This window comes from Lathyrus oleraceus, chromosome 1 (assembly GCF_024323335.1).
Source record: "Lathyrus oleraceus cultivar Zhongwan6 chromosome 1, CAAS_Psat_ZW6_1.0, whole genome shotgun sequence".
Classification (NCBI taxonomy): domain Eukaryota; kingdom Viridiplantae; phylum Streptophyta; class Magnoliopsida; order Fabales; family Fabaceae; genus Lathyrus; species Lathyrus oleraceus.
The window spans coordinates 299,496,279-299,559,723 of NC_066579.1; the positions used below are offsets into that span (position 1 = coordinate 299,496,279).

General features: G+C 37.2%; 1 non-coding gene and 1 pseudogene across 1 annotated transcript; one reads left to right on the plus strand and one right to left on the minus strand.

The window, feature by feature from the left end:
* Positions 1-49,406: 49,406 nt before the first annotated feature.
* LOC127104009 (uncharacterized) lies at positions 49,407-50,470 on the minus strand (annotated as a pseudogene).
* An 874-nt stretch (positions 50,471-51,344) lies between these two features.
* Positions 51,345-51,452, plus strand: LOC127116663 (small nucleolar RNA R71). The gene has a single exon (XR_007801466.1). It is a non-coding gene; the product is annotated as a small nucleolar RNA R71 (small nucleolar RNA).
* The last annotated feature ends 11,993 nt before the right edge of the window (positions 51,453-63,445 follow it).

Genomic DNA, 63,445 nt, shown 5'->3' on the forward strand with positions numbered 1-63,445 from the left:
CTATTGCATTCAATGTGTTGTGAAATTCTCTATGTTGAGCCATTTGATCTATTTTTTTGCATGCTTGACATTCACACATGATATGAATTATTTGTCACTGGTTTGGATTTTTTCTCATATGTTATCATTGTTTTTGACACATAGAGAAAAATGTGACACTTTGTGTCACATTTTTGACATTGAATTGGTGCATTTTTATTCACATGGCATTTGAATCATTCTGGATTTGGTTTTCTGCATGATGATTATTCATAACATGAGGAATTTATACAAAAAATCTCAAAGTCATTGCATGCATTTCTGATTTGATATGAATTTTCTAAGTTGGAAGTTCATTTTGTGCATGTTTTTGGTCCTTACATTACATAGACCAATTGAGGTGCTTGGTTATTGATTTGATGCTGGTCCTTTTGAGGACATTTTGGGGAGTGTTTGAAGGTGTAATGTGTAGAAGATTGGGTTCTGTTTTGGTCATTTGGTTAGGTTTTTAACCTTGTCTTTGCACTAGGGTTTTGTTGTGTTTGATTGGATGTACATAGACTAACTTTGTCTTGTGTTTCAGGTTTGGATATTCATCATTGATGATTAGGTTTGCTCTCACCTTGTGAGATGCATTGAGCTCTAACCCATGTTTGTTTTGTAGGGTTTGGATTGATGTGGTGAGATCATGAGCTCCTTTGAGTGCTTGGGCATTATGCATTGAATTGTGTAGCTGTTAGAGAGTTTCACTGCTTGTTTTCTGGTTTTATGACTTAAGTACTGATTGTTTAGTCTTTGTACAGGTACCTTAGTTGCTTGCTTGCTTTTGCTCTTGCTTGAGCATTGGATTATGGTTGACACACCACTCAGGTAGTTAGCTTTTTACTTCATGTAGTCTGGAAGTCCTGTCACCTTTTTGGCAGGCATTTTGCTGGCAAGTCCTCCTTCAGAGGCTCTGTTTGTGTTTGTTTACCATTGCGCCCAAAGACCTCCAAGGAGAGGCATGTGATATCTGATAAGACCTCCAAGAGAAGAGGCAATTGACGGATAAAAGGGATTAGTAGCCAATCCCCCGTTATTCAGTGTGTCGTTCTTTATGCTCGCACTACGTGCTGATGCTTCTGAACATGTGCCCCTGATCTTTTGTCCAGAGTCTGTCAAGTGGAATAGGATCCCACTTTCTGGATCCCCATGCTTTCTATGTCATGAGCTCACCCTGGCCAGGGTTAAGAGCTATGAGGTCTCATCCTCATTACCATTGTGATCAGCTTCACCCTAACGTTCAATGTCAGTGGTTAAGAGCTACATATTACCCTTATAGTTTGGCTTGTTTGTCGAGGTTGATATGACCCCTCTTGACTAAAGCCCACCCATTGTTTGGGCCTCTTGTATGGATATAGTGTGTGATGCTTGTCCACTTGTGCTGGTCTGTTTATCTGCTTTCCACTTCTCATCTCCATTTTTGTAGGAGTTGTATGATTGATTTCTGAGGAAGTTGAATGCATGTTAGAGACCTCAACCTAGGGATTTGATTGCATGACAACTATTAGGCTCGAGTCTTAGACTCCCTATTAGTTTGTTGTCTCCCTGGTCTCTGGTTAGGAGAGTGTTTTACCCCTGTTAAGGGGAACTACGTCGCCCTGATTCTCATATCAGATGAGATACGTAGGCAGGAGGTTGTGAGCAATCTCTCCGGGTACTCTTTTTCTAGCTCCGGTCGTCTGTAATTGCTAGGTTTTGTATGAGGTGGACTCCATGTGGCTGCATGCATGGACGAATGATTGGACACAATTCCCTTGACCAAATCCACGCGTGCCTTGACTGATGATTGGGCATGCTTAGTCAATTAGTGAAACGGTGCGTTTCACTATTTGAATGAGGAGTGTTGATCTCCTGAGCGCGCCATATCCAACGGTTTAGGATTTTTCTGATTTAATTTGAATACTATCATTTCCCTCCATTTCCATTAACATTTCCAATTATTTTAGTCATTTTAGAAAATTCATAAAAATACAAAAATGGTCCAAATGAGCCCCAATTTTTTTTCATGGTTTTGTATGGATGTCTATTATTTTATGATGTTAAATTCATGAATTTTTGCTGGCTGGATTTTTATGTGTGAATTTTTGATTGAACATTGTGCCAAATTGACCTATTACATTCAATGCTTTGTGAAATCCTCTATGTTGAGCCATTTGATCTAATTTTTTGCATACATGATCTTCATACATGACATGAATTATTGGTCACTGGTTTGGAATTTTTCTCACATGTTATCATTGTTTTTGACACATAGAGAATAATGTGACAATTTGTGTCACATTTTTGACATTAAATTGGTGCATTTTTATTCACATAGCATTTGTATCATTCTGGATTTGATATTTTGCATGTTGAACATTCATGACATGCAAAACTTGTAAAAAAAATCCCAAGATCATTGCATGCATTTCTGATTTGATTTGAATTTTCTAAGTTGGAAGTTCATTTTGGGCATGTTTTTGGTCATTATATGGCACAGGCCATTTGAGGCCTTTGATTATTGATTTGATGCTGGTCCTTTTGAGGACATTTTGTGGAGTGTTTGAAGGTGTAATGTGCAGAAGATTGGGTCCTGTTTTGGTCATTTGGTTGGGTTTTGAATTTGTCCTTTGCACTAGGGTTTTGTTGTGTTTGATTGGATGTACATAAATTAACTTTGTCTTGTGTTTCAGGTTTGGATACTCATCATTGATGATTGGGTTTGCTCCCATCTTGTGAGATGCATTGAGTTCTAACCTATGTTTATTTTGTAGGTTTTAATTGATGTGGTGAACTCATGAGCTTGTTTGAGTGCCAATGCACTTATGCATTGAATTGTGTAGCTATCAGAGGGTTTCACTGTTTGTTTTCTGGTTGTATGACTGAAGTACTAACTGTTTAGTCTTTGTACAGGTACCTTAGTTGCTTGCTTGCTTTTGCTCTTGCTTGAGCATTGGATTATGGTTGACACACCACTCAGGTAGTTAGCTTCTTACTTCATGTAGTCTAGAAGTCCTGTCACCTTTTTGACAGGAATTTTGCTGGCAAGTCCTCCTTCAGAGGCTCTGTCTGTGTTTGTTTACAATTGTGCCCAAAGACCTCCGAGGAGAGGCATGTGATATTTGATAAGACCTCCAAGAGATGAGGCAATTGACGGATAAAAGGGATTAGTAGCCAATCCCCCGTTATTCAGTGTGTCGTTCTTTATGCTCGCACTACGTGCTGATGCTTCTAAACATGTGCCCCAGATCTTTTGTCCAGAGTTTGTCAAGTGGAATAGGATCCCACTTTCTGGATCCCCACGCTTTCTCTGTCATGAGCTCACCCTAGCCAGGGTTAAGAGCATGAGGTCTCATCCTCATTCAGACTTTGATCAGCTTCACCCTAACGTTCAATGTCAGTGGTTAAGAGCTACAGATTACCCTTACAGTTTGGCTTGTTTGTCGAGGTTGATATGACCCCTCTTGACTAAAGCCCACCCATTGTTTGGGCCTCTTGTATGGATATAGTGTGTGATGCTTGTCCACTTGTGCTGGTGTGTTTATCTGCTTTCCTCTTCTCATCTCCATTTTTGTAGGAGTTGTATGATTGATTTTTGAGGAAGTTGAATGCATGTTAGAAACCTCAACCTAGGGATTTGATTGCATGACAACTATTAGGCTCGAGTCTTAGTCTCTCTATTAGTTTGTTGTCTCCCCGGTCTCTGGTTAGGAGAGTATTTTACCCCTGTTAAGGGGAACTACGTCCCCTGATTCTCATACCAGATGAGATACGTAGGTAGGAGGTTGTGAGCAATCTCTCCGGGCACCCTTTTGTTTTTTTCGTGTGTTTATTCACCCTTTTTCTTTTTGGCTGTGTTGTTTTTGTATGTGTTCACCCTCTTCTTTGTTTTGGTGTGAGTACTTGTTTATCCAGCGTGGGCATGTGTGGTATGTTTATACCTTGGGGATTTCTTCTGTTATGTGGGGTTCACCTATATTGATTTAGGGTTCATCTTCGGGGTTCATTTGTGACGATTGATATTCATATTGGGGTTCATATTGGGGTTCATCCTTGGGGATCATTTGTGACGTTTGTGGTGATTATTCACTTGGGGTTCATCTTTGGGGTTCATCTTTGAATATTTGGTTACTTTGTGGGGTTCATTCTGATAACCTTTTTCTTTGGTGTTCGCTGGTTAGCGTTTGTTGTTGTTAGGAGTCGGATATAAGTCCATGTATTGGCATTCTGTTTCGTTGTTTGTTGTTGTTGGGAGTCATCCGTAAGTCCATGTATTGGCATTCTGTTTCCTTTTGGGTGTTTCTTTTGACGTCTCAGCGTCTCTTTTTGGTGTCTTGTTTTGGCGTGCGTTAGCCGAGCTACGAGTGCTCTAATTCTCCTCTGGATAGAGAAGATACGTAGGCATAAGACGCGATGTCTTAGCGAGCATGTCTCCTTTTCCCGAACTACGTTGACTCTGATGTTTGTTTCTGACAAACTACGTAGGCCCCGAATGCAACATCCTGCCGAGTCCGTTTCCTTCGTCTTCTTTCTTCTTTCACTTGTTTATAATTCCAGTTTGTGCAGTTTTTTTTGAGCAGTTTATTAGCAACCCTTTTCTTACTCTTTGAGCTATCTTTTGAGCGTGGATCCCATCGAGTACGGCGGACGTGAGGGGTACTAACACCTTCCCCTTGCGTAACCGACTCCCGTACCTTGTAATCTCTGGTCGTAAGACCGTTCCTTTCCCTTTCTTAGGTTAGTCCTGCGCTCCCTTTCCGTCATAGGATGAATAACGTCGGTGGCGGCTCTGTATTTTTCCCGCCAGTTGTTTTTTGTGTTGCGACACTTACCAAGGCGGTTATCGGCAGATTTCGAATTCCTTTGAAAACCCCGTTCATGGATTCCACAATGTTTGTTGTCATATGGCCCCATCGACAACCACTGTCAAATGCTCTTGTCCACAAAGACACATCTACATTTTATGGATGTGCTGTTTTGCTACAAGCATGGGGTTGGTCAAGACTACCGTCTTTAGCACCGGTCAATAACAACCCTTTCACTTTTCCATATGCAAAAAAGTAAGTTGTTTTAATTGCTATATCTTTACTTACTTCCTTAAAATTTATTACCTCAAACTAATTTATTTTAACTTTTTGGTGTAGATGGTCGGCACGTGGTATGAGTTACAGCAAATGTCCGAGACACTGTATTACTCAGTATCGCAACCTGTTGGATCACCTTCGACCGACAGACGTAAGCAAAATAACTTCATTATTTCGTCATATTATGTTGACTTTTTCTACATTCATTAAAATCCTATCTTCTTTAACATTTCAGTTCATTTGGCGTCCATACCTTAATTTGGATCATGACCATGAGGTCAACGCTGAAGACGCAGCCGTATGGACAACATGCACACCGATAATACGGTTCACAACTGTGGAGATGCACAACACCGATTGTGTGAAGCTGCAGTTCGGTATGGTCCAGAATATCCCAGATCCCCCAGCTAGCCTAGGAGAATGGCATATGCGTAAAGTGAACGACCAATGGAACTTCAACCCTTGGCAAACCTTCGCAAGATCAGAGTGTCGCAAGGGGAAGCACCGTCATGACCATGTCTTAACTGACGTAGTCATGCCAAATGAGGTAAAACCAAGTCGTACTTATATGGCTTGGTACAGATCGGTTGGATTTCAATTCATCGCCGATGATATGTACCTCTACAACCCACGCCAGACAAGTTACACACAAGAAGGATCAACATCTAACCCCCAACAACATTCTCAGCCGGGTTACTCACAACCACCTATCCGTCAAACTTTCCGTTCCACAAACACACAAACATACAACCAAAACATTCCATTCACCCAACCCTAATACCAAGAACATACCCCATACCACCACCAACAAATGGACCATCAACCTCAGACCGAACATCGCTTCGCACCCACACCATCACCCTACCAAAGTCGCCTTAGCCAAAACACTAACCGCCCCTCCTCCTACCGTAGCCAAGAAGCCCAAACATCACAAAACCAAAACATCCCACAACCCTATCTCTTCCAAACACCCCAACAACCTTTCCAACCTTTCCTAGACGCATCATTCACACCCATGTCTCCCTTCAACCGTCCCGGTCGCCCATCCATGAGTCAACCACACCCCAATTTCTCTGGCATGGTCATGAGCTCGGCTACGCCGGTACACCATCATTGAATACTGAAGACTATGTTGAGTTGGCTGAATACCTCAACGGATCTTCTCCTGTAGGAGGTAATGACGCTCATGGACCCTCAGATGAACAAACAGCGGTGCAGAATCGTCAACATGGGTTAGGGCCAAGAGTTAGGGTAGCTAGGGGATGTGGGACCGGCGGTCGGTTAGGTGATCCCGGTCATCACCATTAGGATTCTTTGTGTAAACTCCAAATTTTATTAATATCAAGTCGTATTATATCAAATTTATCTTTGTGTAAACTCCAAACATTAGGTTTCTTTGTCTAAACTCCATTTTGCCAAAATTCACATACACATGTTTTGACTGAAACCCTAATTTTGGGTCAACTACCCAACGACCTAACTCACTCATTTTTTATGATTTTGAGGTGGGACAAAGTGCATTGGAAAGTTTGAGATGTCTACTTAAATTGATATGTTGGACAAAATTTCATAATTCTAAAATAAATACATATGATAATACAAAACATTATAGGCCACATAACAATTGAAATGTCAAAGAGTCCAAGTTCAGGTGCCCATACCTTTCTCAAAAAAAATGCAAATGATGCAAAATTTTAGTCCAAATTCATTGTCTTGAAAAGATCTACAACTTTTATGTTGAAGGTTTTATAATTTGAGGCTTTTATAATTCAAACAGAAGGGCTTGAAGTTGGTCCCTTTTGGCAAAATTCACATACACATATTTTGACAGAAACCCTAATTTTGGGTCAACTTCGCAAGGACCTAACTCACTTATTTTTAATTATTTTGAGGTGGGACCAAGTCCATTGCAAAATTTGAGATGTCTAATTCAATTGTTATGTTGGACAAAATTTCATAATTCTAAAAGAAACACATACGATAATACAAAACATTATAGGTCAGATAACAGTTGAAAAAATCAGATGTCCAACTTCAACTGCCCATAACTTTCTCATAAAAAATCCAAATGATGCAAACTTTATGTCCATATTCATTGTCTTGAAAAGATCTACAACTTTCATGTTGGAGGTTTTGTCATTTGAGGCTTTTTTAAGGGAGTCGCCAATTGAATTGGCGCCTCCTTGCAATTTTTAAGAGGAGTCGCCAATTCAATTGGCGCCTCCTCCTAAAAGTGGGGTAGATTGAGAATTTCGCTGGAAACTGGGGTATTTTGGATTTTTTTTCGAAAAACTGGGTTATCTCGATAAAAAAACCATCAAAATTAGATTCTTTTTTTCTACTTCTAGTAATGGAGTTTGGAATTCAAGATCCTATCATGCTAAAGAAATATACTATTCTTTATTCCTTTGACACATAAGGGACATGCACGCTTTCCTTTGACAGTGAATCCAAAACAATTACTATAAGATACAAAACCATTAATTGTTCCAATAAAATATACCTCTATGTAAATAATTATTCTCTACACTCATCGTATACCTTTACTTATGTCACCCTAAAAAATTTTAAGTCTCCCATTAATGGATCTCAATATATGTCTCTTGAATTCACGATTATTTTGGTCCATGCATCAACATAGTTAACATCACAAGGTTGTGCTTGATACATAGCGACCGAGATAGGTTATAAATAAACATAATTGTTGGCCTTGTACTGAGCGGCACCACATTTGAGACACATACTTGATGATGTATGCTTATTTTGAAATAAAATAATCATTAGGACAAACATGAATCTTCTCGTAATTCATGTCAACAGAACACAATATTTTCTTAATCTCATGGGTTCGACTAGGAAGCACGTTATTTTCAAAAAAACATATATTTTAAAAGACTCAGCAAGTCAGTAAAATTATTATTAAACCATCCATTTCCAACTTAACAATTTTATGACTTTGTATAATTTTATGAACTTAGTACATCTACAACGGTCTCTCGACATCACCCACCAACTTCATAAATATTTCAAGGTAATAACTTATATCTTATTCAATTATACTCACAAAATCTTTGACATTGTCACATTCATACATATCTTTTTTGAAACCAACTTACCTATGTTTAGGATATTGACTTAAATCGGTTCAATATGTTTTTTCTTTCAAAGGTATATCCAACATGTATATTTTCTAGTTAACTTCATATCATATTAAATAGTATTTTAAAATATCTACACCCACACTTGTATAATAACACCTTAATCATGGACATATAATTTTTTGTAGACTTAGTTTTCTCTACATGAGCAATAATTCTATTAAACTCATCCACTCCATCTTGATATTGTTTTACTAATCGATAAGTAAGTTTCATTTTCGATCTATAACCTAATTGTTCATTTCATCATTTATCATTTATGTTTTATAAGGAACAATAAAATAAAAAATTAAGATAAAAGTTAATTTCTCTACCACAAATTCAATGTCAAACACTTCAATTTATATATATTTTAGGTCAACCATATAGATCTTTGACTGACCATTTCAAAGAAACTGTAATTTTTCCAAAATCTTTTCAACACACGAGACCTCTCATACGAATAAACACAAGGATTTAAATGATAGATACATTCAACGACTCTCCGCAACTCACACCTGACAAATAACATGTTGTTATCTCCTTTCCATTACATATAGAAAGCGCGTCAATTTCTTGTACTCAATTTCAAATTAAATTTAAATTCACTTATCTCTCTCACATATTAACTTGAGCGTTGAAGTGCTAACCTTGCAGGTCAACCCCCTCTTTGTTGCTTCGCAAGCTCAGATCCCCCGTTAACACAAATGCTCACTCCATTTCTGGTTCTATAATAGAATAATGGTGTCATATGTGGGAATCGACACCTAATTCTCGTGTTTTCCATGATCCCACGTTTGTTTTTCGATTCATCAATTCAAAACCTTTTCAGTTTTTCAGATAAATAGATCTCAAAGTTGAACACGACGATCCATTGCGTTTGATCCCATAAAATATCATATCAACTTTAACCTCTTGAATTTCCAGATTTCTTAAATCCACACTTCTCGGTAATGGATAGATTAAAAGATAAATGTTCCTTCGTAGCACACAAAGTCGCTGCTACTGAAGCGGTATTCAATCAACTACCTCCACCTACTCTCAAAGGTGTTGCAAATACATTAACATAAACTCGTCTACATCCAAATTAAGTCAAAGTTCCTCAGATCATTGGATATGTTCCAGCGCCTTCGACTGGACCTCTGATACCACATCTAGTTTCACAACCTAAAGTCTTACATGGGTTTTCAACTATTGCGAGCTAACATCGGGATACAAGGCGTCAACGAACTGCTAAATAATATGTACTAAATCGTTCGACAGTAGAATTTTCAGGAAATTTAGGAGAGATTACTTTGTCTTAAAGAAAGCTTGCACAACACATCTCAACAAGGAAACACCACATAAGAGGAAATGTTAGAGAGAACTCATATTGTCGTCCCCAAGCCGATTGGAACGAGAAAAGGTGAAGCTCTGAAACCACAAAATCAGAAGAGGGGCAAGAAACGTTAGAGTAATACCTAGAGCCCGAAAGGAGATTAAGGCAACCAAACTTCTCTACATGACCAGGAAGAAAAGTAGTTGTCAAAGATTTTGTAGAAGCATCCTCTATGCACTCGCATTTTGGATACAATAATTACTAAATCAATGGAGAAGCCTCCCAAGCTAAGATATTATAACGGAAATGGAGAACCAGAAGAGCACGTGCAACTGGTCAATGATCAATTGAATTAATTTAATGCTTGTGAAACCTCCAAGTGTAAACTATTCACGCTAACTTTGGTTGGGCCTCTAGGATGTGGTTCAACGCTTTGCCAAATGAGAGTATTGGATCTTGGACAGATTTTTGTGAGAGATTCATCACTCACTTTACAACCTAGAAAAGGTAGCCAGTTACTATAGCCACGTTGAGAAAGATTATTCAAGAAAAGAAGGAAAGTTTACGATCTTACATCGACCAATTTAGACAAGTAGAAGTAAGAGTGAAAGGGTCTGAATAAGGTCTTAAGTGTTGGATATTCGAGAATGGCCTTCTACAAGATCACCCCTTTAGATTGAAGTTGGGAAAGAAATGAGCACGAACCATGCAGGAGATGTTGATTATGGCTCAATCTTACATCAGCCTAGAAGAAAAGTTGAATACCTAGTTTGACAACCCCCGCCTTCGTCGATGCCCACTCTAGCTGCCCGACGAAGAAAGAGTCACACCAGTGGAATGATGAGCTTGATCGGAGCATGCATAGACAATATGAAAAATACACACAACTTAATATGCTAAGGGAAAAAATATACCAATATTGTGTCAACACAAAGTTTCGAAAGGTAGGAACCAGAGTCCCCTTTCCCATCTGAGTTGTCCAAAATGGACAAGACAAAGTACTACCACTTTCACAAGGGTCATGGCCATAACAACGAAGTTTTCATCTAGAAAAAGGATGTTATTGAGGGGTTGATCAAGAGAGGTAGTTTGTATAAATATGTTAAGGGAGGAAAAAGAGAAAGGAAAGAGTCACCCAAGGGTAAATCTCCATCAAAAGCTACGGACGCAATGACTAGTAGCGAGGATAAGAAGGCTAACAAAGGGAAGCACCAGTAAATTTCCACCATCACTAAAGAAGCTCCCCGAGCAAACCTCCCCTCCAAAAGAACCATAAAGAGAAAGATCTTCGAGATGATGGTCACTCACAAAAAGGATGGAGGGATGTCGGCAAAAACCCTTAACTGACTGATGCTAGGGTTACATGATTAATAGAAAGTAACAGGAACTCAAAATAAACTTTTATTTTGTAATTATAGTTATGATCAGGTCATTCGATGTTTGTCAAATTTTGATCAACGAAGATAACTTGTGTGGTATCATGTATTATGAACTATTTGAGAAGATGGGCCTCAAAAAAGGAAGTTTAGGGTCGTAAGAAGGTCCAGGCTTGCATGCATTCAACGACACGATAACCCAAATGTAGGGGCACACTAAGTTAATGGTATATGTGGGAAAAGGTTAAGACATTTTATCTGTCAACTTGTAGTTCCTCGTGATCCTTTACAAGAGTGTCTACAATTGTATGCTTGGAAGACCCTTCCCAACCATTTTAGATGAGTCGTAGCCTCATCGGTCCATCTCAAACTCAAATACCATAATCTTCAAGGAGATGTGGTCACCATCAATGCCTACCTTGATGGAGAAAAGAGAATCCATCAAGCACTCCATCTAGACCAGAGAGGAGGCAAAGTGATGGAAGTCAATATGGCATCCCTAATTGGCCAGCTCAAACGTATGAACGTCCAACCACCCAAAAGTGGTTGGCCCAATGGGAATAAAACATGGAGAAAAAGGGGAGGATACTCTGCCTGGTTATGTTTTCTTTGTTATTCGCATTATATGATATGTATGTATAATTAAGCTCTTCATATGCAGGGTTAATTCTGAAATATGAATGAAATATTGCAAGTTCTGAAATATTCTTTTTCTTTGTTATTCGTGTGTGAATTCAACAATCAATTCCCTACAACCCAAAGCACATATGTGAAGAAATTCATGGATGATGTCTTAAACTCCACGTGGGTATGTCTATAACAATCAATTCCCCAATAGAAAACAATGCACCCTCCCCATCTTGAATCTAACCAATCTATATGCCATAACGGGTTGGCCACATATCGACCTCGGACCAGGTTTTCACCTGGGCGAGGGAAGGGGAACTGACCTTTGGCCAAGAACGACCCCAAAGACCAATAAAATTTGAGTGAGGACCCTGTAAGTTCGCATGGACCCCAAAGCCATGTACTTGGACCAAATAAACATACCTAAAACAGGTAAAAAAATTCATTGCAAATACACACACACACAAACCCATATATATATATATATATATATATATATATATATATATATATATATATATATATATATATATATATATATTATATATATATATATATATATATATATATATATATATATATATTATATATATATATATATATATATATATATATATATATATATATATATACTACTAATTTACTCTGCACACAAGATGTGTACAAAAACATAAAGTAAAATGGGGAAGACTACCACAACAAGGAAACAAACTCCTTATCCTTAAGTATCTGATCTAGGAAAACCTGCTCCCTCGAAACACGTAGGGGATGGTGAAAATAATCCACTTGTTGTAAGATGTTATCAAAAGACTTCAAGACGGACCCAAGACTAGTAGTCCTACAACTAGTCAAACATTGAGACAAAGAAGCATTCTCGAGGCATAGAGCTTTCAGTTCTCTTTGAGCCTCCGAAAGACACACTTGAGTAGACTTCAAAGTGGCTGAGTAGAAACTAGAGACTTGTCCTTCCTTACTACACCCCCCACTAAACGAGTCACATGGTCGGTAGGAGAGCCAGGGAGATTAAGGGGACGTTAATCATCACCTATCCCAGTAAGATAAATGGAAGTTGTAAGCATTTCTTGTAGGTATGTATCTCGTCGGAGCGCCAGGATACATACATTTTCCTCTAGGAGATGCTTCTTTTTGTGTAGCTCATTGGACGAAGGGGTGTCCTAGTGACCGGATCCATCAATAGCCAAAGTAGAAGATGCACGCCAAGTGTAATGTGCCATATTCGTAAATTCTTCCTCTAGTGTGCGTTCAGAAAAGTTGGCTAAGTACAAGAATTTACTAAGATGCTACTGCCTTAGTAATGATGTCAACAGGGTCGAATCCATACATTTTTAAAGAACTTCGGGAAACTCTCCAAGTATTATAAAATTAAGGCAGTAGCTTAACATTACTAAGGAAACTCTCTCTCTCTCTCTCTCTCTCTCTCTCTCTCTCTGCACACACACACACACACACAAACATACACACACACATACACACACACACATATGCATGCACTGATGCATGCATGCACACACGTTAAGCATGTGCGTACACACACACACACACACTTTAAACATCCTTCAACATTATTTTCTATAAAAAAAGTGATTAAAAGTTGTTGAAACTATTTCTAAACTATCTAATTGATTGGAAAGAAGTGTCAATCGATTGACAAAACTTTTCCAACCAGCCAATCGATTAGAGCACATTGCCAATTGATTAGAAGAGTTTAAATCAATTACAAAATCAATATGGACATCACATTAATGACTTATAACGGCTCCTTATCTACACCTTCCTATTTGGGCATGCCAATCTATTACAATTGAGTTGTCTAATCAATTGGAATGTTTTTCCAATCAATTAGATATTTAATTCGGCCCATGGGTTATCTCTTTTCTTGGTTTTTACAAATACTATATAAGAAAGGAACACCCTTAAAATCTTGGGTTACAAGTTGTCATTTGGTTGGGGTTAAGCCTCTTAAAATCTAAATATCATATTGTATTAAGGTTCATGGGAATAACCTTTAAAAACTCAAAGTTTATAGTGAAACTCTCAAAAAGGCCTCTCGGGGAAAGGACTAGGCCAACGTTCAGCCAAACCTGTATAAATATCTGGTGTAATCTTTCTAACCCTATCCTTTTATTTTTTGCAATTTACTTTTCACTTAATTCCGCTGCTATTACTCAGTTAAAATTTACTAATACGATCTTAATCGAGAAAGGATAAAAATAATCACAAATTTTGAATGCTATATTGCACCCCTCTTTTGCTTGAAGTCACTTGTCCAACAAGTAACATCATAGCCTAACTTGTGTTAAGGACTAATCGTCTCTGGAAGAAAAAATTCTGTAAGCTATTCACTAAACAAACCTCCACCTCAGTGGACAAGGGTACAATTTATGGAAATGAAAACTAATAGTTTTCATAGAAAGGATATATTGTAGTATTTGGAAGGTTGTGAAAGAATTACCATTTTTTCCTACACACGATGTTAATGGTGTTGTAGTAGACAAAACTGAAAAGGACTGATCCAAAAAAGATAAAGAGAATATGCAACACAGTTTGAGAGCTAAGAACATCATCACCACCGCACCTGGTCTTGATGAACTCTTGCGATTTTCTCACTACGAAACTGCTAAAGAAATGTGGGACATCCTCCAAATTACCCATGAAGGTACTAGTGAGGTAAAAAGGGAAAGGTTGGGCACATAAAACCAGGAGTATGAACTCTTCAAAATGAAACTTGAAGAGGACATAAATTAAATGCAAACATGATTCACCCACATCGTGATCCATATGAGAACTCTCTGGAAAACAATCTCAAATGAGGAATTAGTCATAAAAAGTTTTAGATCTTAACCGTAGTTGGAAACCCAAAGTCATTGCGATTTATGAATCTAAGGATTTTGCAACTTTGGAAAGAGACACTCTTTTTGAAAATCTACATGAACATGAAATAAAACTCAAAAGACTTCCCATAGACGAAGAAGGAGAAAAGAAAAAACAAGAGTCTAACACTTAAAGCTAAAGAATAAGAATCAGATGGTGACATGGCCCTCATAGTAAAGAACTTCAAAAGATTTATGAAGAATGAGAAATAGAAAGCAAAAGAACAAGGAAAAGATGAAGAAATATCATTCACTCCAACATGTTATAATTGTGGAAAGAAAGAACATATCAAACCACATTGTCCTCTGTTCAAAATGGCAAATAAAAAATTAAAAAAGAATCAAAAGAAGAAGAAAGCATATGTCGCATGGGAAGACAATGATATGGAATCCTCAGATGATAAAGAATAAAAAGCCACCCTCTTTCTAATGACAAAACATCAAGATGATGAGGTAAACTCTCAATTTTCCTATCCTGGTTTATTTAGACTATGTAAGAAATTAGTGAACAAAATAATCAAACTATACAAATTATCTCTACACCCAAGGATACTATCTTCTCTCTTGAAACCAAGAACAAAACACTTGAAAAGAAAATAGAAAGCCTTAGAGGAAGGGAAGGAAACCTCAGTCCAAATCCTTCTGTATCAAATGATGAACCTGGCATATGTGATAGTTGCAACAACTTAAAAAATGATGTTTGCGATCTTCGGAAAACACTCGTCAAATTTTCCAAAGGGAGATACAACCTAGAAGTCTTATTAGGAAATCAAAGATCCACTTATAACAAAGTCGAATTAGGTTATGAACCAAAGAAAGATAGAAATAACTTTGAGAACATATGTAAAACCAAGAACATATCTCATTATAAAGAATTAAAACGCAAATACTGCAATAGAGAAGGTCACATGTCAATTCAGTTTTATAAGAAAAAACCATGAAAGATAAGAAGGGCATCCCCTTTCATACTTATATAAGAAGTATTTTAAACACAAAGCTAAAAATAAGATCTAACTTTGAAAATGCATAAGTATCTAAGACAAGGAGGAAAACTGGTTATGAAACTAACAAACAAGGACCCAAGATGATATGGATACCTAAAGGCAAGAACTAACATTTTCTCTGAAGGAATGCTTTACAGTCTTAAACACTAAATGGTATCTTGATAGCGGTTGTTCAAATCATATAACAAGTGACAAAAATTTATTCTCCACCTTCTTTCCTAAAGAAGGAGGTTTTGTCTCATATGGAGATAATAATAAGAGAAAAATACTAGGGTTTGTACCATTGGTAAGTTCCCAAATCCAAGGATTGGAGAGGTCCTCTTGGTAAACGGACTTAAGCATGATTTACTCAACATTAGCCAATTGTGTGGCAAAGGTAACAATGTAACATTTAACTCTTCCGGTTGCAGGGTCATAAAATCAACATCAAATGAAACTCTATTTATTAGATCAATAAGTGGAAATACCTACACAATGAATTTAAACAAAATTATCTCAAATGATGTATGTCTCCTAAGTAATGAAGATGAATCTTGGTTATGGCATAGGAGAATGACACACATCTATGCTATTGTCATTGTGGATGACTACTCTCGATATGCCTGGAAAAAATTCTTATCTCAAAAAAGAGATTCGTTCGTTGCCTTTCGAAAAATAGCCAAGGTTATCATGAACGAAAAAGGAGTAAGCACCGCATCCATAAATATTGGTCACGACATAGAATTAAAAAATGAGGACTTCAAAAGTTTTTGCAACGAGAATGGTATTCGACACTCTTTTTCCACTCCATGAACTCCCTAAAAATGGTGTAGTAGAGAGGAAAAATATATCTCTAGTAAATACTGCAAGGATGATGCTTAATGAGACCAATCTTCCTAAATACCTATGGGGTGATGCTATAAATATCGCTTGTTATGTTATAAATCGTGTCTTGATACGACCGATTCTAAAGCAAACACATATGATCTATACAAAGGAAGAAAGCCTAATATCTCTCACATTCATTATTTTGGATGAAAATGCTTCATCCATAATAACGCAAAAGATAACCTCTGAAAATTCGACGCAAGAGATAATGAAGGCATATTCATAGGATATTCTATTCCGAGAAAAACTTTTAAAGTATATAATATGAAAACCAAAACAACCAAAGAATCAATTCATGTTACATTTGATAAATCTAACCCCAAAACTATAGAGGTTGAAGTTGTTGACTATGCAGGTATCCAGGAGAAAACAAGTATTGAAGATGATCAAGAACTGAACCAAGAGAAAAATGAAAATCAAGTGATAGAAGAAGAATTAGTTCAGGATCAAACCCCAGACACTCCATAGGAAAATCCATATCTCCCAAAGGAATAGAGACTAACAAAAGATCATTCAATACATAATGTTATTTGGAGACATATCCAAAGGAGTCACTACTAGACGATCACTCAACAAGGTATCTAAAATTGTGGCATTTGTTTAAAAAATTGAGCCAAAGGGGATCGACGAAGCCATAGTCGATGAACATTGGTTCTTTGTTATGTAATAAGAGTTAAATCAATTTAAACAAAACAACATTTAGGAACTCGTTCCCAAAGCTACAACTAATGTATTTATTGGAACCCGGTGGGTCTTTCGTTACAAGCTGGATGAAGATGGCAATGTCTTAAGAAATAAAGCTAGACTCATTGCAAAAGTATAAAATCAATAGGAGGGAATAGATTTTGATGAAACATGTGCTCTTGTAGCTATATTAGAAGTCATAAGGATGTTATTAGCCTTTTCATGTATCATGAACTTCAAACTATTTCAAATGGATGTAAAAAGCACATTTTTAAATGGTTATATCCAGAAAGAGGTTTTTGTTGATAAACCTCCCGGTTTTATCAACCCTATTTTTCTAGATCATTAATTTAAGCTTAAGAAGGAACTATACAGTCTGAAACAAGCTCCTAGAGCATGGTATAACCGGTTAAATAAGTTCTTGCTTGAAAACAAGTTCTAGAGAGGACAAGTTGATAAGACCATTTTCATCAAGAAAACTGAGTATGGAATTTTACTAGTCCAAAATTATGTTGATGATATTATCTTCGGTGCTAATAACGAATCCTTGTGCAAGGAATATTTTGAAATAATGTTGAACAAATTTGAAATGTCCATGATTGGAGAGCTAAATATTTTCTAGGAATTCAAGTCATTCAAACAAAAAGAGGAACATTTATAAATCAATAAAATATTACAAAGAGCTACTAAAGATATTTGATATGGAAAAGTCCAAAATATTAGCAATCCAAATGTCAACATTATGCTCCCTAGACAAAGACGAAGACGAAAAACCAGTTGATAAAAGAAAATATCGAGGTATGATCGACTCTCTCCTTTATCTAAATGCATCACATCTTGACATAATGTTTGATGTATGTATATATGCATGCTTTCATGCATAAAGAAACACATCTTAGCATCATCAACCGCATTATGAGATATCTCACTAGCACATAACATATGGGTATATGGTACCCCCGAGGAGCATACTATGACTTAGTTGGGTACTCTTAATTCAATTTTTTCTAGGTGCAAACTAGATAGGAAAAGTACCGGCGGTATGTGTCACTTTCTTGGAATCTCACTTATCTCATGGCATAGCAAGAAACAAACTAGCGTAGAGTTATCCACAACTGGGATAGAATACATTGATGCGGGAAGTTGTTGCGGTCAAATCATTTGGATGAAACAACAAATTAGTGACCACGGTGTCATACTCGGAGTTGTACCAATAAAATGTGACAACATCAGTGCCAAACACATTGACGTTTGGCACCACTTTATTATACATCACGTCGAAAAAGGGGAATGTAGCTTGAATTTATAAACTCGTATAATCAACTCGCAAAGATTTTTACTAAGCCTCTCCCTAAAAGTAACTTATTTTCATAAGGATTGAACTGGGAACTTTAAGCCAATCATGCATGAATAATTATATGTGAATGTATGTGCTTATATTTACTTTTTGTCTGTTTCACCTTTTGATTTCGATAAAGGGGAGAAGTATACTCTTATGGGAGTAGGATATACTATCTATTTAACTTAAGAGTAGTTTAATCACTCTAAACATATGTGTGTTGTTTTTTATTTTACCACCTCGTTTGAGAGATATGTTGTCCTCATAAAAAACGGGAAGAATGTGGATTTATGTGCTTGCAAGCAATGAAGATCACCATCTGAATTTTTGAAGACGTCAACGCATGAAAATAACTTTTAAAACTTGATGATAACCAAAATATATTTTGACTCATTCACAGAGGACTCAAGATCAAGTGCCTATGCAGTTAGATACTATCTAGCAAAAGTCTTTAAGCTTCTTTGGTGAAAGATGTCAAATCTCTCCAAGTCATGTTTGTCAGTCTATCTAAGTGAAACCGAGTACTATAAAAGTAATGCATTAGCTTAAGAGTACTAAGGACCCCCCCCCCCCCCCCCCCCCCCCCCCCCCCCCCCCACCCACACCACCACACACACATACACACACACACACACACACACATACACACACACAACACAAACACACACACACACACACACACACACACACACACACACACACACACACACACAACACACACAAACTAAAACACATAAAACATCCTTCAAAATTATTTTCTAGCAAAAAAAAGTGATAAAAAATATGTCCAAACTATTTTAAAATTATCTAATCGATTGGAAAGAAGTGCCAATCAATTGGCAAAACTTTTCCTACCAGCCAACCGATTGGAGCACTTTGCCAATCGACTTGAAGTGTGTCAATCGCTTACAAAATCAATAAGGACAAGAAATTAATGACTTTTAACAACTCCATATCTAAACCTTTCTATTCTGGCATGCCAATCGATTATATTTGAGCAGTCTAATCAATTAGAACAGTTTTCCAAGCAATTGGATATTAAATTCGGCCCATGGATTATTTAATTTCTTGGTTTTCCCAACTACTATATAAGAGATGCACACCCTCACTTCAAATCACGCCACTTTCCAACGTTTTCATATTTCTTTGGAATTTATCTTTCTCCTTCTCTTTAGAAAATATTCTTATTCACTTCTAAATTTCCTTAGAACTACTAAGTGAAGCTCTATTTGTAAGGAAGATATGTTTGTATGTTATCGTGTGGATCGTTTATATTCTTAAAGGTGTGATGCCTTTAAGAGATTGAGTTTGGTTCTAGAGATCAACTTATTATAAAATCTTTGTTCTTGGTTTATTAATCTTTTTCGAAAAAATATTTGTTCTGGTTATTTAGATAAGCCGTAAATCTCTAAACGATTTGATGGTTTAGCCTGGTTTAAAAGCTAACATTTGGCTGGGGATACGCCTGTTAAAATATTAAGATCATATTATATTAAGATTCTGGGGAACAATCTTTAAAAACTCAAATTATTTAGTGAAACTCTCAAGAAGAACTCTCGGGGACAGAACTAGGCCAACGTTCGAACAAATTAGTGTAAATCTCTGGTGAAATCTTTCTAACCTTATCCTTTTATTTTTTGCAAATTTACTTTTCACTTTTTTTCCGCGTCTATTACTCAATTAAAAATCACTTTGGCTTCATATTTAGGAGTAACACCCTTAGATGACCCAAATGTTTAACAAAAATCATCAGCAACTTCTTCAAATACAACTCTTCTTGAGAAAGGTCTTCCATTTTGCAGAGGTACAACCTATTTCCCATCAGGAAATGACTCTCGTTATAGTACTTGGGAAGCAAATCAACATATTTACAATCCAGTATCCAACAATGCACACCTCTACATGATCCTATAGGCAGATATAGGTAACTAGAAAGAACAAATCTTAAATATGTTTCAAATTCTCAAAAAAATAAGAAGCCCCGAAGCTACGAACAGTCAACACTGGTGAAACTAAGCCTCGATCCCACACATGGGTCACGGGGCCACAAGGAACTTTTAAGAGATGAAATTAAAGGGTTAGAGTAGGCTTCATATTCAGGTATTCACATACGCCCAACTTGCAGGATGAAGGTGCGATAGATCCATTACCAGATACTTAAGAACTTCCACCCTAAAAACATTGAAAGGTAATGGCACAATCAACGTATTCACTGCATATTCTATCATTTTCACTAGGGGTTAATACACCTCAATCCTAAGATGGACCAGTGTTAAGAAATACTCCATCAATATTACCCTCTCGGGAAAACATAGACGAGGAATAAGTAGAATCCACCCACGAAGATCAAACATTCTTTTTGTGATTTTTGACTAGAGGTATATACTATTTTCTCCAAACACAGAAAAATGAAATATCAAAAGGAAAAGGTAATAATGAATTAGGAAAGATAACTCAGAGAAATGAGAAGCTAACTCTTCAAGAATTTTTTGTTAGCATTCAAGGAGATAAACTCTATCAATGCTTCAAACACACAAAACACAAGTGTTCCAATTCCCAAGGGTCATAATGATCATACCTCTAAAAGACATTTTATGTATGGGGCATTAAAGATGTGAATCCCCAAGAAACTAAAACAATTAATTTTTCTCTTTCACAATAAGATGAATGAATGGTCTGCAGCCGAGGCTAATCAGCCAAGAAAGTGAAACCATTGCCTTGCCGCACATAAAGAATGGATTATGGGGAAACTGTTCGGAGCCAACCATATTGATCCCCGAACGAACACTCCAAATAAGAGGCATTCCTTCCTTAACCTTGCTAGTATACGAGATCTCCCCTACTGATAAACACATGGGATCCAAAGCCAAGATACATCCAACAACTCGGCGTGATTCACCCTAACAAATAACAAGTTGTTATTTCCTTTCCATTATATATAGAAAGTGCGTCAGTTTCAGGTACTCAATTTCAAATTCAATTTCAACTCAATATTCTCCCTCACGTACTGACTTCAGAATTAAAGTGTTGACCTTGCAGATCATCCCCCTCTCCGCAGCATCACAAGCTCAGATCCTCCCATAACAGCAATCATCACTCTAGTTCCATAATGAATATATATATATATATATATATATATATAATATATATATATATATATATATATATATATATATATTATATATATATATATTATATAATATATATATATATATATATATATATAATGACTATAAACATTATCTAATCTTTTATTAATTTTTATAATATTATAACTCTCAAAATATTGTGATTTCCAAAAATGATAGTGGAACAACAAAATCAATGATTCACAAAAATGGTGGATTAAGATGAAGGAATGAGATGACCATTGTTCGCTTGTTTTCGTCACATTTGTGTCGTTCCAGGTGTTCTTAGCTTTTTGAGTGTTTAAATAAGAGTGACATTGGGAAAGAACTATACATAACAAAAAAGGAGAGCGTTACATTCCAAACGATCTCATTTATCACATGTTTTTAAAAATAACATATGACCTAAAAAAAGAGAGTACTTTTGATGTAAAGAGGTGATTTTAATAATGTTCTTTATATAAAAAAACATTATTGATATGTGTACTATTTTTGATGTAAAATTGTAATTTTAACAATGTTTTTTAACATGTTCACATCATTTTTTATACAAAGTGTTGTAAATCCTTAAAAAAATTATAATTTTAATAAATTTGATTAGTGTTTTGAAAAAAGTGTTGTCTTATAATCTTTGTGTTTTTTCTTAAAATTTGTTACACAAAAGCACTCTTAAAGGAATATCTCTAAATCTCAAATCAAGTATATTGAGTGTAATATCCTAAATCCCGAAACTTATATGAAAAGATTTAATTGATAATTTAAGGTGTCATTATGACAACCATTCAAAACTCATTAATACATTTGACAACAAGCATTGGAAAATCATATCATACCAACTTCAAAAATTAACTTCTCAAATATACTATTAGACTTCAAACCACATAATTTACGATTAAGTTAAAAACATAACAAAAACGCCCTGTTCCAAATGTTACAAGATTAGAGCACTAAAACCACTAAACTGCGATTAACGATGAGTAAACAAAGAATAACTCCAACAAGTCAAATTCCCCACACAATAACTTTACTCCTGATTATCTACAAGATATCCATGGTGGGCAACATTAAGCAAGAGGAGTGAGAAATAAACTTCGATATAAAACGGTGTAAGAAATGCAAAGCTAGATAAACATACAACATATCACACATTCAAGACACAACCAACATCATAACAATCCCAAACCCATTACACAACAATATAAATCTATATGCAATGCAACTCACGACACAACGTGACACTATGCATGTGGTACCAACTCAATATTTAGTTCTCTTAGGAATCGGGTCCCCCCTTTATGTGCCTTTAAGCCTCTCTTTTGAGCCTGGGACAAGCCACTAGTCTCCCATTATGAGCTAGCGAACATGTCTCTTTCAAAGATACGACACAGTGATGAATGTCAATACAAATCAATGCAACAATAAATAATAATGCTTGTGTCCCACCTTTTGACCATAACCACATGCATTGACACACAATATTAATCCCCCCTTCTGAACTACTGTTCATCAATCATAACAATAAGTCATACAAGCATACAAATAGTTCCCTATTCTGAACTATTTCTCATCATGTTAATAATACATAATTAATCATCATATAATAATACTAATCAATTTCACATCATATAACATCACTAAAACAATGTCATACACGTCGCATACCATTGCTACACCATGTAAACAACAACATGCAAGTAAATCAATTATTATTCAATAATAGTAATCCCACCACAATTAATTAAGTTCATCATAGTCAATTAACAACACCAACACATTCAAACAATAACTAATCATCGATTAAACCATAAAACAACATCAAAATTCTGAACCGACAACTTGAACTACATAAACTGGGACAAAATTGCGCCTTCTGACAGCAGGACGGGTAGTCCGTTACTTGGGTGATGCTCATCATCTTGTTAACACTCCCAACCGTCATTACAATGATGACCACTTTGGAAAACCAAGTCTGGAGACCATAACGATCACCTCGTTATAGCGCTGACCCCCATCAACGTCTTAAGGTGCGTGACAGTCAACTCGTTATCTGGGTGATGCCCGTCACCCTGCACCAGAATGTAGAAATACGAAATAGCCATGGAATTTCACTGGAAGTTTCAATTCTTGGCTTCCCAATCATCCCAACACGTCCATAAAAATATACCACATATAATATCATCATCATAACATGTTAAATCACAAATTTACACAATGTATTCAGCAGTTTCATGAATTTCATGTTTATGTTCAAAGCTTCAAAACCTCAACAATGGCATATCTCATATAAGCATAAAATAGAATGATAACATATAAATTCAGTCACAAAAATCAGATAACAACACATTCAATTATAAATTTTCAGTTTATTATACCATAACAACGATTCATAATAGATTCCATATAATCCCTAAAGAGAGTAAGAGTCTATCTTCCACCTTTTCATGCAAAACACCAATATAGAAGTACTTTCCCCCCTTATCTCATATTCCTAGTAGTAATATTCATAATTTGATCAAGGTTGGTGGTTAGAGTTCTTCCCTCTTCAAACCCTGGCCTCTTTTCTCCAAAAACTCGATTTCACGTACTACCTCCTTAAAAGCTCACATTATCCCTATTTATCTCAAAAACCTAACTTAATCTCTTACTAATTACACTATTTTCTGACTCTTCTTATAATTTCACCACTTCCCTTATTTTCTCTTAATTCATATTTTCCACACAAAAACCTATATTTTTATTTTATTTGAATTAATTCAAAACAATTATTAGTTCTAATTATTTTTAATCTTTCTATCAACCCACCAATAATCTCACTACACCCCAATATACACCACATATACACCCAACTCATAATCTATTTAATTAAAAGTGCACCACATACTAAATAATTAAATAAAATACTAAGACATTGTTTTTAAGCAGAAAGAGGGCAAAAGCCCAAGAAATATATTTAAAAGAAGAATAGCTACAAAAACCTCAAACCTCAAACCTATCTAACTCTAAAAATAGGAAACCCTAGTTTGTTTCTATTAAAATCCAAAACAAGGTTTATATGTATATCCGACCACCATGTAAAATTAGTGACTAATAAACCTAAGTTAGCTAAATTGGTCACCAAAAAGTTAGAGACTAATAAACCTAAGTTAGCTAAGTTTGTTTATATGAAAATCCAAAACAATGATCTTCTTCCCTATAAATATGAGTCACCAAAAAATTTAAATTCTGCATACTAAGCATACAATTTTCCCATATGTTCCTAAACTTCCAAGGAACAACATATGATTCACTGAAAGCTTTAACCACAAGCATATAATCAATTTCCAACTATACTTTTTTCTCAATTTTGAGTAGTGGCATACTCCATGGCCATAATAGCTCCCGTTAACTCTACATAGAGACCACAAATCGGGTCTAAATTACAAATGAAACTGCCTAAATGATCACATCTATGTTTCCTAAAAATATTTCCGCAAGCAACCTACAGAGGGAAACCAATGAAGGCCCCATTGATGTTAACCTTTATCCAACCATGCTGAGAGGGACACCATAAAATCTCCTTGACCGATTTTGATTTAGACGGATAATTTGATTAAATAGATTAATCAAATTTTAGGATGTTACAATAAACGCTATCATATAGCTCGATTAGTTGTATTACTATGAATCTACACTAGTTTATATAAGAATAATATTTATTCGTGAATAGAACGAATGAATGAAGAGAAAAATATTTTAATTTGAAACTAAATTTTCTTCTTTCTTCTTCTTTGTTTTAGATACCAAATATAGTTTTCATAGTCCTAATAAAAAAGTTTCTTACAACTTTTTCATTCGTTTTTTTCTTATTCTCGTTATCTTCATGTAACATGGGAATATTTTAGTGTTTTGTTTTGTGGTTCAGAAGACTACTTATGAGTAATTTTAATCGTGAACCATTTCAAGGTGAAACCACATCATAGAAAGGGCAAGTGAAAAAACTTGTGACAACTTTGTAGGGTCGTACTCTCCACTGGTGAAAATGGTGGCATGTTGTACACTCCATTACATTTATATGGCATTTTCATTTTAAGTACACAAAAATTTTGACGTTAAGTGTTAGAATTTTTCAAAGATCTAAAACAAAATTTCATTAAATCAATAAAAAAAAACTAAATTGGGTTTAAACACATACCTCTAATGATTGATAATTTTTTGAAGATGTTGAGGGATTTCTAGACCTTTTATAATCTTGTTTTGATGGTGTAGGATTTTTTAAGAGACTTTTCTTTTACGGGATAAAAATTGATGGAGCGCACCACTACATATAACTTATATCCATCACATGATTACTTAATAATGCAACTAATCCTCATTTTGAAAAAGAAAATTACTAAAACTGAGGGATGTGGTACTTTGTGTGATCTAGGTAATACCGTGAAATGGTTTTTAGGATGACAATTCTTCAAATGTCTCGTGATGATGACACTTCATCAAAGAAAGCACTATCATAAGTATCATCAAACCAATGTTTTAATTTCTAATTGAAAGTATTACACAAAGGTTAATTAGGAAAAGAGACTTGAAGATATGAGGTTGAAATCTTGAAGGTATGAATGTGAATATATGAATGTGTGAAAGCTCGACCGGTCGTAAATTTAGCATTTTATCTAGTTTTTGATTTATTTATTGTAAACGAAACAAGTGTGAATCTATAGGTACTACGGAAATACGCACACACGCATATACACACAAATATTTTGAAAATCTCTCATATTTTTATAAAACGTCTTAAAATAAATCCAGACAAATTCTTAAAATAATATGACGTTTGATTAATCAAATTGGAATTCAAAATACACCGGTTAAATGATTAAGCCTTCCTTTTGATGGACTAAAATAAAGTGAAACCCCTCTTAATTTATTAAGAAGGCTTAATTGATTAAGTAACATCGAAATTCAAAATTTCTTATTTATTTATTTATTTATTTAAGATAATCGATTAACACATGTTTTTAATCAATTAGAAGTGTGAAAAGACACATATATTGTTTCCTTTTTGAGCTAGGTTTTTCCTAAATAAAGTGGTTTATTCTCGATTTAGAATACACAATTTTTAGATTTAGAATCTCTTCTCTGTCATTCTTTCACTCATTCTTTTATAAAGTTCATTTCCATAAAAGTTACCTTGGTGTCAAGAGACTGAAAAGTTTAATTTTGAGAGTTGTATTGTATTAGTGTTGTGAACTAAATTCTTATTCTAGAGCATAATTCTTTTGCAATCTCTTTGTAGTATATTTGATAGTTGAAAGCTAAACTTGTAAAGAATTTGGGTGAAGGTTATTGAGCTGAACTTGTGTAAAAGCTCTAGTTAAGGTTTTTTAGTCAAACCTGTGTAAAATATTTGGTTATTTGTAGAAGGTTTATAGGGGTGGTCATGTGGAAAAAAAACTCAAGATGTTTGTAAGGTTGTTTAAGTTGATCTTGTATAAAAACTCAAGATTGATTTAGTGGATATCTCAAAGGGAAACTCTTGGGGACATGAGTAGGTCAAGTGGTTTAGGATGAACCAGAATAAATCTACGATATGATATTTCAATTCTTTACCTTTTTTATTTTTGTTATTTATCTTTTATGCTTCTTACTTATCAACCTATTCTATTCTCTTTTATTCTACTACTTCATATCTATTTATATATCTCTTCAAATATAAATGATTTTAAATCAAAATTTATTTATAAACCAATTTTTTTATTATTTTGAAATCCAAATATCACAACTCATCACTCTTCTTGTGTTTGGAGTCATCGGGTCAACAATTTTAATCAGATTCTAACTCATGTTATTAGACTAATAGTCTCATGAGGTAGTATGACGACTTCAAATACTTCTCTAAAAATAGGTTTTTTATTAAGAAACCCATAGAGTTTCAAGGTAAACCATATCGAAAGAAACAATGAAGTTTTGTTTGGATTCTATTGATTTTGATTGGTGGGATTATGTTAAGAACGATCCATTTGTTCATACTTATTTCATTAATAATTAAGTAGTGAACAAACCAATAAATATATGGACCTTATAAGAAAAAAAATTCAAATTTCTTTTAAAGTAAAAAGTACTAAATATAAGTGTGATAAGCGCTAGAGAGTACACTTATATTTCTAACTATGACATTGTGAAAGAAGTATGAGACACATTTGGAAAGATCTATGGAGTTTCAACTTAGACCAAAAGAGAAGGGATGAACACACTAAACCAATATCTTGAGACACCAAATGAAAAAGATGAAAATATTCAAAGATAGTTTGCTGGTATTAGAACTCTAGACAATGGTTTCAAAATTTGCATTTGTAATGAGTATCAAAGATTAAAGAACTAGTCTTGGCAACCTGATCTAATACTAGAGTTGATACAATTACATCAATACGAGGAAAAGATTGAAGAGGAAAATTAAAGTATTTAAATCATCATATGAAGCTTCATCTGAAGCATCATATGAAGAATCATTTTAAGCATCATCAAAAGAATCATATACAAAATTATCTGAAGAACATTTGAGGTATCTTCAAAAGAATTAGATAAATAATTATCTAAAGAAACATGTATAGTATCATCAAAGAATTAGATAAATAATTATATAAAGAATCATTTGAATTGTCATCAGAAGAATCAAATGAAAAATTATCTTAAGAATCATATAAATCATCATCATAATCATGATTTGGAAAAAGAGAAAAATAGGTAAGCGGTTGTTTTTAAAACTACTCGAGAAGATGATGAGCAAACCAATTTTTCTTATCAACAAATGTATGAATTAAGTATAAAAATGTAGACTTATAAGAAATTATAAAATAAAATAAATGCGTTGAGACTTATAAGAAACTTAAAATGAAAGAATTATAGATGAATGGAATCAACTTAGAAAAATTATAAATTATTTAAAATGTAAAACATGTGAATCTTTAAGAACTAAAATTGAAGGTTGTCATACCCCAAAATTTGCCCTCCCCTTTTCATTTTTTCATCTAAGCTTTGACTTGAGATTCATCTGCATTCATTCATACCTCCTACATGTGCATCATTCATACATGTTAGCCCTTTTAAACATATCATCATAGATTCAAAGTTTGCAGTTATTTATGCCTAATAAAAGCTAGGGTTTACTTGAAGATCAAGCCCTAGGGTTATGGTGTTTCTCATCATATGGGATCAAACTATGGAACCTTAATTGCTTGTTACTTTAGACCTTGGTTTTATGGAGGTTGCATTTGATACGAAATCCAGAGGGTGAAACCCTATTTTCTTGTGCTTGGGATCTTGATCCATTGATCGCGACTTAGTAAGTCTATGTGAATCGTGACTGCAATTGCATAGTCCTATCGTGTAGTTTTAAGGATTATCGAACCCATAAGGACTAATAATCGAACGTATCATGGTCTAATGTTGCTATGTAAATCTAAGGCTGATGATTGTTCTATGATTGGAGGGATAAAGAGAATTAACTATAATGTAAACAGAATAAAGATGAAGATATAAGATATAGGGAATATCGGTATGTAATACCTCAAACTTTGGGGATTCGATAGATAGTTGGTGTAATCTTATGGGTTAAAATATTCTTCAGTAGAAATTATTTATAGAAAGGACTTAGTCTCACACTCTCGTTTTTATTGACTCTGACCATACTCCTACACCAGAATGCTTGGCTCTCGCGGTCTTATTTTGAATTTAAAAGTAATTTTTGAATATACATAAAGTCTAATTAATCCTAAAGCACTCTCGCTGTGTTTAGGATTAATGCCTAGTTTCAGCTATCTGGTTAAAATCTCAAACTCTCGTTCTTGTTGACTGTAACCTTAGTTTGTTTTGTACTCTCGTACAAAAAACAGTTTGATTAAAATAAGAAACTAAAACCGGAAAAATAAGTTTTATAAAAACTAACACCAATTATTTATTGAATCCCATCGTTTCGACGGTCTTTACATACCGATGCCTAAGGGTTTAGTCGGACATGGATCCGGTAACAGACATGGTAATTGGGGAATTAAACATGCAATAAGGCATAAATAAATAAAACAGTAATCAATAATAAACCTGGATTGCAATTTAAGAACTGGACCTGAATCTTGAATCTTTGATTAAATTAATTCCGCCAAGCTTTGGCAATGATTAATCCTTACAATTGAATCCCAAACGCGTAAAAATAATAAACTCTAATAGTCCCCGATGTGGAGAAACTATCACTTTTACAATGGTAAGAAACTTCCTAGAAAACTAAAAGAAAAATAGTGCTGAATAAAATAAATCGTAAACTGAAAACTGGAAGAAGAGCGTGTGTCCGTGCGAGTCTGAGAGGTCTTTTTTATATCCTTTCCATATTCCTCATTTGTAGCAAAAGTAGTGGAAATCGTGGCTAAAAAATGGAGGAAAAATAGGAAGACTAGGTTGTGGCAGTTGCCACAACCCTAGCTTCATGATGAGTGGCGAGCGCCACTCCTGTAGCAACTGCCTACCACTTCTCAAGGGTTGGTGGCGGGCGCCACCTCCCTCTTGGCCCAATGTGGCGGGCACCACACTTTTTGGATAATGGGCGCCACAATCCCATTTGCTTTGGTTGCCCATTATCACTTTGGAAACGTCATTTTCTTCTCTTTTCTTGCCCTTTTCTTTCCTTTTTGCTATTTTCCATTTTTCTTCCGGTAAACCTTTTAATCGATAAATACCTACAATAAATATAAAGTACTATGTAATAATAAGTATTAATCGAGTAAAAAGCAATGCATATGGAGCCAAAAATACAATACGTTTTCGCGTTATCAAACTCCCCCATACTTAAACCTTTGTTTGTCCTCAAGCAAATGCCGCGTACATAAAAAGTTTTGTAAAATATTTGCTTTATACATTATGAAGACTCGTAGAAAACACAGTTGCATTCAGATACTCATTCTGGTCTATAAACTTTACTTTGGTTCAAAATTGTATTAACAGGTACTCACTTCCACACTAAGAATATCGTTAGAAAACATAGTTACAATATTGTAACCATAAGTCTCCCTCATATACAAACCAATCCGAATCATGTTGTCATGCCTAAGCCTACCTTACTAAACCCTCTTTTTATCCTTTTTCATTCTGGCGCAATCACATTAAGCCCGTTATCCTTTCACATTCATAGCAAGATAGTATGTTGGCTCAAATAACCTTTGAAGATGGTTATACCGTTGGGTTAAATGACCGGGTGAGGATCACCTAACTTAGAGGGAACAATGTTTTTCATAAATTTTGTAATCTTTTCTTCTTTTAAGCCTGAAATCATACACTTATATACATCGACTTCTTGCGTAGTGTGTGCTTAGGATGGTGTTGACTGCTAGATAAACTACTTAAGGAAATATTAAAGGATATAATTTAAGGCTATGGCATGACAAGTACTCAAATCGATCTTATACTCGGGAGATTTAAGGTGTTAAAGTGATACCGATCTTATAAAGCTTTTCCAAATCTTTATAGTTCAACCTCAGTTTGATTTATAGTTCAGAATTTTCAAAAGATGCACTATATCTCTATGTCTAGATTTTTGCAAAAATTTTGTATGGCTTAAGTAAATAGGAGAATCAGTAAATAACGGAAACCATGCATAAAGACTCGACAACACATGGATATTTAACTCAACTGACACTTTAACAAAAATTAAAATAACCAAAAATTATAAAATAACAAAAAGAAATAACATTAATTTAAATCTAACTAGAAAGTGGTAAATAAAAAGCGGTAAAGCTTCCTCCCCCATACTTAAATCTTGCATTGTCCCCAATGCAACGACATAAGATAGGAAAGAAAGGTAGAACCTGGTTATTCTGCTACTGACGCCTTCTGCCACGTGTACATAGACGTCTACCATTTCCTGGCTAGTGAGGTGGCGTATAGTTCTGGAGATCTTCCACACGCATTGTTAATGTTTCCATTTCATCGATCAAGCCAGACATGTTTTGTTCGGTTCTGAAAGCGTAGTCGTGCTGATCATGCTGCATTTGGCGAAGGATTTGCATCATTTCAGTTTGCTGAGCTCCCATGGTTTGGATCTGTAGGTCTCGCTGAGCGTCTAATTCTCTACGCTGCATCAATTCAACATAGATCTCATCAAGAATGGTTGGTGCCACATTTCTTTTTGGTCTTTGACTGGAAGATGTACCTGCAACATTTTCATATGAAGTGTGTGTGTGGTGTGTGGGTCAGTAGCAGGAGCAGTTTGCTCTAGAATGTGAAAATCATCGGTGTCCCCGCCAGTAGCTACATTCTCAGGAATATGCGTGGGGACTTGGTTAGGCACCAAATCATTAGTATAACAATAATTATTCGGGTTGCGCACATCTGTGCGATTTGGATTTGGGAGGATAAATTCTTGTAACACATTATTAGCAATTATTAAATTAAATTTACTGTCACTCCTTCGTTTTACTAGTTTCATGCTCCTTTCCATGTCAATATCAATGGCATGATGCGGGAGCGGGGTTAGCCTGGAGAATTTTTCTTCGAGTCCTAGGACTCTGGCTATGGAGGTTATTAAACCTCCAAAAATAATTGGGTCTCGCTTCGCATTGACAATGGCCTGCATGTGAGATAGCATAAAAGGGACGGTATTCACCTTTTGTGGCAAAAATGTGGCGAACAAATAAAAGAGTTCTTTTTCGTTCACCTTGTTAGAATTTGCTCGGCCAAAAATGGTGCACGCCAATATTTGGCGGAAATATCGAATAGCCTGGTTTTGAATTAAAGTGGCTTTGTTTCCCTCAAAACTATGGGTGACTGTACCGGTTATTGCCCTCCAAAATGGTTGGAAGGCGCGTTGCCAACCCTCAGTATTTGGGACCTCACTTACTACGCCATCCCCATAGGGGAAGTGTAGCAGGTCCGCTAGTTGGGAAAATGTAAGGGCATATTCGACGTTAAATAAACGAAACTGGACAATCCCACTGGAGCAGTTTGTGTTGGGTGTGGGACTAAAAATTAATGAGCTCAAGAATTCTAATGTTAGTTGAGCATGGACAGGGTCCTTGAGAGATAGAAAATAATTTAAATTTAGCATATATAGCATATAGTTAACATTATCTTGAATTCCTAAGGAATATAAACAGTGTTCATCGGCATCCCTTATTGATTCAACCTTTCTAGCGCTTAGAGACGTGTACGTCTCCTATTGTAATTCACCCGACTCTCTGTTTCTGAACACTATTTCGTATTCCCTCATCTTTGCCATAATGGATTTCACACTCTTTGTGTAATATAGTGAGAATAGAGCAAGATAGGAGAGAAATATGTAAATGAGAGGTCTGATTTGTTGAGGTAGTGTTGGTGGTTTATATAGAGGTGATGGTGGTTGGAAAATTAATTGGTAAGTAAATTGCATTTACGGTATTCAATGCCTTGGTCGAAGAATTTTTGAAAATGGTTGAATGGCTTTAAGGCATTGTCTGCATGCTAGGAACATCACAATAAAGGTGATTTGAATGGTCAAAATACACAGCCTACACGTGTAGGCTTGTGTAGTGGCTTGTGCCACTTTTGGTGTTGGTGGCAGGCTCCACAACCCTCACATGGGCGCCACAACGGTGTGTGGCAGGTGTCGCAACCTGAAAAATGGAATGCAAAAAAAAACAACCGGCGAAGAAAGACAGGAGAGTCGCCACCGTGCGTTATTTATCCCAAAGGAAGGAAAGGAAACGCTCGAAGTAAACCTGGAAAAAGGAAAGGACAAGACAGGGTCTCGCAACCAAATATTGGGTTCGGGAGTCGATTATGCGAAGGGAAGGTATTAGCACCCCTACGCATCCGTAGTACTCTACGGGATCCACTTTTGTAGTTCTTGTCTAAAGGGTGTGGGTTTATCTAATGTGTTATTTACTAAAAAAAAGGGTCAAAAGAAAATGACTCGCACGGATGTCGCATCCACTGCATACGTATCTCATCTGAATATGAGAATCAGAGTCTTCGTAGCTCGGCTACCTAGGGGTTAAGGCTAATTGTGCTCGCTAAGACATCGCGTCTTATGCCTACGTATCTCATCTGGAATGAGAATCAGAGCAAGTCGTAGTTCGGCTAACTACGGGGTTATGGATTGGGTTTTGGACGAACGACGTTACTACGCAATCTACAGGATGCTCGACCTTGGGAGACTTACTCGCCTGTAGTAGAAGGAGTTAACGTGTTCTTAGGAGAAGAAAAATCAATGAGTTTGTAGGGTTAGGGATGCTCATGCAAAAAGGAGTCCTGGACGGAGGAACCTGTAAAAAAAATAAACACACAAAAACATTGCCTCCTATCGAGGTCTTCCAGCTAGGAAAGCAGTAAAATGCGGGAAAAATGTAAAAGTACCACGCGGATAAAGATCCGAAGTAATAGTAATTAACGGAACAAGGAAACCCTGAGATCCTCCCAAGCTAACACCATCAAAGAAAGTGAGTCAGTACAAGTAATCAGAATGAAACCTCCAGGCGTTATCCAACAAATAAAGTGGAACACCAGGAAAACCATCTCTGCAAGAGTCATATGAGCCCTCACAAAACAAAACTCAACAAACAGGTTAGAGAAACAAAATAGGGTAATCAAGAGTTGTCCCCAAATCAAAATGTAACCACATGAATCATGCCCTTTCAATTCACAAAAAGCTCACAAAAAGCAACCAAGGGTAGGAGGCCTAAACCTCTTGTCAAACACATGCATCAAAAGGGTATCAAATTCACCCATAATACCTCATACATTTAGAGCATTCAAATTAAAGGCAAAAAGATGATGGATATAAGGCAAACCCGATTGGAGAGCTTGATTGAAATTGAGTTGCACCCGTGAGGTTTACAAAACAATCTTTAGGGTTTATGTGAGGCAGAGGTGATTCTGTGCAGTTGAGTTCCCTTCAGGATTTGGAGACTGCTCTGAGTTCTCTGTCAGGTTTCTCTCCAGGTTTTGTCCAGGGTTTTGTTCCAAGGAAACCTCAGAGTATTTTGCTTCTCTTCCTTTTTCTGTCTCTTTTGTTTCAATGAAACTCTAGTATTTATAGCCTAATATTGGTAGCTTAGTGGGCTTTTGAGAGAGGTCCAAGTCTGAGATTTTTTCTTTTATTTATTTATTTATTTATTTATTTAATTTATTTATTTATTTTTCTTTTTTCGTTTGTTTGTTTTTTTTTCTAAAAAAAAAGTTTCTTGGATCTGATTCTGATTGACATGATGAAGTGTTAAATGACCTAAAAATGAATGCATGAATGAGGGGGGAAAATTTTGGGGTGTTACAACTGCCCCTATTCGATCATCAGCTAACCCGAGCAGGATGAAAGCGAACAGCTTATCAGACAAACAGGGTGAGCTGTGATTGAATACCAAAGACAGACCGAAAATTTACGCTCTGAGAACACCCCAAAAATGCTGAAATACACCGCGCTGTTTATTTTTCTTCCGATCCTTTGGCTGAATCTGAATCAGTCTTCTGACTTAATCTGGAGTTTCGATCCTCTGGCTGAATCTATACCCAATTTAGTCCTCTGGTTGGATGTTAATTTTGATCCTCGGGCTGGATACGGTTTCAATCTTCTTGCTAGATCTTCTTCGATCTTCTGGCTAGATCTCCTTTGTTTCGATTCTCTGGCTGAATCTATTTCCTTTGATTCTCTGGCTGAATCTACTTCGATCTTCTGGCTAGATCTGAATCGTTTCGATTCTCTGGCTGAATCTATTTCCGGTCTTCGGGCTAGACCTGACTTCGATCTTCGGGCTAGATCTTCTTCGATCTTCTGGCTAGATCTGAATTATTTCGATTCTCTGGCTGAATCTATTTCGATCTTCTGGCTAGATCTGAATTGTTTCGATTCTCTGGCTGAATCTATTTTCTTTGACTCTATGACTGAATCTATCTATTTTTCGGTCTTCGGGCTAGACCTGACTTTGATCTTCTGGCTAGATCTGGATTGTTTTGATGATAAATTCCCATCATTAGGATCTCGCATCTGGGGCATGCGCTGGTTGACCCTCTTTCGAAATCTACAGTCTTCATGTTAGATATGCAGCTTCGAGAATATCCCACTTTTGGGCTTCATACATATTCTTCAGGCTAGAACATGTTATAACGACTCTTCGATTAGACTTTGTTTTTTAAATGTGATCCGCGGGCTGGATCCTCTTGTAGGTTGATTTTCTGTTGAGCTGTCAATCTAATCCTCTAGCCGGCTTGCTGGGGAAATAACGCTCGTAGTTGATTCTCTGGCTGAATCCTCAAAACGAACCTTAGGCTGACTCTTGGGGAAAACGATTCTCAGGATGAATCTTCGAAATGACCCTCAGGCTGGATCTCTGGAAAACGATTCTCAGGTTGAATCTTCGAAATGACCCCCATGCTGGGTCACACACACACTTGATCCTCTAGCCGAATCTCATGACTTTGGTTGTAAAGTAATTTTTCAGTCTGCTTTGAAGAACCTGTTTATCAGCTTATGTGTATGTTTGATATGCATGCAAATGCAAATGCAAATGTTATGCATGGTGCAAAAGAAAAAAGAAATCTGCTTGGGGAAGCAACTCTGGCAGGGAGCGGATCGCTGTATCAATCCTTGAATGCTCTGTGGGGAACGATCCGTCTGTCAGGACCGGAGAGCCACCGAAAATAAATCGGCCTTTTTTGAAAAGTTGACCTTGTTGGGGAAGTATCAACTATGGAAACTTTGCTTGGCGAGGCTCTGCGAGGAGAGTCTGTGAGGAAAGCACTTCCTGGGGAAATGTCGTAGGAATCGACCTTTGCTGGGGATATGAACTTGCTAATCGTCCTCAGGTTGGGGATTAAAACAAATCTGTTAAAAAAATAATCTGCTGGGGACGAGATGAACACTGGGAACACCACCCTCTTGTCTGTTGGGTATGCGACTACTCCGCTGTTGCTGGGAAGATACAGTCTGGCACTGTCGACTCCGATGGGGATATACAGTCTGGATACTGCCAACTCTAATGGGGAACCTGCTCTGCAGAGGAGAGGCTTTGTCAACCGCTTGGGGGTGAGGATTCATGACTTGGCATCCGGTTCCTGTGACCTGTAACCAAAAATACATGTATGCCCCGGGGAATTACTCGGTTTGAATTCACCGTCCGGGATTAAGCACATTCAAAGCAATTTTGCCTGTTTTCCTGCGCAAGTCATCTGCAAAAGCCACCATTACATTCAGATGCAATATGTTTCCTCAAGAATTCAGACATCTTTTGCAAGCAAACTGATAAATGAAAAGTAAAGAGGCTTTTTAACTGAATTATTCGACTTTTATTGGTTGAAAAATTTGTGCCAGGAATAGGCGAGTACATCAGGAAGCTGATCCCTGGAAAGAGGCGATCGCTATAAATTGAACAAGAGAAGCTATCCTAATGGCAATGTGGAAACGGGGTCCCACTGAGTTTCGACTCTGCTATGGCTCGTATGTCCTCAAAACGCTCTGCTCATCTTGCTTTCTGAAGTGGATGATTAGTCGATCTTTTACCTTCGAAGATTGTCGGGTTGAATGAAACGGTGATGTAACACGGGTGAACTCAGATCGCAGTTATTTGCTTATTCCCTAACTTTTACGTGGACCGCCCTTTTGGGTTTTCAATCCACCGGGATACCCTTTTTTGCCTGAGCCGCCCTTTCGGGTTTTCGGCTCACCGGGTGTACATTTTTTTTAATTTTTATATCCCTAATTTTTGCCCGAACCTCTTCATTCTTTTTTTTGGTTCGTCGGGATGCCCCTTTTTGACCTGGACTATTCTTTTTACTTGTCCAGTGGGTCAATTTTATGCGAAGTATTTTTTAACTGCGTCTGAGTTGACAGGGGACGGGAAGTCTTCGCCATCCATGGTTGTTAGCATCAGAGCTCCGCCAGAGAAAACTCTTTTAACCACGTATGGACCCTCGTTGTTTGGTGTCCATTTGCCCCTGTGATCTGTGTTGGGAGGAAGAATTCTTTTGGGTACCAATTCACCGACTTGATACTCCCGAGGGCGCACTTTCTGATCAAATGCTCTCTTCATCCGTCTCCGATATAGTTGGCCATGGCATATAGCTGCTACTCTCTTTTCCTCAACTAGGCTTAGCTGATTGTATCGAGAACGGACCTATTCTGCTTCGTCCGGCTTCATTGTTGGTGCAGGGAAAAGTTATTCTGGCACAAAATGGCATATGAACCCCCTCCGGTGTGATCAACACTGCACCAACTACGCGACCATTGACGTTGACCGCCCCATCAAACATCATAATCCATTTGGATTCAGGGTTAGGCCCCTCCTCCGGGAGTGGTTCCTCGCAATCTTTCGATTTGAGAAACATGATGTCCTCATCAGGAAAGTCGAACCTCATAGGTTGGTAATCATCAATCGGTTGCGCGGCAAGATAGTCTGACAAGACACTTCCTTTGATGGCTTTTTGTGAAGTGTATTGGATGTCATACTCTGTCAGCATCATTTGCCACCTAGCAACCCTGCTGGCTTTTCAAAAATATACTTGACTTGATCCATCTTTGATATCAATAGAGTCGTGTGAGTCAACATATACTGTCTTAGTCGGTGAGCAGCCCATGCCAAAACGCAACAAGTTTTCTCGAGCAGTGAGTATCTTTGTTCACAGTCGGTAAACTTTTTGCTAAGGTAGTATATTGCATGCTCTTTTCGACCTGACTCGTCATGCTGACCGAGCACACAACCCATTGACCTTTCTAACACAGTCAAGTACATGATCAACGGTCTTTTCCTCTCGGCCTGTAGACTGGCCCTGATCTTGATCTCTTTCTTGTCGTCTTCGGTACCAATGTTGATGGTCTCAACCACCTCCTGATAAGGTGTGATAGCTCGGTCCTCCTGTTTCAACAATCTGGCTAACTCCTCAGGTAATTCACAATCTTCCTCAACCCCTTCTTCGGCTTGATAGATAGGATTGTCGAAGTCATACTTGGCCATAGCAGTGAGATCTGGGTGATTAGTTTTACAAGGTGTTTTTTGGAAAGAAAAACGAAAAAGAAACATGAAAAAGAAACATTGCCGTTTTTGTAAAAGTAAAAATAATTGAAAGAAAGAGAACACAAAATTGTTTGCAAAAGCTGTCCTTTATTGATGATGAAAATAATTGCGAAATGTAACTAAATGGATGGCCCTACAAATGAGTCATTACACCTTGGTCAAAGTGTAAGACTTTGTTATGCATGTGATAAAAGGAAAAAAATAAAAATTACTCCTTCAGTAGAGTAAATCGGACGACTTTTTCAGACGACCAATTGTGGAGCTTTTCTCCTGGGACACACGGGCGAATCCAGCTATCTAAGTCACAGTCGCTGTCAGCCTTGTCTTCATCTGCAGCATTGACGGTGTGGGGAGAAACCAAACCCCCGCTAGAGAAAGTACCGGCTTCCTTCTTCTGAGACCCCGGAGTATACCCCAATCCAAACTTGTCTTCTTTTATGATTGGCTCCACAAATTTGCCCCAACCTTGGGCATTACCAGCCTTAACCACTTCAACAGCTCGCTTGTATGAAGAGATAGAAGTCCCGACCTTCTCAGACTCAGGTGAAAAGACAGCTTCGGGCACGACCTCACTGATGTTTATAGTTTCGAAGCCCTGACATAGCATCTCATGCATCTCGCCATCCATCTTCACATACTTAAATGTAGACAGGTGGCTAACAAAAATATCCTCTTCACCACATACGGTGACGATCTGACCTTCTAGTCCATATTTGAGCTTCTGGTGGAGAGTAGAAGTAACAACACCGGCAACATGAATCCAGGGTCGACCTAGCAGACAGCTATAGGCAGGCTGGATATCCATCACATAAAAGGTACTCTTGAATACCTACGGTCCAATCTTAACTGGCAACTCAACTTCGCCACAAACAGCTCGCTTAGAGCCATCAAAAGCCCTTACAACTAAATTACTCGGCCTCAGGGTGGCGTCATCGTAATCCAACTTCGTTAAGGCCTTCTTTGGGAGAACATTCAGAGAAGAACCTGTATCAACCAAAACATGGGAAAGCACCGTCCCTTTGCATTCCATTGTGATATGCAAGGCTTTGTTATGATTCCTGCCCTCAGATGTTAGGTCATAATCGGTTAAACCTAGTGCATGGCTAGTGTGTACATTTGAAACTACCAACTCTAGCTGGTCAACAGTTATCTCTGGGGGAACATAAGCCATATTCATTAATTTCAACAAGGTTGCTTTGTGTGCCTCAGAGCACATCAATAGTGAGAGAATGGAGATCTTTGAGGGTGTCTGATTTAGCTGGTCGACTACCTTGTAGTCACTTTTCTTGATAATCCTCATAAACTCACCCACTTCCTTCTCGAATGCGGTCTTAGGAGGAGCTTCCTCGGTAGTAACCTCTTCGGTGGATACCTGTTTTCCTTTAGCCTTGGAAGCTGCCTCAGCTTCAGCATTCGTGCGCAATGTTGATGGTGCAAATAGGCGTCCACTGCGAGTGAAGCCACCAATTCCTCCAACATTGTCTACAGCGGAGCTACCAATGTCAATGTCTTCTTCGTTAACTTTCTGCCCCTGGTAGTAGATATCAGCCCCATAGTGCCACGGGATAGCACTGTCTTTCTCATACGGAACAGGTCCTGGTACCGTGATGGTGACCGGACCAATCAAAGTCGGTTGAGGGTTGTCAGAGTAAATTGGTGTTGGACTTTCTGGGAAATATATTGTTGTCGGAGCGGGTCTCTCGGGAACATATATTTCTTCAGGAGTGAAATAAAACGTTACTGTCGACACATCAATCTTCACTGGACGAGTCTGATCGAACTGAAGACAACCTTCATCTATCAGTTGCTGAATCCCCTTCTCAAACTATCACATCCGTTCTCGGCAGCTTGACAATTTCCGCACTCTTCCCCACAGCCCGGGAAAATTTGTCCTTTCAAAAGTCGGTCTTTAACTACCGATAGCGAAGTCTTCACTTTAGCCACATCCGAAACCAAATTCAAAGTTTCCCCACTATCAACAACATTAATCCTCTGCCCGCCGTGAGCTGGCATCGGGTTTTGGATAACATTAGGCACCAGAGAAAAATTGATGGCCTGGGCATCTCTCAAGTCTTGTACCTTTAGCTGGAGAGCCTTGCAATTATCTGTAGTATGGCCAGGTGCGTTGGAGTGAAAAGCACATCTGGCGTTGACATCATAACCTTTAGGCAGATTTTTGGGATCGACCGGTGGGGCCAGAGTTCTCAACGTAACCAGATTCATGTCAATCAGCTTGGGAGGTAATACAGAATAAGGTATTGGGATTGGCTCAATGACCCGGTCCGCCTGCCTTGGACGTTGTTGATAGGGTCTCTGCTGACCCGGATTACCTCCTTGTTGTTGATTGTTGTACCTGGGTTGCTGTTGCGGATGATACTGCGGTTGAGGAACAGGTGTTGGAATAGTGACTGCGGCCACTTGATCTTGATAATAATTAGGGCGTCCTCTGCCCCTGCCTCTGCCGGCATCTACAACGCTCGTCTCACCTTCTCTTCTTTGCTGACCGTTACCAGCAAACGGTTTCTTGGGAACTGATGAGTTGGAAGCACTGTTGTCTTGAATTCGGCCCATCTTCAACAGACTCTTGATCCTTTCTCCAGCAATCACTATCTCTGCAAAGCTGATTGACGGGAAAGCAGCCAATCTCTCGATATAATTGCCTTGAAGAGTGTTCATGAACATGTCCGCCATCTCCCTTTCAGACATTGGGGGTTGGACGGATGCAGCAATCTGTCTCCAACGCTGAGCATATTCTCTAAAGGTTTCCTTGGAAGTCTGAGACATTCCTTGCAACAAGGTCCGATTTGGAGCCATGTCCAAGTTGTATTGATATTACTTGACAAAAGCCTCTGCCAAGTCTTTCCAGCTCTTGACGGTAGTACGAGACAAATGAGAATACCATTCACGAGAAGCTCTAGTTAAACTGTCTTTAAAATAGTACATCCACAGCTTTTCATCTTCAATGTGAGCTCCCAACCTTCCCAGATAAGACTGGAGATGAGTGCGTGGGCAAGAAGCCCCGTTGTATTTCTCAAAAGTAGGGGGTTTGAACTTGTGAGGGATCCTTACTCCCTGAACCAGACCAAGATTGGTGACATCAAAACCTAAGGAATTTTGAGACTCCAAAGATTTGAGCTTCTCAGCAAGCTCATCCATACGGAGAGTGGTCTCGAGGGCCTCGTCGTGCAAAGAAAATTGATCATACTGATAATCTTCAGTAACGGGGCGCCCGTTAATCCGAATCCCTTGATTCACATTGTACCTTCCGCCAATACCATTCCCAACATTTCCCGTGTTGCCAACATTACCCGGGTTTCCATCAACATTTGCGTTACCATGGTTACCAGTGTTCCTAGGGTTACCAGGGTTCCCAGGGTTACTAGGGTTCCCCTCAGCACTTGGTATTTCCACCTCTGGATCGGGCCTCGGTTGCTCAACCAAAACCCTCAGCTTTTCCTGGCCTTCTGCCATACCAGTCATCAATGTCATGAACTGATCCATCCTTTCACGCATATCAGCCAGTTCTTTCTGTATCTGGTCCATTGCTAGTCGTGGACGGTTTTCCTTTGTCGGGTACCTGTGAACTCGCTTGGGACCAATAACTGCCTACAACAGGGAACAAACATTAGACACTGCGGTGACACCTGAAAAACAAACGAGGGTTAGTATGCATGGTATGCGATGCACTACTTATTCGATTTTAAGGCCCCCCTTTAAAAAGGGAATACCCTGCAAATGAATAAGCATGAGATGTTGGATGCAAATATGCAGATGATGTTGTGCAATGCAATGGCATGTCAATCAGAATTGCTGGATTCGCTTGAACATTTGTCAGGTTGCACTGCCTGGAGAGAAATTAAGAGGATCAAGCAAAGCACACCAAACAAAGGTCATGGGATGGATCATGTTATCCTTAATATCAACCATCCATTTTTGGTGGATTATGGTTTACACCTTATCAACACCCAAGTTTCATTGATATTAAGGATACCTGAACGGATCAACCATGAATCAAGGGTTTGTTGCAAGTCACGAGCATGGAGTTTAGGTTAAGAACCACCCAAAGGGAGTGTACTAAGGTTTAAACCTGCCAAACATGTTCTACAAAAGGTTCCCATAGTCATCATCCCATCTTTCGGATATTATCGGAGGAACGACTACTCGTATTCCAAAAATATTCTCAAGAGAGACTCTTATGAGTGTAGTATCGCGTAACAATCGTATCAAATCTTACACTTGAACGACTTTCGCACTACATCCTACGAATAGGCCAAGATGGGTTTGGTAAACTAAGGTCCTTGGCTTCTAAGGTCTATATTGGAAAAACTAATGTCTAACCACAACTTACTTGTGTGACATTATTGATCTCAACATGACCTCCACCAAGTGAATGGGCTTGCAAGTCAACTTGCTAAGGAATAACTCCATACAAGTCAACAAGACTATGCCATTCTCCTATCTTAATTGCACTCGAGTCCGGGTATAGAACTCATCTCACAAACAGAACCAGCAGATACGAAAGTCATATGTACACAATGCAATAAAGCAGGTAAATGCTGAAAGATAAATAACTGTACAAAAGAATAAACACCCAATAAACAAACAACCTACAAAAGCTAGGAGGGACTCGCTCAGGGAAACCGTGTCCCCTACAGAGTGGCCAGCTATCGCAACCTGAAAAATGGAATGCGAAAAAAAACAACCGGCGAAGAAAGACAGGAGAGTCGCCACCGTGCGTTATTTATCCCAAATGAGGGAAATGAAACGCTCGAAGTAAACCTGGAAAAAGGAAAGGACAAGACAGGGTTTCGCAACTAAATATTGGGTTCGGGAGTCGATTATGCGAAGGGAAGGTATTAGCACCCCTACGCATCCGTAGTACTCTACGGGATCCACTTTTGTAGTTCTTGTCAAAAGGGTGTGGGTTTATCTAATGTGTTATTTACTAAAAAAAAGGGTCAAAAGAAAATGACTCGCACGGATGTCGCATCCACTGCATACGTATCTCATATGAATATGAGAATCAGAGTCTTCGTAGCTCGGCTACCTAGGGGTTAAGGCTAATTGTGCTCGCTAAGACATCGCGTCTTATGCCTACGTATCTCATCTGGAATGAGAATCAGAGCAAGCCGTAGTTCGGCTAACTACGGGGTTTATGGATTGGGTTTTGGACGAACGACGTTACTACGCAATCTACCGGATGCTCGACCTTGGGAGACTTACTCGCCTTTAGTAGAAGGAGTTAACGTGTTCTTAGGAGAAGAAAAATCAATGAGTTGGTAGGGTTAGGGATGCTCATGCAAAAAGGAGTCCTGGACGGAGGAACCTGTAAAAAAAAAATAAACACACAAAAACATTGCCTCCTATCGAGGTCTTTCAGCTAGGAAAGCAGTAAAATGCGGGAAAAATGTAAAAGTACCACGCGGATAAAGATCCGAAGTAACAGTAATTAACGGAACAAGGAAACCCTGAGATCCCCCCAAGCTAACACCATCAAAGAAAGTGAGTCAGTACAGGTAATCGGAATGAAACCTCCAGGCGGTATCCCACAAATAAAGTGGAACACCAGGAAAACCATCTCTGCAAGAGTCATATGAGCCCTCACAAAACAAAACTCAACAAACAGGTTAGAGAAACAAAATAGGGTAATCAAGAGTTGTCCCCAAATCAAAATGTAACCACATGAATCATGCCCTTTCAATTCACAAAAAGCTCACAAAAAGCAACCAAGGGTAGGAGGCCTAAACCTCTTGTCAAACACATGCATCAAAAGGGTATCAAATTCACCCATAATATCTCATACATTTAGAGGATTCAAATTAAAGGCATAAAGATGATGGATATAGGGCAAACCTGATTGGAGAGCTTGATTGAAATTGAGTTGCACCCGTGAGGTTTACAAAACAATCTTTAGGGTTTATGTGAGACAGAGGTGATTTTGTGCAGTTGAGTTCCCTTCAGGGTTTGGAGGCTGCTCTGAGTTCTTTGTCAGGTTTCTCTCCAGGTTTTGTCTAGGGTTTTGTTCCAAGGAAACCTCAGAGTATTTTGCTTCTCTTCCTTTTTCTGTCTCTTTTGTTTCAATGTAACTCTAGTATTTATAGTCTAATATTGGTAGCCTAGTGGGCTTTTGAGAGAGGTTCAAGTCTGAGATTTTTTCTTTTATTTTTTTATTTTTTTATTTATTTATTTATTTATTTATTTAATTAATTTTTTTTTTGTTTTTTTTTTCTAAAAAAAAAAGTTTCTTGGATCTGATTCTGATTGACATGATGAAATGCAATATGAAATGTTAAATGGCCTAAAAATGAATGCATGAATGAGGAGGGCAAATTTTGGGGGGTTACAGCAGGCGCCACATGCAGTGTGGTTTCCCATGTGTGTGCTTTTATTTTTATTTGACCATGGAATTTTAATTTACCAATAATATAGTGTATGGAAACAATAAACATGATATAATGGAATGGAATTTAATCGCAACATTGACAAATAAAAGAATCGAGTAGACGAAAAAAGATGAAATAATTTGTCTATTGGAATAAAAGGAAATGAAGTCATTAAATAAGTTCCAATGTGTAAAAGTAAATAACAATAAAATTCCAACAAGAAAATAAAATAAAATAAAAGTCAGTAAATCGGAAACACTATAATAAATCAGCCATTACAGCAACTACTGGTAGGAGGAGCGAACGAGTAGAAGTGCTGGTAAATGTGATCCAGGTTCTCTGTCACTACATCTATAAAGCCGTGGAATTCCATGCGGAGGGTGCTCAGCTCGCCTCTCAGATTGGCGACATCTGTCTGAACAGCTTCGATGGCAGCAACATGATTGATCAGAGGTGCAACAGGTATAACTGGGGCATGTGATTCAGCATTAGAGAGATAATTGTCATGGTGATCCTGGATTTGGGGTGGTGATCCATCCAAATCATAAAGCTAGTTGTTCCTATCATGTACACTCGTTCTAGGGTCAGGCAGGGTAAATAGGTGTACTGGTTGGCTGTTAATGAGGAATTCAAACACATCCGGGCCTAGGTTCCTAATGATACTGGTGTTGAAACAAAATTGGATGTTCATAGGTCGTATAACCTTGACGACTGGGTGATATACTCCCATTGCATGCGCTATCATGGTCACTAGGCATCCCACTGAGATTGGTTCATAGTCTTCCTATGCTATACGGTATAGATTAGCTATCATGAATGTAGTAGCGTTAACAGGTCGGGGCTGTGATGTGCAGTACAATATAAATAGTTTGTCTTTAGACACAACAGTTCTGTTCTTTTCCTTTCCAAATAGGATGTGAGCTAGGATCTTATAAAAGTAACGAATGGCAGGGTTATGGATGTTCTTTGATTCCATAAGGCTTGGCTCAGGATGGTTGTTTCCAGTGATGCTACCCCAAAAGAGGTCTAATTGATTGTCCACTAGTATTTCTTCCTAGGTAATGGTAAAGGTATCAGGTCCATTAGGACATTCTAGGAGTTCAAGCATTTCTCTATGGGTGTAGCGGTAGTATTTGTCAAACAACCTAAAGGTGATTAGGCCTTTGTTAAATCCCATACCATGGTTTGGCAGGTACACTAGGGAGCTTAGGAATTCTAGAGTCAACCTAGTGATGGAACTAAATTTTCTCTTTATAGCAAAGGTGTCCCATCCTAGTTGGTTAATTAGGAACATAACACTGTCTCTTATACCTAATTTGGTTATGGTGTGTTCATATGGGTATAAGGTTATTGTCATTTCTCTCTGAAATAGAGTCTCAAAACGTCTCCTTTGAGCTCTGCCTCTGAAGACTATATCCATGTAATCTACTTGTTGCATTGTGATAGTCAGTAGCTAGATAAAATCAAGTAGATAATAGCATTAAGTTAGTAATGGTCAATAATACAGAAATGTACCAATTAACTTTATGAGAAATAAATAAAGAAGAAAACAAAGAATTGAAAATTAAGCAATAGTAATAATTACATAATTTTGTGATGAAATTAAATAGTTAAAGACAGAATGTGGGTTGTCTCCCACCAAGCCCTTTGTTTATTGTCGTAGGCTCGACAAAAATAGGATAGGCTCTATTCTTTTGAATGAGCGCGAGGCTATGCAAGCTTAAGATTTGCAATGAAATCATTGTTATCAATGTTGTGGTAATGTTTCAAACGTTGGCTGTTTACTATGAATGGTTTGCTTGTTTTTCCTTTTATTTCTATTGCTCCATTCGGGAAGATATTAGTAATTTCGAATGGACCGGCCCATCTAGAACGAAGTTTTCCGGGAAAGAGTCTGAGGCGGGAGTTAAACATGAGTACTTTGTCACCTTGGTTAAACTCTTTCCTTAATATGTGATTGTCGTACCACTTTTTTGTTCTTTCTTTATAGATTCGGGTATTCTCATACGCATCTAGCCTAAGTTTTTCTAGTTCATGGATGTCTAATATTCTTTTCTCTCCTGCGGCAGTATAATTGATATTAAGGGTCTTAATGGCCCAATATGCATTATGTTCTAATTCTACTGGAAGATGACATGATTTTCCATAAACTAGCTTAAATGGTGTGGTTCCTATTGGGGTCTTATAATCTGTCCTATATGCCCACAGGGCTTCTGGTAATTTTAAAGACCAATCTTTCCTAGAGGTGGCAACTGTCTTTCCTAAGATTTGTTTCATTTCTCGGTTCGAGACTTCTACTTTCCCACTCGTCTGTGGGTGGTAGGGTGTTGCTACGCGGTGCCGGACTCCATATTTCAGTAATAGATTTTCAAAAATCCTTGAAATAAAGTGGGAGCCACCATCACTGATGACAAGTCTCGGCACTCCGAATCTAGGGAAGATTATTCGCTTAAAGAGTCTAATTACTACTTGTGTGTCGTTCATTGGAGAGGCTATCGCCTCAATCCATTTTGATACGTAATCGACCGCAACAAGGATATACTTGTTACCAAAAGAAGATGGGAAAGGTCCCATAAAATTGATTACCCAAACATCGAAAACTTCTACTTCCAAAATGCCTTTGAGCGGCATTTCGTCGCGTCTAGATATGTTGCCAGTGCGTTGACACCGGTCGCAATTTGTGATTGCGATGTGGATATCTTTCCACAGAGTAGGCCAAAATAGGCCGTCTTGCAAGATCTTAGCGCAAGTCTTCGAGGTGCTTACATGTCCTCCATAAGGAGCAGAATGACAGTGGGAAATTACATTTTCTACCTCATCTTCTGGGACACATCGACGAAAAATGCCGTCGGCGCCTCTCTTGAAAAGTAGAGGCTCATCCCAATAGTAGTGTTTAAGATCGTGGAAGAGTTTTTTCTTTTGTTGGTAGGTCAAGTCTGGCGGAAGCACCCTAGCTGCTAAGTAATTGACGAAGTCAGCGTACCATGGTAGTGTGGTTTGGGTGTAAATTGCTTCCACTACTTCGTGTGTTTTAGTATCCTTATGGGTTAACGCATCTTTAACTATATTGCTTTCTAATTGGGCTATGAGTCTTTCGTACAGAAGACCATTGTTTATAGGCACTCGTTCAGGTTCAATAACTTCCATTCTTGACAAGTGATCGGCTACAACGTTTTCAGTGCCTCTTTTATCCTTGATTTCTAGGTCAAACTCTTGTAATAGTAAGATCCACCTTAGGAGTCTTGGTTTGACGTCTTTTTTGTTTAACAGGTACCTAATTGCAGCATGGTCGGTATAGATAATTATCGTTTCTCCTACTAGGTAGGAACGGAATTTATCCAGAGCGAACACTACGGCTAAAAGTTCCTTTTCTGTGGTGGCATAGTTCATCTGTGCAGGGTCTAGGGTTCTACTTGCATTGTATATTTCATGAAGTCTCTTGTCCTTTTTTTGTCCTAAGATTGCGTCTACAGCATAGTCACTAGCGTCACACATGATTTCAAAAGGTAATCTCCAATCGGGCGGTTGCATGATAGGTGCGGTAATAAGAGATGTTTTAAGTTGTTCAAACGCCGTTAGGCATTTGTCGTCAAAGATGAATTCGACGTCTTTCATCAATAAGCCAAACAGTGGTTTGGTGATTTTTGAGAAATCTTTAATGAATCGCTGGTAGAAATCGGCGTGTCCTAAAAAGCTTCGTATTTCTCTTACGGTTTTCGGAGGCTGGAGGTTTTCTATAACTTCTATTTTAGCCTTTTCGACTTCAATCCCCTTGTTGGATACTATGTGTCAGAGATTCCTTGTCGAACCATGAAATGGCATTTTTCCCAGTTTAGCACTAGGTTCACTTTTACGCATCTCTTTAGTACCATTTAAAGATTTGATAAGCAACCTTCAAAGCTCTGTCCACATATAGAGAAATCGTCCATGAAGACTTCCATGATGTCATCTATGAAATCAGAGAAAATTGACATCATGCATCTTTGGAATATTGCGGGAGCGTCGCACAGTCCGAATGGCATTTGTCGGTAGGAGAATGTACCATATGGGCATGTGAAGGTCGTTTTCTCTTGGTCGTCGGGGTGAATAGGAATTTGGAAGAATCCCGAATAACCGTCTAGGTAGCCGAAGTGAGAATGCTTAGCCAATCTTTCAAGCATTTGATTGATAAACAATAAAGGAAAATGATCCTTCCGAGTGGCTTTGTTTAATTTTCTATAATCAATACACATTCTACTTCCAGTAACCACTATTTATGCTATAGATTCTCCTTTTTCATTGTTAACAACTGTGACGCCTCCCTTCTTTGGTACAACATGTACTGGGCTGACCCATTGGCTATCAGATATCGGGTAGATGATACCTGCTTCTAAAAGCTTTTGCACTTCTTTCTTTACTACATCACTCAGAATGGGATTTATCCTTCTTTGGTGTTCTCTAGAGGTCTTATTGTCTTCCTCTAGAATTATACGATGCATGCATATGGAAGGGCTTATTCCTTTTAGATCTAAGATATTGTAGCCTAAAGCAGTTGGGTATTTTCTTAAAACGCGTAGAAGCTTTTTGGTCTCTATCTACCCTAAGTCTGCATTTACGGTTACAAGTCGCTTAAGTTCAGTGTCTAGGAATTCGTACCTTAGATTTTTGGGTAACGTCTTAAGTTCTAGGGCTAGTTTCTTTGGGCAAGGCATATGATCGGGCATTAGTGTTAGGCATTCGCTTAGGCTCTCATCTTGGTATTCCTTACTTAAATTTTCATATTCAAAAGTAGGAGGCCTTGGAATTTTCAGTATTTCGGAGTATGATGCTTGTTCATTCTCCATCTCTCTTATGCATTCGTCGATGACATCTAGTAGACAACAGGTGTCGTCTATAGTTGGTGCCTTTAGGAATTGCGTCAAAATGAATTCGACCTTTTCCTCACCAACTTCGAAGGTTAGCTTGCCTCTTTTAACATCTATGATAGCTCCGACTGTAGCTAGGAATCGTCTTCCTAATATGATAGGGATGTTGGAATCCTCTTTTATATCCATGATTATAAAATCAGTTGGAATATAGAATTGTCCTATGCGCACCAGAATGTTTTCTAGCATACCTACGAGAAATTTAACAGAGTGGTCTGCCAGTTGTACGGACATCCTCGTAGGTCTTAGTTCTCCCATTTTTAGCCTTTCACATATGGACAAGGGCATTAAACTAATACTGGATCCTAAGTCGCAAAAAGCTTTGTCGATGACAAACTTTCCGATCACACAGGGTATGGAGAAACTACCTGGGTCTTTCAGCTTAGGAGGCATATTGTTTTGTATTAGGGCGCTACACTCAGAGTAAGTGTAACGGTTTCATTATCCTCTATCTTCTTCTTGTTAGATAATATTTCTTTGAGAAACTTAGCATATGAGGGCATTTGAGTTATGGCTTCTGTAAAGGGTATTGTGATATTCAATTGGTTTAGAAGCTCTACGAATTTTCTAAATTTCCCTATACTTTTAGATTTAACAAGTCTTTGAGGATAAGGGATATGGGGTTTATACGGTGGTGGAGGCACATAAGGTTCTTCTTTCTCTATGGCCTCTTCGTTTTTATCTTCCTCTTGTTCATCTTCCTTCTCTGTTACCTTACCTGGGTCTTGATGCATGGATGGGTTTTGAGTTCTAGGGTCCGTCCGTCCGTCTAGTTCTGTCCCACTTTGTAGTATAATAGCATTTGCACGACCTTTCGGGTTTGGTTGCGGCTGTCCCAGAAATGTGCCTCCAGGAGCAGCGGTAGGTGCTTGTTGTTGAGCCACTTGTGAGATTTGTGTTTCCAATATTTTGTTATGGGTGGCTAATGCGTCTACCTTGTTTGTTAACTGCTTGATTTTCTCACTAGTGTGTATGTTTTGATTTAAGAAATCTTTATTTGTTTGGGCTTGGGTAGCTATAAAGTTTTCCATCATTATTTCTAAGTTTGATTTCCTAGGAGCATTTTGAGTGTTTGTGGCGGCTTTTTGATATCATGGTGGTACAACAGGTGCTTGGTTAGGTGCATACAATGCATTATTATTTTTGTACGAGAAGCTAGGATGGTTCTTCCAACCTGGGTTATAGGTATTTGAGTAAGGGTTTCCTTGAGCATAGTTCACCTGGTTAATGGAGGTTCCTGTCAAGAGTTGACATTCTGGGGCAGTATGCCCTTGAACTCCGCATATCTCGTAGTTTAGTGCTACGGCAACCACGGTGGCTGCTGGTGTTATGGTCCAGTTATCTATCTTTTGAGTCAGGGCATCTACCTTGGCGTTGACATGGTCAAGACTGCTTAATTCGTACATGTCGCCCTTCGGTTGAGGTTTCTCTACAGAGGTTCTTTCGCTTCCCCATTGGTAATGATTCTGGGCCATACTTTTTTTGATGAGTTGATAGGCCTCGTTGTATGGTTTATCCATCAGTGCGCCACCTGCGGTGGCGTCTATTGTCAATCTTGTATTATTAAAGAGACCGTTATAAAAGGTGTGAATGATCAGCCATTCTTCTAGATCGTGATGTGGGCATAGCCTCATCATGTATTTGTATCTCTCCCAAGCTTCAAAAATTGATTCATTAATCTTTTTGTTTAAACCCGTTTATTTGGACTCTTAGCATAGCCGTCTTGCTAGGTGGGAAATATAGGGCTAAGAAGACTTTCTTCAACTCGTTCCACGTAGTGACAGAGTTGGATGGTAGAGACTGGAGCCAACCTCTAGCTCTATCTCTTAATGAAAATGGGAAAAGAGGAAGTCTTATAGCTTCTGAGATGACACCATTCGCTTTCACTGTGTCTGCATATTGCAAAAATACTGACAAGTGTAGGTTCAGATCCTCCGCGGGACTACCTGAAAACTGGTTTTGCTGTACGGATGACAACGGTGAGGGTTTTAGCTCAAAATTGTTGGCTTCAATCGCAGGGGAAGCAATGTTGCTATGAGGTTCATCCTGTAAAGGGATTGCATAATACTTAAGAGGACGGTTTTGCACTTGTTCGACCATCTCTGGTTGAACAACTGATTCAGAAGTAGGAATGTTCAAGTCAGGAAGATTTAGCTTGATTCGATGTTCCCGTATCAAGTCTCGTATCCGGCATTCTAATCTAAGATAACGCTCGGGTTCGTCGAGTTGTAGCTTTAATTTCTCGCCTTGAGAGCGAGTACTTGGCATACACTCGACAGATGTAGAAAGGGAAAAAAGACGGTTTGTCTTAGTCTATACTAGGAAACACTAGAGTTACGATATCGACTAAATTAGTCCTCGGCAACGGCGCCAAAAACTTGATCGCGGCTTACTAAGTCTATGTGAATCGTGACTGCAAGTGCACAGTCCTATCGCGTAGTTTTAAAGATTATCGAACCCACAAGGACTAATAATCGAACATATCATGGTCTAATGTTGCTATGTAAATCTAAGGCTGATGATTGTTCTATGATTGGAGGGATGAAGAGAATTAACTATAATATAAATAAAATAAATATGAAGATATAAGATATAGGGGATATCGGTATGCAACACATCAAACTTTGGGGATTCGATAGATAGTTGGTGTAATCTTATGGGTTAAAATATTCTTCAGTAGAAATTATTTATAGAAAGGACTTAGTCTCACACTCTCGTTTTTATTGACTCTGACCATACTCCTAAACCAAAATGTTTGGCTCTCGCGGTCTCATTTTGAACTTAAAAGTATTTTTTGAATATAGATAAATTCAAATTAATCCTAAAGCGCTCTCGCTGTGTTTAGAATTAATGCCTAGTTTTAGCTATCTGGTTAAAATCTCAAACTCTCATTCTTGTTAACTGTAACCTTAGTTTGTTTTGTACTCTCGTACGAAAAACAGTTTGATTAAAATAAGAAACTAAAACTGGAAAAATAAGTTTTATAAAAACTAACTCCAATTATTTATTGAATCCCGTCGTTTCGACGGTCTTTACATACCGATACCTAAGGGTTTAGCCGGACATAGATCCGGTAACAGACATGGTAATTGGGGAATTAAACATGAAATAAGGCATAAATAAATAAAACAATAATCAATAATAAACCTGGATTGCAATTTAAGAACTGGAACTAAATCTTGAATCTTCGATTAAATTAATTCCGACAAGCTTTGGCAATGATTAATCCTTACAATTGAATCCCAAATGCGTTAAAATAATAAACCGTAATAGTCCCCGATGTGGAGAAACTATCACTTTTACAATGGTAAGAAACTGCCTAGAAAACTAAAAGAAAAATAGTTTTGAATAAAATAAATCGTAAACTGAAAACTAGAAGAAGAGCGTGTGTTCGTGCGAGTCTGAGAGATCTTTTTTATATCCTTTCCATATTCCTCATTTGTAGCAAAAGTAGTGGAAATCATGGCTAAAAAAGTGGAGAAAAAATAGGAAGACTAGGTTGTGGAAGTTGCCACAACCCTAGCTTCATGATGAGTGGCGAGCACCACTCCTGTAGCAACTTCTTACCACTTCTCAAGGGTTGGTGGCGGGCGCCACCTCCCTCTTGGCCCAATGTGGCAGGCGCCACACTCTTTGGATAATGGGCGCCACAAGCCCATTTGCTTTGGTGGACCATTATCCCTTTGGAAACCTCATTTTCTTCTTCTTTCTTGCCCTTTTCTTTTCTTTTTGCTATTTTCCATTTTTCTTGTGGTAAACCTTTTAATCGATAAATACCTGCAATAAATATAAAATACTGTATAATAATAAGTGTTAATCGAGTAAAAAGCAATGCATATGGAGCCAAAAATAGGATACGTTTTCGCGCTATCATCCATGAAGTTTGAAATCATGGTATTCACCTATGCACCAAAACCCTAAATCCTGACTTTGATACTCATAGAGCTTGTGGTTGACCTTATGAGCTTTGTGTTTGATCATTAAACCCTAATCTTGGGGCCATTCGTTGGAGATCTGATTATGGGGCCTTTGTCCTTAGTTTAAGGTCCTTGATTTTAGGGTTGACATTATGAAACCCTAATCATGGATACTTGGAACCTGTAGACCATGTTGGTTTGAATTTTGGTCTTGTGATTAATTGAAACCCTAATTCATTGGAGGAAGGTTCTTGATCGCTATGGTATGCATCATCAATCATCAAGTGTCTTATTGTTCTGGAGAATCATTGATCAAGTCGACCATATGATCTACATACCTACATGATTGAGGAATCATTTGATCCAATGCCTTGTCCAAGCTTTTATCCATGTCATGTGCATTCTATTTTTCCATCGAATTCCATTTAGGCCAAAGATAAATTGTCCTAGTTTATGGGATCGTGCTTCATAGTCGATTGGTTCATGGCTCATCATTAATTCAAAGTCCTCATTCTAAGGGGTGTGTTTCAAGTCCATTGAATCAAGTCCTTGTTGCATCTATTGCTTCATACTACATGGTTTATTCTTGGCCCAGTGTTTCTTGTTTCATTATGCTTCATAGTCCATTGGTTTGAATCTTTTGGTGCATTCATTGGTCCTTCCTTCTTAGTGCATTATAGGCCCATTAGTTCTTGATTCATAATGTATCCCTAGTCCACTTGTTTTAGTCCATTAGCTCATGTATTATCATGCATTCATAGTCCTTTTGATTCAAGTGTTTTAAAGATGTTGGTTCATTCATTTCAAGCTATGACTTAAGCATGGATTTTGGAAGAAATGTCAATTAGAAAGTAAGGCTTGATGTTGAATCATAAGAGATCATTTCCATTCAAAATAAAGGTTCATTCATTCATTCATACAACATTTACATTTTCCATTACAAAAGAAAATACAAAAAATGCAATTTTTATAAAAGTTGACTTTTAGTCAACTATTGACTTTTTGGTCAACTGTTGACTTTTTGGTCAACTAATTCACCAAAGTCAACTAACTTGTTTTTTCATCCCCTAAACCCTAATGTGCATTGAATCTTCATTCTTTCCTTCTTTCATGAGATTCCATTGTCATTTGCTTCATGAGAAAGAAACCTCATTTTTGCATCAAATTTGGTCTTGGTCATGCCTTGAATGCGTTTGCCATGCCTTGAAAATTTGCCTTGAACTTGCCTTGAAACCATGGCTGATTACCAAGCCAATAACCCTGCACTTAACACAAAGCCAAACATCAAGCATTTATAAACCCAGCCTATCATAACAGACCTGACTGACATTCACACAATTGCAACATATTTCATAACATAAGCAAGTTAGCATCAACATGGCATAACAAGGAAGCCTGGTCATCCATCCAAACATAACATAATAGCATGACACATTAGCAACCATATACTCCATTCATCCAAACAAACATGATGTAATAGACCATGACAAGCAATCATCATCATGCAACATTTGTCAAGGCATGGCATGGTAGCTTATCAGGTTGTACAATCTACAACAGAAGCAGACCAAGACATTTTAAGCATCCATCAGAATAATAAGCTATCGGTGGCAGACTAACATCCATAGCATCATGGTATCTCATACAACATGCATCAACCAGCTGACACATACATTTATCATGTCTGCTACACAACAAAAGCAAATCAATATCATAATGTAAGGCTGCAACAATCACATCAACAACAAAACAAGCCAACGGATAACCAAATGCCATACATTCAATCATGTGCAAATCAGAGCATGGTACATCAAGCAATTACTTCACATAACACTAGCACAATAGTCCAACAAAACATTCAGTGCAGTCCATGACAAACGTCAATAATATATCAAAAACAATACAACATTCCATTCAATCATTTCACTAACTAACCATTCATAGAAATGCATAGTAGCTGAACCACGCTTCACAAACATAAGGTATATAACAAAGCTTGATGATAAGCCTATGATTGATATCCACAACTAACTAACAGCTCACCATTTAACTTGTAATCTTAACAATCAATATTACAAAACTAACTGCAGAAATTGATTCCATTTCACCCTAACTGAATTAACCATTAACAACCTAATAACTAACTGGTTTTTCAACTGACAACTCATAACTAACCATCGATATGAACTAACTCATAACTAACCTAATTTTCCTAACTAACTTTTCAACAACCTAAATTCCATTCGTTACAAAATTCCAATTGCTAACCAACTAAATAACCACGTATATAATCAAATTCATCATCACTGATTCGAGGAAAATTATTCATTTTTTATTCACCCTCTCACATCTATCACTGAGAACCGAGCTAACTCGAATTCACCAAAACCCTTGAACTCTTTTTTCATTCTATTGACCCTCTCACATTCATCATTGAGGATCTAGTGGTTCATTAATTCACCATCGCTCATCCTTGAAATCTCTCTTTCTCTCATGCATTCACACACTACCTCACATTCAATCTCAGAATAATTTCAAAACAGAAGAAGATTTGAAGAGTGGAGAAGAAGAAGATTTGAAAGTTAAAGAAGAGGAAGAATAAGGTTACCTGATCTTCGGTGTCGTCTGTGTTTTCTCCGCCGGCGAGGTTCCATTTTTCTTTTCCAACTGCTTCAATATTGTTACCAATGTGTATACTATACTCTAGGGACCATTATCCCTTGGCTTTGATGGTGAATTCATGAACAACTATCATTTAATTTATCCTGAAGACCTAGCGTTCTTGCATAATTCTTCCTCGATTTGAATTTTAGGATGGTAGTTTTCCAAAATTTACATGATATTCGGACTCATTGTGATGAAATGAGTTGGATGGTGATGTTAGTTTTAATTTTGACACTCCACTTTCGCCGGAGGCGACCTCCAGCATGGTGGAGGAGAATGGTTGGTGTTCTGAATAATTTAAATGTTGTGGCGTGTAATATTTTAGCTTTCTTTTGAATTTCATTTTGAATGGTACCTGAACATTTGCACTAGCTCCCTTACATGGTGGTTCTTGAGCCTTACACTCCATGGGCTCACTGATTTTATTTCTACACCATGTATTGGCCATACACCCCCTAATCAGAAGCCAATTGAATGTGCATATTCCCCATGGGCCCTATGCCTAAATGTTATTGGCCATTCTAGGACTCATGGGAAAGATCAACCTAGAAGGCCCTAGTCCCCAAAAGATAAGGAGCCAAATAGAAACGAGAAGGATACGCAAGTCTACCACTTTTTGAATATTATAACGACATGATTCATTCGAGGAGGAGAATGTAGATACTCTCGTAGGAGGCATACCAAGTCATGGCAGTAGAAGATGTGAAACCTTGTTTCGCAGGCTATGAAACATGAATTTGATTATGATAACTATTACTCCCTCCGTTCCTTTTTAAGTGTCACATTTTGACTTTTTACACATACCAATAAAGCTAATTATTATTGTTACTTTTTAAACAATAATTCTCATTTTACCTATAATACCCTTAACTATATTCTACATTCATTTACTTTTTCTCTCTATGTAATAATTACATATGGGTAATTTTGATAAAAGTGCATTTAATACTACCTTGAATTCTACAAGTGACAATTAAAAAGAAACACAAATTTATCAAGAAAGTGACACTTAAAAAGAAACGGAGGGAGTAAATATGAATATGCCTTTCATAACGACAACAAGTCTTTGAGCATAACCAAAGAGAGGTTAAAGATGAAACTAGACCATTAGGATTTAATAAACTTGCCTCTCTAGTGATGGAAACCAAATGGAACATAACTCAAGTCTCATATTAAGCTCAAGAAAGTGCCTACAGAGAAAAATCATTTGATAATTTTTGAAGCATGTTAAAGTATAACAGTCCTACCTCGATAGTCTAAGTGAATACATTGTAAAAGTATAAGGGCATTCACATAAAAGTTCCTGGCTAAATCACACACACACACAAGTTTTCAAATTTATTTTTCTCATGAATTTTTTTCTAAAAATGCCTTGGAGTCGTGCCAGACAAGTTGGAAACTATTCGAAAATAAATGGGCAAACTTTTGATTTTGCCAATCAATTGACAGCTTATCACAATCAATTGGAGAAGTTCAAAAATGCTCCCAAATTGATTACGAAAGTGCCTTAATGAATAGTGACTACTAAATATATTTTCTTACCTTTTTGAGCTTAATAATTGATTACTTTAGGCATACCAATCGATTGAAGCATGACGCCAATTGATTGACACGTCATTATTGGCCTTATATATTTTTCTTTTTTTTTGTGCCAACTTCTAGCCTATAAATAGAGGTAACTTCTCACATATTTTGACATCTAGAAATTTGGTTTCATTTATCACTTTCTCTCTCTCTCTCTCTCTCTCTCTCTCTCTCTCTCTCTCTCCTCTCTCTCTCTCTCTCTCTCAAAATTGTTTTTATTTACTTTCTATAACTAAAAGTTTAGTCGTAGTTCTTTTCTAGAATGTAATTTTGCGAGTGAGGAAGTTGTAATTCTAGAAGGGTAATTTTGCAAGTTCACCAAGGATGTTTTGTTTTCATCTTGGTTGAAAATTTTATCCATTTAGGTATTATTTATTTGAGTTCAAAGCTAAACCCTTGAAAATCTTTGGTTTTGGGATTGTGTGATCAAGTCCTCATTTAGATTCTTGGTTAGCCCTTGATAAAACCAAGTCTTGGTTAAATCTCAACTCGTGATAAAATATTTTTTTGGTTCGATAGCCGAGTGGTAAAATCCCATAGGTTTTTGGTTAGCCCGATATAAAATCATGTTTTGATTCGTGAGCTAAGCCTGGTGTTAAAAGCACTCCAGGTTCAAGATCATCATGTTATAAAATATGTGTTTGATGCTTCAAGACTAACCGTTTCATGTTTCTTGTGGAAAGGAGACTAACCACTTCGATCCATCATTTGGAATGAAGACCCACTTCTTCTCTCTCGTGTTTTCTATTTTGTTGGAAGTTAGCCACAAACTTCATTTATCCTTGTGTAAGGGGGTTCAAGAGTTCAACCTTCTAAAAGCTCTTAATTTTATGGGATACTCTTAGGAACTATTCTTGGGTAGAGGATTAGGTCTTTTTCTCTTTTGACAAAACCTCTATAACTTCTGGTGTCTTCTCTCTTCCCTTTAAACTCTTTATATTTTCACAATTTGCTTTTTGAATTTTATTTCCACTGCTCAACTTTAAATGTTTTCTAAAAATATTTTCAATCTCTAATTTAATCCTAAATTTTTTCAAATGCAAGTTTTTCGAAAACACATAATTCAACCCACTCCTGTGTGCAAAGTCACATGTAAAACAAGTGACATAAATGTCTTACTCTTGTTTAAGGACTAATCATATCAGGTGGAAGATGACTTCCAATAAGAGATATTTTCTAAACAAAACACCACCTTTTAATACTAGTAGATGTGATATATGGCATGCTAAGTTTAGAATTTTTATTCAAAGTATAAAAGAGGAATTATGGGAAACTATAATCAATGGTCCATTTATCTATACTTTTGGACTAAAGAGGAAGAGATAAAGTTTGTATAGATTTAAAAACCAATATTTTTATAGTAATGTCTCTAGATGGTAGTAAATTTTTCTATGTTCATCATTGAAAAACCTAAAGGAAATGTGGGATACTCTTGAAATCATATATGGAGTTTCTCCAAGTATCAATCAAGAGAAAATGAACACATGAGGCGAAGAAGATGAAGATACCACCATTAATTAATTTTTAAAGTTTATAAATATTATAAATTATATTGAAGCATTTTTCGCTAATTAATATCTAAGAGTTAAGAATTGGAAGTTTAATCCAATCCTTAAATCGCAAGATGAGAGCTTTCATTAATTTCAGGAAAAATAAAGAAATAAGGAAATCATAGAGAAATTGAACAAACTAGTTCAATTACTTAAATATGAATAAACAAAAACTAAAGAATCATCAAAAAAAACTTTGGTGGAATCCTTTGAAAGAACATACTCAGTAGTTGAACGATATTCGGAAGATTCAACACGAATGAAGGAACCTCGTGTTTAAAAATCTGCGAAGAAGAATAAGTATCTTCAAGTGTAATATTCGCAAGAGGAAAAAGAGGATAGACATCAATCTCAGGGAGAAACATAAAAGAAATTTCTTCCAAATAAGAAGATGAAGTTTCCTTAAAGGCATCCTACTAGGAAGATATTGTGCATGTAACTAAAGCACCTTACAAACAATTGTTAAGAATGAGTATTAAGTTGGTTAAAGAATATGATAAAATTAGAGAACATAAATTATTTCTTAATGAGTCCTTAATATCTCTTGAAGAAATTAATAAATCATCTAAGATATACATAACTAAAATTAGAAATTCAAGAGAAACTTGCTTCTCTCTAAAAAAGGAAGTTCATGATTTGTATGAAACCCTAAGTAAGTTTATCCAAAGGAAAGAAAATATTGAATTGATCATATTGAGTCAAATATATTTCTTAAATAAAAAGGGATTAGGATTAAAAAATAATAAAAGAACATATGAAAGGTGTAGTTCACAAGGAAAAGAGTCGTCCAGTTTACAAATGCACACACCGCAAAATAGTTGGCCATTTAGAGCCATTTTATTTTGAAATTTTGAAAAGGTCTAAAGGTAAAAAAAAACAACCTTAGATATCATGGAACTAATGCACCTGAGCACAAGAAGATTTGGGTGCCAAAGATGAAACCTTAGTGTTTTACAGGTATGCTTTGAAGCTCGAAGGTTCAACAGTTGTTGGAGCTATGTAAAGCAAGAATGTACTTCAAAGTATACAATTTGTATGAAGTCTTTGATCTAATAATGTAAGATAATGGCATATATCAATTACAATGATCAAAGAAAATGTTCTTCAGAATATCTCAAGGTGTATGATCCTTAATGATTAGTTTGTAATGGATTTGTTCATCTCATTGTTTACACAAACTCTCGCATCCAATAATATAGGGATAATGAAACACAATAATAACTTGGTGTTCCCCTTTAAGGGAAGTCTTTTTATCAAAGCCTTTTGATATGAAAGATAGTCCACTTTTTTAAGGTTGAAATGATCGGAAAACTCCAATTATTCCTTTAAAATAATGGTTTTAATTTTTCTCATCTCGATAAAATATTTTCACTAACCAAAAAGACGAGTTTCTAAGTGTTTTAGAAATAAGGTGCAATAAGGCTGAATATGGGTGCAGAAAAGAAATAAAATCTAGCACAAGGCCTAAAATTCACCAAGGAAGAAGAACAACGAAAGCCCAGTCTATTGGTACATTATAGAAATCGATTGGAGAAGCTTGGCATGGTTATTTTGATATCAAATCCAAGAAAAATGTGTACTTCTAGTAAACCAAATCGCATTATCAATGATGATCACTCAAAATATTAGAAGATTTGATTAACTAGTCGATTAGGGGTATTATCCAGTTGATTGGAAATCTCAATTTGGAATAATTTTGCCTTGATTTTTGATCAATATAATCTCTATTGATTACTTTCCATAAATACACGAGGAAAACGTCAGAATACACAATATAAATAGGTATGCTTTTTCACTATTTCTTGCATCTCAAAATTCATCTCTTCTAGTTTCTCTCTTGTGTGAGTTCTTTTTTCGTAAGTATTATCATGGCGTCCTCAATCCAAAAAACCCAGAGAAACACCAAGAAAGAATGTCTTTGCTACAAGGCTGATGAATCAAAAGAAAGAAAAGAAGAATACAATTCTTGCGAAATTAGGATACATTTATCAATTGATTTATGACAATTCCTGCGAAATTATGATACATTTATCGGTTGTTTAGTTTCTAGATTTTCCCAACTTTATCTTCCAAATGGATTTTCTTAATCTTCTTCTTCTAAGGATAAAATTCATCTGGTTCTAACCTATTAGAGTTGATCTAACTCTAGTGTGTAATATATGGTGGGATTAGTGGGGTGAGATGCCTCAGTGGGCTCTCCCTAGAGATGTCTCTGATCATTGTCTTGTGATCCTTAAGTATGTTGATCAATTGTGGGGTCTTAACTCTTATAGATTCAGTAACCATTGGTTATCTCATGGTATACTTTTTGAGTTAGTACAATAGTTCTAGACTAGTATAGAGACCTTTGGCTGGAAAGATTTTGTTATATTACAGAAATTTAAATCTCTCAAATTGACCTTAAAAGTGTGGAAAAAACACGTGTTTAGAAATCTTGAATTTCATACAGACTCCCCAGAGGTGGTGAGAATTTGGGTTCTCTAACTGACCATAGGACCATATCCAATAAGATAGAGGTTAGATCTATAGCGATTGTGAATATTTGGTCCTTGTTTTGAATCTAAGATTCTCAATAATTTCAAATGTCTAGATCTAAGTAGCTTCAGGGATGTGATACTAATTATGGTTTCATCATTTCACATATCTATGTCGTAGTTTTGTGTCTTATTTTGTGACTTTGACCCACAAGATAAAGTCTTCTTCTAAATTTGGAGATTTTAGACTTGTTTCTCTAGTTGGATCTTTTTATAAGTTGGTGGCTAAATTGTTGGATGCTAGACTTATGGTGGTGATGGATAAGCTTATCTTCCATGATCTGTCGACATTCCTTAAAGGAGATTGTTGGTTGATGAAGTGGTAGTTGTGAATGAGGAGACTGACTTGGTCAAAATATATAAGAAAGCTTATCTTATTATGAAGGTGGATTTTGAGAAAGCATATAATTTATTTAGTTTGAATTATCTATATTATATACTTATGAGGTTTGTCTTTAATGAGAAGTGGAGGTCTTGGATGGGATCTTGTGTATTTTTTTTTTTGGAAATATTCATGTTTTGGTTAATGGGCTCCCAATTCAAGATATTAGAACAAAAAGGGGTTTGAAAAAAGGGGATCCTCTAACTTATTTTATATTTCTGCTTGTGGCTGAGGGGCTCCATGGTTTAGTTTATAGGGTTGTGGAACTTGGTATTTACTTCGGGTTTAGAGTGAGATCTCTAATTTGATGGTTTCTTATCTTCTATACACATATGATACCCTCATTTTAGTGATCCCTACTATTGTTTTTTTTAATATTAAGGTCATCTTTAGGTGTTTTGAGTTCTCTTCTGATCTTCAAGTCAGTTTTTTTAAGAGCATGCTCATTTGGGTTAATGTTAACCTATTTTTTTTTGGAATATGTGGGTGATTTTATTCATTCTAGGATTTAATATATCCCATTTAGGTAAGTTGGTTTTTTTATGGAGGCCAATACTCAACTTGAAATTACTTGGGACCCTTTAGTTAATTTGTTGACAAAGAGGCTCCACTCTAAGAAACACAAGTATGTTAGTTTTGGTTGTCGAGTGATTTTACTTTATTAGTTGACTTATTTTATTCTTATCTTGTTTCAGTCTCTATTAAAAATACCCATGAATGTTTGGAGGAAGATAGTAAAGATTAAAAGAATGTTTCTTTGTGGATGAGTTAAAGGATATGCAATGATTGCTTGAGTTAATTGGAATATTGTTTGTAAAGATAAGAGTAAATGGGGGTTAGGGGTTAGGTGTTAGGCGTTTCTGCTTTATTAATTGATGCCTTTTGGCTAGATGGTAATGGAGATTGATTACAAGTGCTTCTGGTTTTTCGTGTAATATTATTGTATGATGCATTTGTGGTTTCTTCTCTTCAGAGGGAAGACATCAAATTTTCGGTCAACATATATTTTGTGGAAATGTGTGTCTCTCCCTATGTCCAAAAATAATGACCCCTCAATTTTTTCTGCGAGGGTATTTTA